We start from the raw sequence: 72,089 nt of genomic DNA, 5'->3' as shown, positions 1-72,089 counted from the left end.
ACTTCTCGATCTTCAAGAATCTCAATAAGCGCATCTTTGTCTTTTGACTCAAGCTACAACTCTTCATGCTTTAGGCTCAAACCATGGAACCGCCCTTCCCACATATCTCTCTCTTGCTTCATCTGGGTGAGTGCGTCTTCCAACTCCTCTACATCTTGGTTAGGGAGAGTTGATGGCTCAGCCACAACCAAAGACATAGCTCTTTCACAGGCGTACTGCATCTTCAGCTCCAAAGCTCTCTTCTTCACCAAAATAGTGTAAGCTTCCAAAGCTACACAGTTGCCTGGACCAAGCTCAGATCTTCCTTTTATATGCCCATTATGCCAAGCATGTATCATCGTTTACTTCAAATGTTGGGGATCTTTACCCTCTTCATAGAAAAGACCTTCTAACTTAGTGTTATTAGGTTTGTCTCTCAAGGGGAACCCAAGTTGACGACGAGCCAAACCAGGGCTGTAATTGATTCCTCCTTATGTACCAATGAGAGGCACATTAGAGAATTCACCACAACTATCAATAATATCCACACTACTTAATGCAGAATCATACCAAGTAATATCATCATTATTGAGAGACATAAGTCTTTAGGACCCCCGTATACATTGCTTGTTCTCTAAAAAAGCAAGCGTCTGAGGCAAGTGCAAAATAAACCACTTGTACAGAAGAGGAACACAACACATGTAACACCCTTCTAAATACCCCAAAATATTATAATTAAAATAACAATATATATTCATCAGAGTAATTATGCCCCGAAGGGTGCCACACAATCATTTCACAACAATTATCAAAATATCCTGTCATGTTCATTTATTTAATCAAAATAAGATTCTTTGCATAAATCGCAGCGGAATAATTCAACATCAATGTAAAACATGTAACCCAATACATGCCAATCATTCAACAACAGAAATCAAATTAATTAAAACATTCCCTCCCGATGTTACATCTATCAGAGCATGACCCATAAGAAACTACTCTAGGACTCCAAGCATAAGCTTCTACTCAACTCATTTCTCGTTACCTGAAAAATAGGCGTAAGGGTGAGTTCCTCAATCAATATAATAAGCATTATAGAACAACATGTAATGCCAAGTAATTAACACATTAATTCACCCTAATTAGACTACGCATTCAGCAACAGTGATATCCATTCAAACATCATACTCAACAGTACAAATCTCCATCATATTCAATCATTAACAACACAACACACAACACACATATGATACTGGAATACATCCATTCATATCATATGCCATACATTCATTATGCAATGAGACTCTATGCATGCGGTACCGACTATTTTGTGAACATATAGTTCAACCTCACCGTCCAAATCCAGGCACGGCTACCAAGCTCACTAGTCCCACTCATTTGAGACATAGTGACTCACTCACTAATTCCTCACCATGGGAATTAGCTACCACCCCAAATGGGCCATGAAATGCACGCTAATCACCTAGCATGCAAACATCAACAACAACAATCAAATGATCTACTCACTAATTCCTCACCATGGGAATTAGCTACCACCCCAAATGGGCCACAACATGCATGCTAATCACCTAGCAATGCAACATCAATAATAATCAAGAATAGACACATGCTCACACTCTAAGCCATAATACAGTCTATTCACAAACGCATACATTCACAACATCATGTATACCATCACATATCATCCACAAAATTAATCACAACAGCATATCATATCATGCCACATAATCAAACACAGTATTAGCACACTCTACTAATACCTATACCACTCAAAACAACGGGAAATGATCCCTACAACATCATATCTCAGCTAAGTACATCACTCAGCCTAAACAACCAAAAACTGCACAACAACAGTTCAGGAAAATCCCAACTCTGCCCATACGCGTATTGCCTACGCCATACGCGTATTGCCCAAACCTGGCCAACTCCATACGCGTACTGCCCACTCTCATACGCATATTGCGCATTTCCTCGCCCAACTCATACGCGTACAACCTATTCCATACGCGTATGCTACGCGTAACATTCTCCCATTACGCGTACCACCAGAGACCAATTCACGTTCAAAATGCCATCTCTTTCTCCCATACGCGTAAGACTTCCCCCCATACGCGTACCAACATCTCATACGCGTATTGCCTAGTGCCATACGCGTATGACCAGAGACCAGAACTCTCAGATCTGCAATGGCTTCTCTGCTACGAAGCCTATCCGATCCAACCTTCTACAGTCCAATTTTCACACATAATTCCTTCCTATCGTCTAACACAAAACAGATCCTATTCGATTCCACAAAGTCTAACATTTCCACATCAAATTCCTACGATAAAAATCCTAATTTCGTTCATCCCAATATTCAACAGATTCATCAGGCATCAATCAAATCAGAGGTAAAACAACAGTTATTACTACCCAGTACATATCATCCCATAATACCCGTTAATTGATGATAAACCCCCCTTACCTGAGTTAATCCGGCAATTCTGCAGCTTCAAGCTTTTCCTCCCTTCAACCCTTGTTCTTGGTTCTCTTTTTGCCCTTTTTCCACGTTCTGCCTCTTTTTCCTTTTCACGTGAAAATAATAAACCTTTTTACCAAATGGGACCTTTTCACTGATTTCCACTTTTATTCCAATTATAAAATAATAATCCAATAATAATAATCCCAATAATTATTATTCCCAAAAATAATAATATTAATCCACTTCCAATTATTAAATTAAATTAATAAATAAAATATTAATTTAAATTAAATAATTAGCTTATTTCAATTGGGGTGTTACAACTCTCCCCCACTAAAAGAGTTTTCGTCCTCGAAAACATACCATAAGCGAACAACTCCGGATAAGACTCCTTCATCTGACTCTCGAGTTCCCAAGTCACATTGCCACCTGCTGGTCCTCCCCAAGCTACCTTCACCAAGGCAATCTCTTTACCCCGCAACCGCTTCAACTCTCGATCCTCGATCCTCATAGGTGATGTTTCAACAGTCAGGTTATCTCTCACCTGTACATCATCTACTTGGACAACATGCGACGGATCATGAATGTACCTCCTCAACTGAGACACATGAAAAACCTCATGCAAATTTGCAAGCGACGGCGGTAAAGCGATACGATAGGCTACCTCTCCTATCCTCTCCAAAATCTGATAAGGACCAATAAATCGAGGTGTCAACTTCTTCGACTTCAAAGCCCGACCAACACCAGTTATCGGAGTAACACGAAGAAACACATGATCTCCCTCTTGGAACTCAAGTGACTTCCTCCTTCTATCATGATAACTCTTCTGACGACTCTGAGCAATTCTCATCTTCTCCTGAATCATCTTAATCTTTTCTGTAGTTTGTTGAACAATCTCCGGTCCAACCACAACACTCTCACCGGACTCATACCAACATAAAGGCGTCCGACATCTCCTACCGTACAAAGCTTCAAACGGTGCCATACCAATGCTCGAATGAAAACTATTGTTGTAGGTAAACTCAATCAAAGGCAAATAACAATCCCAAGCACCTCCTTTTTCCAAAACACAAGCTCTCAAGAGATCTTCTAATGACTGAATCGTCCTCTCCGTCTGACCATCAGTCTGCGGATGATATGCAGAACTCAATCTCAGCTTAGTTCCCAAAGCCTTCTGCAAACCTTCCCAAAACTTCGATGTAAATCTAGGATCTCTGTCCGAAACAATACTCGACGGAATACCATGCAAACTTACAATCTTCTCAATATACAACTCAGCCAATCTCTCTAACGGATAATCCATTCTGATCGGAATGAAATGAGCCGATTTCGTCAATCTGTCAACAATCACCCAAATAGCCTCAAAATTCTTAACTGTTCTCGGTAAACCAGAAACGAAATCTATACTGATACTATCCCACTTCCACTCTGGAATAGCCAACGGTTGCATTAGTCCAGACGGCTTCTGATGCTCAATCTTTGACTTCTGACAAGTCAAACAAGAATAAACAAAACTCGCAATTTCTCTTTTCATTCCCGGCCACCAAAATAACTTCTTCAAATCATGATACATCTTCGTAGCTCCAGGATGAATACTTAAGCCACTACGATGTCCCTCCTCAAGAATACTCTTCTTAAGCTCAATAACATTCGGAATACACACCCGACTACCGAATTTCAAAACACCATTCTCATCAACTCTGAATTCACCACCTCGACCTTGATTCACTAAAGTCAACTTATCAACCAAATGCATATCGGATTTCTGACCCTCTCTGATCTCCTCCAGAATACCACTCGTTAACTTCAACATTCCCAATTTAACACTGTTGTGAGTACTCTCACACACCAAACTCAAGTCTCTAAACTGCTCAATTAAATCCAATTCCTTAACCATTAACATAGACATATGTAATGATTTCCGACTCAATGCATCAGCCACTACATTTGCTTTACCCGGATGGTAATTCAACCCAAAATCATAATCCTTCAGAAACTCTAACCATCTCCTCTGTCTCATATTCAGCTCTTTCTGATCAAACAAATACTTTAAACTCTTATGGTCACTGAAAACCTCAAATCTTGATCCATACAAGTAATGCCTCCACAACTTCAAAACAAACACTACAGCTGCCAACTCTAAATCGTGAGTCGGATAGTTCCTTTCATGAACCCTCAGCTGTCTCGAAGCATAAGCTATAACCTGCTTATTCTGCATCAACACACCACCCAAACCCAACAATGAAGCATCACAGTAAACTTCAAATGGTTCCGACGAACTCGGTAACGTCAAAATAGGAGCAGTAGTCAACCTTCTCTTTAACTCTTGGAAACCTTCTTCACATTTTGAGTCCCAAACAAACGCTTGCCCCTTTCTAGTCAACATCGTCAATGGTAACGCCAACTTAGAAAATCCCTCAATGAACTTCCTATAATAACCAGCCAAACCAAGGAAACTTCTTATTTCAGAAACTGACTTCGGAGCTTCCCACTTAGATACCGCTTCTATCTTAGAAGGATCAACGGCAACACCACCTCTGGAAATCACATGGCCAAGAAAACTAACTTCTTCTAACCAAAATTCACACTTTGACAGTTTAGCAAATAACTTCTTTTCTCGTAGAACTCCTAAAACCACTCTCAAATGCTCAGCATGCTCTTCTTCAGATTTCGAATACACCAAAATGTCATCAATAAACACCACGACAAACTGATCTAGGTACGGATGGAAAATTCTATTCATATACTCCATAAATACTCCAGGCGCATTAGTCACACCAAAAGGCATTACAGAATACTCATAATGTCCATACCTTGTTCTGAAAGCAGTCTTCTGAATATCCTCAGTTTTCACACGTATCTGATGATACCCAGATCTCAAGTCTATCTTGCTGAACACACTCGCACCAACCAACTGATCCATCAAATCATCAATCCTCGGCAAAGGATACCGATTCTTGATCGTTACTTTATTCAGTTGTCTGTAATCCACACACAACCTCATAGTACCTTCCTTCTTCTTAACCAACAACACTGGTGCACCCCACGGTGACACACTCGGACGAATAAATTTCTTATCCAACAAATCTTCCAACTGACTCTTCAATTCAGTTAGCTCAACAGCAGACATACGATAAGGAGCCATCGATATCGGTCTAGTACCAGGTACCAAATCAATCGAGAACTCAACTTCACGCTCTGGCGGCAATTCATTCACCTCTTCCGGAAACACATCAGGAAAATCACACACCACAGCTAGATCGTCAATCACCAGTTTATCCTTAGCTTCCAAAGTTGCTAACAGCATAAACAACTCTGCTCCACCAGCTACTTCCTCATTCACTTGCCTTGCTGATAGAAACAAACTCTTTTCTTCCTCAACCCCAGGAAATATCACAGTCTTATCAAAACAGTTGATAGAAACCCGGTTAAACACCAACCAGTTCATACCCAAGATAACATCAATCTGCACTAATGGAAGACACACAAGGTCTATCCCAAAATCCCTACCAAAAATACTCAAAGGGCAACTTAAACAAACTGAAGTAGTAGTCACTGAACCCTTCGCAAGAGTATCAATCACCATACTTCCAAGCATCTTAGATATCTCTAACTTAAGTTTCACAGCACACTCCAAAGATATAAAAGAATGAGTCGCACCTGTGTCAATAATAGCTACAAGAGGAAAGCCATTAATATAACACGTACCTCGGATCAAACGATCATCTGCCGAAGTCTCAGAACCCGATAAAGCAAAGACCTTGCCTCCTGACTGATTCTCTTTCTTCGGCTTAGGACACTGTGGACTGATATGACCCAACTCTCCACAGTTGAAACAAGTTACAGTCTTCAACCGGCAATCCGCAGCCAAATGACCACCTTTTCCACATTTGAAACACTTCTTCTCATTACTGGTACACTCATGGATACGATGTCCAGCCTGACCACATCTGTAACACTTAGCAGGAGCACTAGAATCTCCCCCACTAGGCCTCTTCATCCCACTCTGTCTCTGAAAACCTTTGCCAGCTGCATACGGTTTTCCACGATCAATCTGATTCTTGCCTTTCCTATCAACCCTTTGCTGATAGCTCTCTGCTCTAGCCTTGGAATCCTGTTCGAAAATCCTGCAACAGTCAACCAAATCAGAAAACACTCTAATCCTTTGATATCCAATAGCCTGCTTGATCTCGGGACGCAACCCGTTCTCAAACTTCACACATTTGGAAAATTCCCCAGCAGCCTCAGCATAGGGAGTATAATACTTCGACAGCTCTGTGAACTTGGCAGCATACTCCGTAACAGACCTGTTACCCTGCTTCAATTCCAAGAACTCTATCTCTTTCTTTCCTCTGACATCCTCAGGAAAATACTTCCTCAGAAATCTCTCCCTGAACACAGCCCAAGAAATCTCAGCATCTCCAGCAGTTTCCAACTCAGTGCGGGTAGCAACCCACCAATCATCAGCTTCTTCTGACAGCATATGTGTACCGAACCTGACCTTCTGGTTATCAGCACACTCGGTTACTCTGAAGATCCTCTCAATCTCCTTCAACCACTTCTGAGCACCATCTGGATCGTATGCTCCCTTAAACATTGGAGGATTGTTCTTCTGGAACTCACTCAACTGACGAGCAGCTCCCATTCCCACAACATTCGGATTTCCTCCAAGTACTCCAGCTAGCATACCCAGAGCCTCAGCAATCGCAGCATCATCTCTACCTCTTCCAGCCATCTCTATTCTGAAAACCCAAACAACTAAAACAATAAGTACTGATAGGGTTACACAACACCTATCCCGTACAGGGGAAACGGAATAATTACGACTCGACACGACCGACTATGCTCTGATACCACTAATGTAACACCCTTCTAAATACCCCAAAATATTATAATTAAAATAACAATATATATTCATCAGAGTAATTATGCCCCGAAGGGTGCCACACAATCATTTCACAACAATTATCAAAATATCCTGTCATGTTCATTTATTTAATCAAAATAAGATTCTTTGCATAAATCGCAGCGGAATAATTCAACATCAATGTAAAACATGTAACCCAATACATGCCAATCATTCAACAACAGAAATCAAATTAATTAAAACATTCCCTCCCGATGTTACATCTATCAGAGCATGACCCATAAGAAACTACTCTAGGACTCCAAGCATAAGCTTCTACTCAACTCATTTCTCGTTACCTGAAAAATAGGCGTAAGGGTGAGTTCCTCAATCAATATAATAAGCATTATAGAACAACATGTAATGCCAAGTAATTAACACATTAATTCACCCTAATTAGACTACGCATTCAGCAACAGTGATATCCATTCAAACATCATACTCAACAGTACAAATCTCCATCATATTCAATCATTAACAACACAACACACAACACACATATGATACTGGAATACATCCATTCATATCATATGCCATACATTCATTATGCAATGAGACTCTATGCATGCGGTACCGACTATTTTGTGAACATATAGTTCAACCTCACCGTCCAAATCCAGGCACGGCTACCAAGCTCACTAGTCCCACTCATTTGAGACATAGTGACTCACTCACTAATTCCTCACCATGGGAATTAGCTACCACCCCAAATGGGCCATGAAATGCACGCTAATCACCTAGCATGCAAACATCAACAACAACAATCAAATGATCTACTCACTAATTCCTCACCATGGGAATTAGCTACCACCCCAAATGGGCCACAACATGCATGCTAATCACCTAGCAATGCAACATCAATAATAATCAAGAATAGACACATGCTCACACTCTAAGCCATAATACAGTCTATTCACAAACGCATACATTCACAACATCATGTATACCATCACATATCATCCACAAAATTAATCACAACAGCATATCATATCATGCCACATAATCAAACACAGTATTAGCACACTCTACTAATACCTATACCACTCAAAACAACGGGAAATGATCCCTACAACATCATATCTCAGCTAAGTACATCACTCAGCCTAAACAACCAAAAACTGCACAACAACAGTTCAGGAAAATCCCAACTCTGCCCATACGCGTATTGCCTACGCCATACGCGTATTGCCCAAACCTGGCCAACTCCATACGCGTACTGCCCACTCTCATACGCGTATTGCGCATTTCCTCGCCCAACTCATACGCGTACAACCTATTCCATACGCGTATGCTACGCGTAACATTCTCCCATTACGCGTACCACCAGAGACCAATTCACGTTCAAAATGCCATCTCTTTCTCCCATACGCGTAAGACTTCCCCCCATACGCGTACCAACATCTCATACGCGTATTGCCTAGTGCCATACGCGTATGACCAGAGACCAGAACTCTCAGATCTGCAATGGCTTCTCTGCTACGAAGCCTATCCGATCCAACCTTCTACAGTCCAATTTTCACACATAATTCCTTCCTATCGTCTAACACAAAACAGATCCTATTCGATTCCACAAAGTCTAACATTTCCACATCAAATTCCTACGATAAAAATCCCAATTTCGTTCATCCCAATATTCAACAGATTCATCAGGCATCAATCAAATCAGAGGTAAAACAACAGTTATTACTACCCAGTACATATCATCCCATAATACCCGTTAATTGATGATAAACCCCCCTTACCTGAGTTAATCCGGCAATTCTGCAGCTTCAAGCTTTTCCTCCCTTCAACCCTTGTTCTTGGTTCTCTTTTTGCCCTTTTTCCACGTTCTGCCTCTTTTTCCTTTTCACGTGAAAATAATAAACCTTTTTACCAAATGGGACCTTTTCACTGATTTCCACTTTTATTCCAATTATAAAATAATAATCCAATAATAATAATCCCAATAATTATTATTCCCAAAAATAATAATATTAATCCACTTCCAATTATTAAATTATATTAATAAATAAAATATTAATTTAAATTAAATAATTAGCTTATTTCAATTGGGGTGTTACAACACACAATATTCCCACCACCTTTAGAATTCCTCTAATGCAAAGAGAAATACATGTCACCCAACAGAGTAGGAACATGATTCTTAATCAAGAAAATTCTAATGGCGTTAACATCAACAAAACCGTCAATGTTAGGGAACAAAGCTAGACCATAGATGAACAATACAAAGGTGGCTTCAAAAGCATCCATACTATTGGCTTGAGCAAAGACATCAGCTTTACCAATAAGGAACTCGGAATCAACCCAAGAATACCTCCTTTCTTCACCAAATGAGCATCAATCTCAGATTTCTTCAGATGAAGAGCTTCAGCTATGATATGAGATCTGGGAATCTCCTCCAATCCACTAAAAGGTACCTTGTCAGATACTGGTATTCCTAAGAGATGGGCATACTCCTCTAATGTAGGTACAAGCTGATAATCGGGAAAATTGAAGCACTGGTAGAGAGGATCATAGAATTGAACCAAAACACTCAGAGGTCCTTCAACCACATTAACAGATAACACAGTCAAAAGCTTCCCATGACGTTGCTTGAAATCCAAGGGATCTAATACAAAGGATGACAACTTCATTAGCTCTTTAAAATCAAGACATCTGAAACCATACTTCTTAGTATTCCTTCGTCAACAATCCATGGTCTGAAAATATTTGCAAATAAGACCTCAGTTCCTTGAAGTTTACTTTTTTGTGATGAATGTTATGATGCGCATGTATGCATGAATGTAACAATCACAAACAAGGGATCACACACAAGGCAAACACAAACATAGGTCAAGGGATGGATCAAGTCATCATCAAGATCAATCATCCATTTTGGTGGATTATGGTTTTCACCTTACGAACACCTAAGTTCCATTGATATTGATGAGACTTAATCGGATCAACCAAGAATCAAAGGGTTTGTTGTGAGTCACGAGCATGGAGTCAGGTTAAGAACAATCCCAAAGGAGTGTACTAAGGATAAAAACCTGTAGATCATGTCCTAACAAGGTTCCTAGAGTCTTAATCCCATAATATTCTCAAGAGAGACTCGTCTGAGTGTAGTATCGTGTAACAACTGTTATCAGGTCTACACCTGAACAGCCTCCGCGCTACGTCCTAAAGAGGCCAAGCTGGAAATGTTCTACGGTCCTCAGCTTATCGGACCCCAAATCAGAGAAAATAATGCCTAACCACAAATAACTTGTGTGGCATTAGTAACTCCAAAAGGGTCTCCACTGAGTAGATGGATCTCAAGTCAACTTGTTAAGGACTACTCCACACAAGTTGAACATGACTATACCATCCTCCTATCTTAATTACACTCAAGTTCAAGTTAGAACTTATATCACCACTAAGAGATCACCATGCACAACAGAGAAATTATATCACATAAACAAATATATACAAACATCAAATATACAAATATATAAACATAAAAAATTAGGCTAAACCCACTGAGGACTACGTCCTCAGCAGAGTCACCACTTCATTAATGTAGCGGTAAATTCATGACCATCAAGTTATGGATAAGCTTAACATCAATAAAACCATATCCGCCACCGCGCTTTTATTATTTCAAAAGGAAAAGGGAAAAAGTATGAACAAAACCCAAAGATAAGAAGTCTTCAAATCAAAACTAATAAAATGCCAAAGATTACAAGTGAGGGGGTTGGTTACACAGAGGGAAGGTGTTAGCACCCAAAGTTTCCTAGGTACTCCTAGGGAGCCCTTTTTATGTGTGTATATGTTTTTGGTATAAAAGATGTTTGAGAAAAATAGATGTGGAGATGAGAAAAGAATTCATTGATTATATTTTTGTGTTTGATAAGATCTTCAGACTTGGGCCTACGTACAAACATAAAAATGAGGGATCAAAATCTCGTAGTTCGTTGTACAAATTTCAAAGTTGGTGAATTGCTTTTAATAAAAAGTTTAAATGAAAAAGGGTACATAGGGCAAAAAATTTGAATGAAGTTGTTAGTTCTTTTTGTCTTTTGAAATTTTAAGTCAATATGATTAAGTTTATTTCCGAATTTGATTTAAGAAAGAGTTTACAAAAAGTTTAATGGCATAACGCCAAAGTTTCTATTTAAAATAAGGTCTAAGTTTGAAATCACAAGCAAATAATTTTTTTTAAAAGGGGGAGATATTTTGAAATTTAAGAAGTGGGAGAAGATTAAGAGGCTATCCTAAGCACAAAAAATTAAAAGTTAAGAGTTGAAAAGATCTGACCAATGGGATGCAATCCAACAGACAAGAATGTCATATAGAAAACACATTTTCCCTTTGGACTTTGAATTAAGAAATAATCAATAAGCAATTATCAATATCCAGACATCATGAAGATCAAGGCATCAAATAAAGATATCCACATCCAAGCAAGCAAATCCCATAGCTAGCAGTCTTCTTTGTCTTCTCGTGTATCAGATAAATTACTCCTTGATCAACTCAAAACAAAGCATCAGACACAAGGTCAAAATAACAATTAGCACAAAGACAGAGTAGAAGATGAATTCAAACAAGATCCAAGGCTTGCATCAGATGAAGGCTCAGTTTACAATAACTTAGTCTCAAAATATTGGCATCGGCCAAGTCCTTTTTGCACAGGAAATGTTGCCTAATCCTAAGTCCAAAAGTTCAGATCAAGATCAACAGTCCACCAAACATTTTTTAGGTGTTTTTGTTGTTTATTAAGTATTTTAAGGTCCTAAGACCATAAACAAAAGTCAAAATGCATAAACAAGTATATACAATCACAAGATATGGCTCGAATTAGCAAAGGGAAAATGACATAAACATAAACAATTTAAATGAAATGTAAATGGCAATGAATTATAAATGACTGAAATTGAAATTGCATAAACTAAATGTCTTAAAAGTAAAGCAATATTAATAAGAGTTAGTCAAATGTTAATCAAAGGGTAGTGGTATTTTTTAATTGATTAAGTCATTCTTTGGAGAACACTCAACCATCCATTCACAAGCATGGATTCTTAAACTAAGACATCTTTCATGAGAAGGGCTCCAACTTGGATAATTCAACAAGTATGCCACTAGCTATCATGAAAGGAAAAAAATGTCAAGTTTCCATATAATACCATGAAGAATGGAAGACTTACAATCTCACTTACTAGAATGCTATGCCATTCGGGTCAAATTTAGCTCTACGTTAAGAAATCGTAATTGGACTTATGTAGAAGTCGCAACTATCTGAGGCCGAACAATAAAAATTTAGGTGTTAATGCATGTTAGAGATTTGGTATAATGAACCAAACTCCTAAAACGTACCACACACTAATGTGAGCAAATTCTTTACTTTGAATAAGTTTTGAATGATAGTAAATTGTGTGATCATTGTCTAATTGTTGGTTGTGCATTATTTCGTATGTTTCAATTGTGGTTTTAGCTTATACTATTGTTTAGTGTCCTTACATAAAGATCCACATTGATACAATTCTTTAAAGAACTCATAAAAACTGTTTTGTGTTAGCATGTATCAATACATGTTCCTATGTATCGATACATACACCTGTTTTATATCACAAAAAGTTTTTGCTTCAGTATGTATCGATCCATACAAGCCTTGCATCGATACATAAACTTGTTGTAAACCACAAAACACTTTTACTTCAGTATGTATCGATCCATACGAGTCATGTATCGATACATGGCCAGCTAAAATGCTCTATGCATCGATCCATACGAGTCTTGCATCAATACATGATTGGTTAAAATGTTCTATGTATCGATACATACGAGCTTTGCATCGATACATGCTTACACTATTTCTCTAAAATAAATCAAAGTTACAGTATGTATCGATGCATAACCTTTTGTATCAATACATAAGTCTGTTTTATCTACTAACAGTTGCTGTTTTTTATATATAAGAAATATTGTGATAGCAGTGAAAAGGGGACGAATTCTGAGAGGGAAAAACAGTTGAAACACCAATCAAAGGAGTGTGTAGCAGCAATTGTTTTGAGCAGTTAGAAACCTTAAAGAGACTTCATCTTCTCCATCTTCTCAATCTCTTTTCTTCAAGAAAATCAACACATAATCATTCGTGTTCTTTGGATTAAAGGATCAACGAGATAACGATCGAGGATCTAGCTGAATTGAAGATTGAAGGGGGTTTCGAGGAAAAACCAACTGGTTTGTCCTTCAAGAACTGGAGTGTTCTTGCCGGTTTGTTATTCACGTTTGCAGAACATATTCAGCCGCAGCGTAGAGTTTGGAAATCGGGTGATTTCGCAAACAGGTCGTGGAACCGGTGAATTGTTTGCAATTTCTTGCAGGAAACTCTTGATCGAACTCAGATCAAGTGAAGGCTTTAAAGAAGAAGAAGATCTTGGGATTTAGAATTCTGTCTGTGTATTAAAACCTTGTATCAACGAATTTTGCATTATTGATAATTACAGTTCTCAATTTCATTTGAAATTGAGAGGGAGACGTACCCACACGCGAGGACGACGTGGGGAACTTCCTTACCAAATCTCTGCGTATCGTATTCTTTCCTTATCTCTCTTTACGTTTTCAACAGTTCTGTAATATCAGTTAGTGTGTTGTGGCTGTACTTCTTGCGATACAATAATGGCAAGAAAACGTCTTTAACTAAAGTCCACCATTGTTCATCATTGACCACATACACACCAACTGTTTGACAAAGCTGTTAGCTGAGTTTTATTCATTGGAAATAGAATTTAGTGATAAGTGCATTTGATTTAGTTAGATTATGGTGTTAATAATCTCTGTCGTTCTAATTCAAATCCAGCAATAAATTCGCGTGTCCGGTTTTCTAGTAGCGGTTCAGAATAGACGGAAGTCGATTCAGAACTGAAATTTTCCGCTAAATTTCGATAACTCTGATAAAAATTTAAATTCGTTTATGTTCAAAGAGGTGATCTATTCACCCCCCTCTCGATCACTAGCCACACCGTCTAACAAGTGGTATCAGAGCGCCGGTTCGCTGGTGCTCTGTGGCTACCTGTAACGATATGGATTCTGAACCAAATGGGGCGTATCATAGAGCGCCGATTTTCAACGGTGAAAACTACGGCTACTGGAAAGACTGCATGCGAGTTCATATAAATTCTGTTGATAGGCTAGTATGGGCTGCCATTGAAAATGGACCTTTTCAAATTACTATGACAAATGCGGTTGGCGCCATAGTACCTAAACTAGAAGCTGATTGGAATGAGAAAGATGAGAAAAAGTGGTCGTGTGATTGGAGAGCTCGAAATATGCTAATTTCAACACTTGGTGTTGATGAGTATTATCGGGTATCCCACTGCACGACAACTAAAGAAATGTGGGATGCTTTAGAAGTTGCCCATGAGGGTACTACTGAAGTAAAACAGTCCCGCATTAACACACTCAATCAAGAGTTTGAGCTCTTTCGCATGAAATAAGGAGAATCTATCTCCGACATGCAAAAGAGATTCACTCATCTCACTAATAGGTTGAATGCACTTGGAAAACCTGTTTCCAATGAAATTGCTACTAATAAAATTCTGAGGTGTCTTAGCAGGGAATGGCAACCTAAAGTAACAGCAATTAAGGAAGCCAACGATCTAACGAGACTTACGATTACAACTCTGTTTGGAAAGCTGGAAGAACATTAGCAAGCATTATAAAGTCTTGAAAAGTTTGAGAACAAAAGTAAGAAGGAAAAGGAGAAGAAAAGAGACAAAGAGGGAGAGAAGAAGCCAATGGCTCTTGTGGCCTCTAGCTCTAAGTCCTCACGAAAAGAGCAAAGCGACAATGATTCAAGTAGTGACAAAGATTCGGATGATGAGGAAATAGGACTGTTTGTAAGGAGATATAATAAATTCATTCGAAAGAACGGAGTCAAGCATTCCGACAAAAATCTCATGAAGTTTCGAAGACAATCTACAGATTCAAAACAGGAAGAAAATAAGAAGAGTAGAGGAAGAGGATCTTGTTTTAATTGTGGTAAATCTGGACATTATAAAACGGATTGTCCTATGAAGTATAAGGATCAAACAAAAGCTCCACCAAAAGAGTACAGCAAACAAAGAAGAGCTTACATTGCATGGGAAAGCGACAGTAACAAAAGCTCCACCAAAAGAGTACAGCAAACAAAGAAGAAGGGATATGTTACTTATGGAGACAATAACAAATCCCTTCTTCTTTGCTTTGAAGTCTATAAAAAGTGATATGTCTCGGGCATGTGCCTTGAGCAACCGCTGTCAAGAAACCATCTCCTATCTACGGCAGCAAGGCACTCATCCTACAATATCAAAAGAGAGAAGTTGGTACCCAATTCTTATTGGGTCCAAGTGGGTAAGTGCTAACATGGTTGCCTTTTGGCTTCCATTGATAAATACCTTTAGGGACAAGAAATCTCCTAAACTTGCATTTCTCAATGGTATGGCCAGCATGACAACAATAATGACATAAACCATGATGATGTGTTTGTTTATTCTTGTTCATTAAATCCTTTGGAATAAAAGAGTATTTTGCATATGGTGGATTTAATGACTTCTTAAACAACCTAGAGTCAACAGCATAAGTAACCTTAGGTTGTAACGCTTTTTCCAATTTGACTTTGAGAGTGTTTACCTCTTTTTGCCAAATATGACAAGCGTCACAATACCTAACTTTACTACATCCATCAATGTCAATAATTTTTGAATTTTCTGCAATACTAGCTTTTAACGATTCTAAATCATTTTCAGCTTTGTATACTTTACCTTCCAGAAATGAAAAAATTTGTTTATCGGAAGATAATCTTTTGAAAGCATCTACAACTTCGTAATGCAGTTTTTCAAAAGCTATTTTCAGTTCAGCAAAGTTCATAGAAGAGAAGTTATTATAGTATGCTTGTTTTACCTTTTTATCATTGATTTTCTTCTTGTGGTAGGACAGATTTTTGGTGTGAGCCATAAGGCACAAATTTGCGGTTTCATCACTATCACTTGAACTTTGTGTGCTTGATGAATCACTGTCGCTTTCCCATGCAATGTAAGCTCTTCTTTGTTTGTTGTACTCTTTTGGTGGAGCTTTTCTTTGATCCTTATACTTCATAGGACAATCTGTTTTATAATGTCCAGATTTACCACAATTAAAACAAGATCCTCTTCCTCTACTTTTCTTATTCTCTTCCTGTTTTGAATCTGTAGATTGTCTTTGAAACTTCATGAGATTTTTGTCGGAATGCTTGACTCCGTTCTTTCGAATGAATTTATTATATCTCCTTACAAACAGTCCCATTTCCTCATCATCCGAATCTTTGTCACTACGTGAATCATTGTCGCTTTGCTCTTTTCGTGAGGACTTAGAGCTATTGGCTTCTTCTCTCCCTCTTTGTCTCTTTTCTTCTCCTTTTCCTTCTTACTTTTGTTCTCAAACTTTTCAAGACTTTCCAATGCTTGTTGATGTTCTTCCAGCTTTCCAAACAGAGTTGTAATCTTAAGTCTCGTTAGATCGTTGGCTTCCTTAATTGCTGTTACTTTAGGTTGCCATTCCCTGCTAAGATACCTCAGAATTTTATTAGTAGCAATTTCATTGGAAACAGGTTTTCCAATTGCATTCAACCTATTAGTGAGATGAGTGAATCTCTTTTGCATGTCGATCGAGGATCTAGCTGAGTTGAAGATTGAAGGGGGTTTCGAGGAAAAACCAATTGGTTTGTCCTTCAAGAACTGGAGTGTTCTTGCGGGTTTGTTAGTCACGTTTGCAGAACATATTCAGCCGCAACGTAGGGTTTGGAAATCGGGTGATTTCGCAAATAGGTCGTGGAACCGGTGAATTGTTTGTAATTTCTTGCAGGAAATTCTAGATCGAGCTCAGATCAAGTGAAGGCTTTATATAAGAAGATCTTGGGATTTAGAATTCTGTCTGTGTATTAAAACCTTGTATCAACGAATTCGGCATTATTGATAATTACAGTTCTCAATTTCATTTGAAATTGAGAGGGAGACGTACCCACACGCGAGGACGACGTGGGGAACTTCCTTACCAAATCTCTGCGTATCGTATTCTTTCCTTATCTCTCTTTACGTTTTCAACAGTTCTGTAATATCATTTAGTGTGTTGTGGCTGTACTTCTTGCGATACAATAGTGGCAAGAAAACTTCTTTAACTAAAGTCCACCATTGTTTATCATTAACCACATACACACCAACTGTTTGACAAAGCTGTTAGCTGAGTTTTATTCATTGGAAATAGAATTTAGTGATAAGTGCATTTGATTTAGTTAGATTCTGGTGTTAATAATCTTTGTCGTTCTAATTCAAATCTAGCAATAAATTCGCGTGTCCGGTTTTCTAGTAGCGGTTCAGAATAGACGGAAGTCGATTTCGGGACTGAAATTTTCCGCTAAATTTCGATAACTCTGATAAAATTTTGAATCCGTTTATTTTCAAAGAGGTGATCTATTCACCCCCCCCCCTCTCGATCACTAGCCACCCCGTCTAACAACTAAAAGAAAAGATCAATAAGGATGGACCTATCTCACTCATACTTGTATTGGTTCATCTGACACAAGGCCATTGATGAACCAATTTTCCTTAAGACATTAGAGATTTCATTGGTCAAATGAGGGAATGGGAAAGAATACGGATGAAGATGAAGAGGGATGGGAATCAAACAAACACAAATTGGTCATGGGAGGAATTTTATCAAATTAAAACCATTCATTCATTTTGGAAGATGAAATGTACATTTCATCAATCCCCTAAATTTCAATGGTTTTAATCCAACAAAATTCAAATCAACCTTGACCAAGGCGCAAACAAATAGTCAAACATCAAAAAATGGCTCAACATAATTTTTACACAATTAATCAATTTAAAAATGCATTAAAATACAATTTTATTTGGACAAAACCTAAAATCTCTACAAAACACCAAATAAATGGCCAAGATATTTATCCTAGGTCATACAAGGTCAAAGGACCTTAGACATAAAAATTTCACTATTTTTCAAAAGTCAGAAGTATTTTTAAACAATTAAAAGTATGCACAAAAACATTAAATTCATCAAAAATATCAAAATTAATCCAAAAAATTAATTTTAATTCATAATATGAAAGAGAAAAATATTTAAAGATTTTTGGTGAATGTCCTATATTTTTTGGATTAAAAATGAAATTATTATGAATTAAACAAAATAGATGGATTAAATGAAAATTCAGAAATTAAAAAAAAAAAATTTTAAAAAAACAAGGGTCATCAGATCTCCCTCATTAATTCAGGTGGTAGATCCGATGGCCAAGCGCGCGCATTCCATAGTAAACCTTAGTCAATGCGTTGGAGGCTTGGTAATACAAGGAAAGGTTGATATTAAAACATTTCAAATAGATCATATGGTCAGGATGTAAGCTAACACATCGTCGGAGCTAGGGCTCTAGTCTTCTTCTCCGGTGGACCTCATCGGACTAGTTCACCATCAACCTCCACTAAAACGAAAAACAAGGACATGGATTCAAAGGAAAAATGCTCAGGAGCTCGAACCTGACCTCAATTTTCTCTAATTCCATGTATATAGAAAGATGTAGGGATTTGAATTTTGAGGATCATGAACTGGGTTGCTTCGATTTGACCTCAAAGCAACTCAATCTTGTGTTGCCTACATTGGTAGGACTTTAGCCAACCAAAAATCACAAAGAATAGTGAAGAATTGAGAGAGAATCGAAGAGATGAAAATTCTGGAAAATCACCTTCGAGTGAGCTTCAACCTTGCTTGATCTTGGTTCCAATTGGCTTTGGCTTGACTTCAGAAGCTTGTAGGAGTTGAATTAGATCAACGAAAAGCTTGGACTCTTGTAGTGAAATTCTGGTATCAGATATGAGATGTCGAAGGTAATGACACGACACTAATATCTGAGTTATGCAAATAGGATAAAGATAAAGAATAGTAATGCAAAGACACAAGCAATTGTTAACCCAGTTCGGTCCAACTCACCTACATCTGGGGGCTACCAAGCCAAGAAGGAAATTCACTAAAATAGAATCAGTTCAAAGACTCTCCGTACACTTCAACAAGTTACAGTATTTCTCATCTAATTTCTACTCGTGCAATTTCTACCTAAGCACTCTTAGATATGAGAACCCACTCACTTCCCTTCTATCACACCTGTGATTTTAAACAACAACTCCTTGAGAAAAGAAAACACTTTTCAATAACACACACTTGATTTTACTTCACAGTTTCAATCAAGTAGACACACACTTGATCTTGCTTAACAACTTTGATCAAGTAGACACACACTTGTTCTTGCTTCACATCTTTGATCAAGTAGACACACATTCTTGCTTACAAGCTTTGAGTGACAAGTTACAACCACAAATTAGACCAATTCAATCATCTATGGATGACTTGAATGGCTTACAAGTCTTACGTCTAAACAAGACACAAACCCTAGCTCTCTCTCAGTATTTCGCTCAGTATTTGTTGTGTTACAAATCAGGTTTTCCAAGTCCCTTTTTATAGAAGCTTTCAACTTGGCTTGGACATCTTGAAAACCCTAAATTATTTTCCAATTAAATCTTTTCATCACAGCTGGTTAGATCTCTTTGGAAAATAAGTAAATCAGGTTGTAATCAATGATTGAATTCGCCTGCAAATCAGATCTTCAATCATACATAGATTGCCATTAAATGCGCAATCACAAAACACCAGACATTCACACTGAATGTTCTGTGTACAGGATGTCATGACATCGGGTCTGACATCTTGGAATAATCCTGCATAATTCCATAATTCCATTTTTAATTTCCAGCAGGTACAGTCATATCAGATGCCATGACATTGTGTATGACATCCTGAAACAATCCTGTAGAATTATGTTTTTAAACTCCAGCAGGTACATAATATCAGATGCCATGACATGGTGTATGACATTCTGAAACAATCCTGCAGAATTATGTTTTTAAACTTTAGCAGGTACATGATATCAGATGCCATGACATGGTGTATGACATTCTGAAACAATCCTGCATAATTATGTTTCTTAAGCTCTAGCAGGTACACAGGATATCTTATGTTAATACATCACACACAACATCTTGTGAACACTCTTTGTTTTACCAAAATTGCTGCCAACACTTAGAACCAACATGGAGTTTCAATCTCAAAACAGAATGAGATTAGAAACTCGATTTTTAAATGAAAACCTTCAAGATTATCCTTTAATGGTGAGGGTTTGGATTGCAGGTTCAAAGCTTGGGCATGAGGTCCTCAATTCTGAGCCAAGAGGGTCATATTTGTAGGCTATGCATTTGATTTTCACACAATTCCAAAATTAGCCAAAAATAGAAATTCCCTTGCATGGGCGTATGATAGGCCCGTCAAATGATGCTATCAGGTCCAAAATCACTCATGTGCAATGCGGAAATCATGTCATGTGGTCATGCAAAGGAGATTGAAATGTAAATGTGAAATTCATCCAAATGAACCTTTGAAAAGAACCCATTCACAAGTCCTTCATTTCTTGGCCAAATGAGATAATATTGGACTTTTTGGAAATGTGAGATCAAGGAGAAAAACTTTCATGGTTAAAACTTTCCCATTTGAAGCTAGGATCATGATTAATTTTGAGGTGGAATTTTGGAAAATCAAAGATATTTGAAAAATTTCGAAGTACCGAGTCAAATGTTCACTTCTTCTACCTTGAATAACTTTTTCTATGGGTTTCAAATGGAAAAAGTTCCTTCATAAATGTTGTAGATACTTCAAAACTATTAAATTTGGTCACAAATTTGAACTCATTTGGATTTGTAATGAGGGAGTTATGCATTTTAGAAGTTGAGGAAAATCACTTGTTCAATAGTAGTGGCCCAAAATAACCTATATGTTTCCTCTTGGAACATGCATTTGAAAGTTGAATTTTGAACTTATTCCAAGAATAAAAGTTGGATAATACATCTTTAATTTTATCATGAAATTTGAATGGCTTTCATATCATAAGAATTGAGCAAGTTATTATCCTTGAAAGTTGACCTCCTAACTAAGGTTCAGACAAAATGACCTATAATATTTCACCATAAAAAATGACTTTCCTAGAAAAACTAGATCTCGAATTCAACACGAAAGTTGTTTGTAATGTCATAAGAAGTACATTCTCTCTTGGAATCATTTTCATATGATAAAAATTGTAGGCGATAGGGTCTAGGGAACCCCAGTTTTGACCAATTGACTTTCTCTAGTCAACCACCATGAACCAACTTGCAAAATTGAAATTCTCTTGATATTTTGGACTCATGGAGGATCATATATGCATAAGATGATGTTATATTATGTAATATGAAGTATCCCTTGATTTATTTGACTAGGTGATGAGGAAACTTGCTGAGGAAGTCACATAAGATACCGAGATGAATTCGGGCTTCCAAGGCAAACAAGCTTCCAACTCTTGATGAATTCTTGATCAAAATGATAAATTAATATCATGGGGATCGATATATGATGTCTAGAGTCATTGTGAACTATCTCTTTATTAGTTTCCTTGCATTGAGGGTCTCAAACCCTAGATATAAGCTTGATGAAGCATAGGAGAACACACACACTACCTACAAAAGGTTTGTGATGATTAAGAATGTGTGTCTTGAATCATGATGCAGTGTCATAAAAATAGGATATTGTAGAAGGATATTGCATCATGATTTTTACTCTATTTATTGTTAATAAATTAAGATTTTTTTGGGTTATAGGCCTTGGGCCCAATCTGTTATACGCCCTATTTACTACTGATACATATTTGTTTTGCTCTTGCTTTTGACCATTAGTGATTTGTTTGAATGATTTGGATGGTTAAAAAATTTTATATATATTTATTTTATTATATAACTTTTTCAGGTGATGATTTATTCTTATGAGTTGGTTAATTGATTTTGCTATTAATTTTAGTTGAACGCTTAACTGGGTTGATCGATTAAGTTTAAATAATTCTTTTCTTGTTATTGTTAAGTGTATTGTTTGATTATTTGCAATATATTTAGTCGATTAATATATATATCCATGTCCATCTCATACATGTAAATAATCATATTCGATTTCACTAACAATTTCAATTTTGAACCCTTTTCACCATCAATTTCAATTGTTAATCATTTCCAAACCCTCAAATCATCCAGTTTTAATTTAACACAAATAAAAAAAACTCGATTAGCATCAAGCTGTTTTCCAATTCAAAAATAAAAATACTTAATCATACTTAAACACCACTTCAAAGAGTGAAAAGGGAGATGGTCTAGAGCCTTCTATTCCTCTCCTCAATTGTTTGGATACGAGTATCCTTACTCGACCATTCGAACAATTGTCATCCATTAAAACATCCAATCAGATTCACCTCAAACCTTTTCCTTAATCAAACATAATCAAACTTATTTTCTTAATAACTTTGACGAAAAAGGAGATGGTCTAGAGACTCTGATTCCTCTCCTCAATTGTTTGGATACGAGTTGCCTTACTCGACCATTCAAATAATTGTCATCCATTAAAAAACTTCAATCCTATTGACCTCAAACTTTTTCCTAATCAAAACCTCAACTCATTTTCACAATAACTTGGACGAAAAAGGAAGTGGTCTAGAGCCTTCTATTCCCTTCCTCGAGTACTTGGATATGAGTTTCCTTACTCGACCACTCGAGTATTTGTTGTCCATCCAAAATATCTTAATAATATTCAAAATCCTTTTGCAATTAAGGATGAAATGGGAGATTGTATATAGCCTTCTATTCATCTTCTAGATTATTTGGATACAAGTTTTCTTACTCGACCATTCGAGCAATCTTCATCCAACAAAACACTCAACACATCAAATTAGTTTCTTGTCCGCGTCCGATCTTAAAATCGTTTTCACAAACGAAAGGTATTTTTTTCGAGACGATGCAAAAACAATGTTTCTTCCACTTATATGTGTGAGTAAGCTAGCGATATTTCCCGCGAATGTTGATTTGTAAATCCATTATGTTGTGATGCAAACGTTCCCTTCTCCATTTGTTTTGGGTAGCAAGCAATGTATTTCCGTTGTTTGACACAAAAAATATTTCGCTAAAATCGACCAACAAACAACCATTTTTCTACCCAGAATTACGTAAGCCATGAGTTCTCCATCACACCCGGAGATACGTAGGAGCGGGATTCAGAGTCTCATCAGGCACCCTAAAAACATAAACCTTTTCGTCCTTTCCTTTTAATAACTCGAGAACGCCAAACCTTTTTTAAGTAAACACTAACGTGCACAAATAACCAAATGATTCCCATTAAGTACAACAGATGTGAGGGGTGTTAATACCTTCCCCTTGCGTAATTGACTCCTGAACCTTGATTTGGGTACAAAGACCATAATCTTAATCGTTCTTTTAGGGGTTTTATCGATATTTTCCCTTTCCCTCTTTGGGAATAAATAAAGTTGGTAGGAACTCTGTTAAGTCCATCCCACAAGCGTGCGATTATGCTTCACGAGCGTCATGTTCTCATTCTTCGAGGTACGACAAGTTTTTCAAATGAGGTTTGAGAAACAAAAGTGCAGGAAGAGAGAGAGAGAGAGAGAGAGAGAGAGAGAGAGAAAGAGAGAGAGATAGAGAGAATGAGAGAGAGAGAGAGTGTATGCGTGAGAGAGAGAGAGAGAGAGAGTGTGTGTGTGTGTGTATGTGAATGATATGTATAGTGATTTTAATTGTAAAATAATTTTGAATATAAAAATAGAAATACATAAAAAAAAGAATAATATTAATTGAGACAAAACAACATGATTTGAAGAGTTTTTACCCAACAACAGTATTCCACATATAAGAAGATTTTCCAGATTGATGACACGTAAGAGGACATGTGCCAGAGGCAGAAAAATAGTTTTGTCCACTTGTGAGCTTATCAGAGGCAGTTAACCTTCTTATGAGTTTCAGAGGTTGAGATCCTTCAGAGGCTATTCTACATCAGAAGCTTATTAATAGCTTTTAATCATAGTATCTTCTGAACATCATCAGACTCTGCTACTCCAATCAGAAGTAAGCATTGATCTTTAAAATATAAAGATGCTTAGCTTAGATATAAAATAAGATTCTTTTCCATTTGGATAGAAGCAGAATTAACATAGTGAAGTTTATTTCTTTTTTCATAAATAGGAAGCTTTTATGATAGAGAAAACAAATAGGATTAAAAACTACTACATAAAAACATATAGATAGTCATACCTTTCTTTGTGAAACTTTCAAACTAAAATTGAGATTGTTATTGAGGAAAACATTGTTCCAACAACACTCTTCAGAGAGTCATCATGAATCTTCTTAGATTCCAAAGCAGCTGGATGAACTTCAGAGATATATCAAGAATCTGAAGTAGCGACATTTTAGGATAACCTCAGTCTTCCCAGTACCAGTAATCTTGCCTTACTAGTTTCTTCTAGATTCGATATTTCCTTCCTCCTTCATAGTTATTATTTGGTATATAGGCCTTCTTCTGGTTGTAAGTTGTGAGCAACCATTGTCCTGGAACAACAGTTGTTCCTTTTCTTTTTCCCTTTAGCACATCTGCAATAAAAATAATTTCACTATTTGGTACCCATACTCACATGTGTCCTTTGTAGTTAGTTTTACATGGTTTCCTCTTTCTTTGAGCCCTATCCTTATAGTAGGCTCTAGACACATTCTAGACTTTTTGTTTATAAATTTTTTGTCTTGGATAAGTCTTGACCTTGACTTCTGATCCTCTTGGAACCATTGATTCAATAACTTTGAGTTCTTAATTCTTCAGAACCTCTGCCTTGAGAGTCTTGGGTTCTAGTTTACTTAGAACTCTTGACCTTTGAGTTTGGGATTCTAATTCCTTCAGAACATGTGAGTCATTCATCACAAGTTATGGCTGGTTCAGAACTTTACCATGTTCGGCAGAAAGGCATAAAGTAAGTATTCAACCCCTTTTGAGTAATGCTTGAAGAAGAATGATCTGATGGTTTCATCAAGATATTAGTCCTTGGATTATAAGGTTTTTAATGAAAATTAAGACCTTATCCTTTGATATTACTTAAACCGTAGATCATTGATGACACTCTGTCATTGCATGTTTTTGGTCGAAGAATTTGATCAAAACAAGTCAATGACAAGTTGAAATGAAGGATACAGACCAAAGAAAGATGAAAAAATGACTAAGTATGGATAAATAAGGACTTAGTGAAAATAAGGTGGAAAACGAGAAAAAAATGCAGCTACTAGAATAATCATACGCAACATCGCACGCGTGATTGAAAAGTATTGTTAGCATCACGGGCGATGTAAGTTATCACGCGCGTGATATGTCCTTTTCTGTGCCTATTCTAATGCGTTCTAGACTAATTTGACTGATATATGCAAGACCCCAATTTTCACCCTAAGATCCCTCGTGGCATCATAACATTGCATTTGCATTGCCTCAAGGATCTTTAGCATCTTGGTTCCCTTTGCCTTTGGGTGGGACTCCTTGTGATTGGTTTGAGATCACTAAGCATGCTTGAATTATACATCATTGTTTCTCTTACTTTTGTTTACTAACCAAAAGCACAAAAATGTGTCACTAACATCTTTTGTTTGAAGCTTGAGTATCATCCAAGACACTTTGTGGGTTCTATTTAGATGATCAGTCAACACAAGGGAATGGCTTGTGATACTTCCAACAGGTTCAAATGAGGTCTATTCGTCAGTCAAAACGTTAATCTTGAAGGAGAAAAAGTTTGTTCATGAGCTGTCATGCTCGCTAGGCGAGCCGAATGGGTCGCCTAACGAGTCCCAAGAAAAGCCACCAGAATGACTTACGCTCAAAGGAATTTCTTCAACTGTCATGCTCGCTAGGCGAAGCCCACGTGTTTAAAAAAAAATAATCGAAAAAAAAAACGAAAAACGAAAAACGAAAATAAATAAATAAATAAAATATAACAGAAATTTTTTGGACTTGGGCCTCTCTCATTTGAGCCCACAGGTCCACACAAATCAGGTTATAAATTTAGAGTTTCAATGAAACAAAATTCAATTTTATTCCTATTACCCTGGCAGGGAAAAAGATAGTGATGGAAGAGCTAACAGAGTTCAGAGCAACCTCCAGAGACTGAAGGAAACTCATCGGCAAAGAACCAATTCCCTCTCATATAAACCCTAAGAGTGTTTTGCAAACCCAACCGGGCAATTCAGTTTCATTCGATCTCTCCAGTCAGGTTTGCCTTATTCCCATTACTTTATGCTTTTAATTTGAATGCTCTGAATGTATGAGGTATTATGGGTGAATTTGATACCCTTTTGATGCATGTGTTTGACAAGAGGTTTAGGCCTCCTACCCTTGGTTGCTTTTTGTGAGCTTTTGTGAATTTTAATGGCATGATTCATGTGGTTACATTTTGAGTTGGGGGCAACTCTTGGTTACCCTATCATGTTTGCTCTAACCTGTTTTGTGTTTGTTATGGCATTGTTTTCTCCTAATTTCGTCGTATTACTCTAACTTGTTTGTTGAGTTTTTTTGTGAGGGCTCACATGACTCTTGCAGAGATGGCTTGCCTGGTGTTCCACTTTATTTGTGGGATACCACCTGGAGGTTTATTCCGATTACCTGTACTGACTCACTTTCTTTGATGGTGGTTAGCTTGGGAATCTTTGGGTTTCTTATTTATCTAATTGTTGTTACTTCGGATCTTTATCCGTACGGTAGATCTCTGAATCCCTTTACTTTTCCCGCATGTTAACGATTTCTTAGGTTTCGTATAGCCTCTTGTGGCATGTCATTTAAGGTAGAGCGGTTCCTTCATCTAGGACTGCCTTTTTGCATGAGCATCCCTAAACACGCCAAACTCATTGATTTTTCTTCTCCTAAGAACACGTTATCTCCTTCTACTACAGGCGAGTAAGTCTCCAAAGGTCGAGCATCCGGTAGATTGCGTAGTAATGTCGTTCACCCCAAAACACAACCCTTACCCCATAGGTGGTCGAACTCCGTTTTGCTCTGATTTTCATCCCAAATGAGATACGTAGGCATAAGACGCGATATCTTAGAGAGCACACTCGCTTTAACCCATAGGTAGCCGAGCTACGAAGACTCTGATTCTCAGATTCAGATGAGATACGTATGCAGTGGATGCGACGTTCATGCAAGTAATTTTCTTTTGACCCTTCTTTTAGTAAGTAGTACATTAGATAAAAATACATGCTTTTCTCATCCATTCAATCATGTTTGCACAAATAAATTTTCACAAAAACAATAACCTTCGCAACAAATGTGAAAAGGGCTCCCTAGGAGTACCTAGGATGCTTTGGGTGCCTAATACCTTCCCATTGCATAACCAACCCCCTTACCCAGATCTCTGACATTTTTACTAATTTTTTATTCGATAAAACTTTTAGGTTTTTGTTCGCTTTCTAACCATTCCTTTGGATAAATAGAAGTGCGGTGGCGACTCGAATTGTATGATTTACCTTGGATTTAGTCAATATCTCTAATGGTAACGAATACCCCGCTACAGAAAAGTGGCGACTCTGCTGGGGACAACAATTTGCTTAGTGGGTTTTTCCTACTTTTCATATTTGTTGTATTGTATTGTATATTTTTTTTATGTGACATATTTTTATGCAATTTGGGATTACTGTATTGTATGTAATGCTTGAATTGCTTGAATATTAATTCCTTGTATGCTTGGTGATCTTTGTGAGATGAGTTCTATACCCGAACTCGAGTGCACTTAGGATAGGAGAATGGCATAGTCTTGTCGACTTGTGTGGAGTTATTCCTTAGCAAGTTGACTTGCAAGTCCATTCACTTGGTGGAGGTTATGTTGGGATCAATAATGTTACACAAGTAAGTTATGGTTAGACATTACTCTTTCCAATATAGACCTTAGAAGCCAAGGACCTTAGTTTACCAAGCCCATCTTGGCCTATTCGTAGGATGTAATGCGAAAGTCGTTCAAGTGTAAGATTTGATACGATTGTTACGCGATACTACACTCATAAGTGTCTCTCTTGAGAATATTTTCGGAATACGAGTAGTCGTTTCTCCAATAATATCTGAAAGATGGGATGATGACTATGGGAACCTCTTGTAGAACATGTTTGGCAGGTTTAAACCTTAGTACACTCCCTTTTGGGTGGTTCTTAACCTAACTCCATGCTCGTGGTTGATCCGTTCATGAATCTTTAATATCAATGGAACTTGGGTGTTGATAAGGTGTAAGCCATAATCCACCAAAATGGATGATTGATATTAAGGATAACATGATCCATCCCATGACCTTTGTTTGGTGTGCTTTGCTTGATCCTTAAGTGTGATTGTTGCATTCATGCATTCATGCACCCATTTGCATTCATATCATCAAAATAATAAGAAAATTTTCAAGGAACTTAAGGGGGTTTATTTGCAAAATTTTCAGACATGGAAAGACAAAGAAGGAATACAAAGAAGTACAGCTTCAAGCAACCAGATTTGAAAGAGTTAAGGAATCTGACATCCTATGTATTAGATTCTTTGGGTTTCAAGGCTCGTTTTGGGAAGCTTCTTCCTCTTCTGACTACTCAGGTGGATGAAGGATTGGTGAGTGTATTGGTGCAGTTTTATGATCCCTTGTACCGTTGCTTCACGTTTCCGGATTTCCAGCTTTTGCCTACCCTTGAGGAGTATGCTTACCTTTTGGGTATAACTATTCTAGACCAGTTGTCGTTCAGTGGCTTAAAGAGTATTCCTACTTCTCAAGAGATAGCAGACATGTTATACATAGATGAATCTCTGGTTGATGCTCATATGACTACCAAAGGGGAAATTCAAGGTCTCCCTTCTGAGTTCCTCATTTCTCAAGTTACTATGTATGGGAAGGCCATGAGTGAGGACGCCTTTGAGGCCATATTTGTACTTCTCATCTATGGGCTAGTGTTATTCCTCAACATCGACAAGTTAGTGGATGTGAACGCTATTAGGATTTTCTCGACTCTTAATCCCGTTCCGACTCTGTTAGGCGATACCTACTTCTCTTTGCATATGAGTAATGCAAAGGGTGGTGGCGCCATTGTATGTTGTTTGCCTCTGTTGTATAAGTGGTTTATTTCTCACTTGCCTCAAACGGTCACTTTCAAGGAGAACAAGGAATGTCTATGGTGGTCCACGAGGCTTATGTCTCTCACTAATGATGATATCTCTTGGTATAACCATATGTATGATGGTGCGCGGATTATTGACCCTTGTGGAGAATTCTCCAATGTACCTCTTCTTGGTACATGTGGTGGGATTAACTACAATCCTGTTTTGGCACGTCGGCAGCTTGGGTTCCCTTTAAAGGATAAACCCAATAACATTCTGTTAGAGGGCGCAAGATTCATACGAAAGGAAGGAAAGAGTTGGGTCCTAAGAATTGCATCGCTTTGGAGCCTTACACTATTTGGGTTAGGAAAAGGGCGTCTGAGTATCTCATGCCTTACGAGTATCTGAGACCTACACCTATGATTATGGTTGGGCCTTCAACCCTCCCTAATCAAGGAGTAGAGGAGTTGAGAGACGAAGACCGTTCACGTGCCTGGATCCGTGAACGTGAAGAGTTGCTTTAGCAGATTAAGGAGAAGGATGCGTTGATTGAGTTTCTTGAGCATCGGGTTATTGATGACCCTGATTATGTATGGACTTCTCTACTTCCTCAGTCTTCTAAGTTCTGGAAGAGGAAGTATGATCGACTCGCCAAAGAGAAGGCCGATATGGAGGCAGCCTACGAGAGGGAGGTGAAGAGGCTTCGTGCATCTTATCTTCCTGTGTCCCGAGCTTTAGATGATTGTTTCTAGGGATCCATAAGACGATTATTTTCATTTTCTCTTGTATATGATTGACGATGCTGCACTTCTTTTCTCTGATATTATTTGATGAGATATTTCCATATGTGATAAAATGCTTAATATTTCCAAAATTTGCAAATAAAACTCTAAAGTTCCTTTGAAATAAAAAACAAATCATATGCACAAACATTGCATGCATCATATGCATAAGCAGGTTTTGTTTCCGGTCCCTTGCCCTGTGGTCTAACTCTGTGTCCTTTATTTATTTTGAAGACAACCTGACTCACCGGTACTACACCAGAGCCAACATTTCAAGACTGATGGATCACTTAGAGCAAGAGAACCGCGAGCTAAAAGAGGAAGTGGCCAGATTGACTGCCCTAATGGAGTCACTCATGGTTGCCTAGAGCCAGTCTTCTTCGACACCTTCAACTCCTCCCCAGAGGACAGTTATCTCCGAGATTGTCTCTTCTACTATGCCCGCTGCCAATGCACATTTTGTTCCAACATCCAGGCCAACCGGGTTCCCGTGGGGGATGCCTCCCAATTTCATGCCTGAGGGTCCTGTTCCTACCTTTACTTCTCTGCCGGCATCTAGCCCGGTCCTTGCCGTTCCTCCTCCTGTCGTGCATACTTTGCCCAGGGTAGACGACACCATCTATCATTCTGAGCCGTCTGAGGGTCCAGATGTTTATGAGAAGATGGATGCTATGAACGATCAATTTCTTGAGCTTCGCAAGAAATTGAAAACTCTCAGAGGGAAGGATCTTTTCGACAAGTCTGCTGCCGAACTCAGCTTGGTTCCAAATGTGAAGATCCCTGTGAAATTCAAGGTCCCTGATTTTGAAAAGTACAAAGGAAATACTTGTCCTCTCAGCCACCTGGTCATGTATGCCAGGAAGATGTCGACTCAAACCGATAATGACCAACTACTCATCCACTACTTTCAGGACAGACTGTCCGGTGCCGCTTTGCGTTGGTACATGGGTTTAGACAGCGCGAACATCCGATCCTTCAATGATCTCGGAGAAGTCTTCGTTAAGCAGTACAAGTACAACATGGATATGGCTCCCGATAGAGATCAATTGAGAGCACGGTCCCAGAAGGATAAAGAAACATTTAAGGAGTACGCCCAGAGGTGGCGAGAGGTGGCAGCACAGATCATGCCTCCGCTAGAAGAGAAAGAGATGACTAAGATCTTTTTGAAGACTTTAAGTTCTTTTTATTATGAGCGGATGATTGCTAGCGCTCCTTCTGACTTCACCGAGATGGTGAATATGGGGATGCGTCTAGAAGAAGGGGTCTGTGAAGGACGGTTAACCAGAGAAGAAGGCTCTTCTGCCAAACGTTATGGGGCGTTTCCAAAGAAGAAAGATGGAGAGGCACATATTGTGATCTCCCATGAGAAACCAAGAAGACCCTCTGTGAGGAGGAAGACTGTGCGTCCCGCCAGTAACCAGCACCAGGTGGCTCATATAGCACCTATTTTCAGGGACAATCAACAGTATCAGCAACATAGTAACAATCAACAACCACCTCAGCAATATCAACCGCAGCAGCAGGCCTACCAGCCTCGAAACAGTAATCAAACCAGCATGAGTTACGAGAGGAAAAGGTCACCTTCGATCATATTCCTATGACGTACGCAGAGTTATATCCCTCTTTGATATAAAGGAAATTGATTACTCCGAGAGACCCACCGGCTATACCTGCTAACCCCCAGTGGTGGTATAAGCCCGAGTTACATTGTGTTTACCATTCTGGTGCTCCCAGCCACGACGTGAGGAATTGTTACCCTTTGAAGACCAAGGTTCAACACCTTGTGAGGTGTGGTATTCTATGTTTTGAGGACGTAGGTCCTAATGTGAAGAAGAACCATTGCCCGAACATGGGAAATCTGTCAACATGGTCCAGGGTTGCCCTGGCAAATACAAAGTCAAATATGTCGGTCATATTCAACAGTCTCTGGTCCAGATGCATCGTTTGTTGTGTGACTACAGTCATTATGAGCATGACCATGATAGATGTCGAGTCTTCTCTGTTAACCGTTATGATTGTTGTCAGGTGCGCAAGGATGTTCAGGAAATGCTGGACAAAGGAGTCATTGAGATACTTCAAAACAGGAATGTTGATGAAAATGAGCCTGAGGTCAATGTGATCTCCCCAGTGTTCCGGATATCCGAGCCTGTTATCATCAAGTACAATGGTAGCAAGCAGAAGGCTTCTCCCGCTCTGATCATTAAGCCTGCTGGTCATGTGCGTTACTCTTCTGAAAAGGCAGTTCCCTATCGCTACAACGCCGTTGCAGTAGAGAATGGGAAAGAGGTGTTCTTGCCCTCTTCTTTTGTTGTGAATATTACCGATGTTAGCGGTTTGACCCGTAGTGGCCGTGTATTTTCAGCACTGCCGAAGCCTCAAATTAATGTTGATTTTGTTGAACGCCAGATTGGGAACATTGTGAATTCTCCGAATCCGGCAGTTGCTGTTAAGCCCTCCTCCGTACTGAAAACCCCTACTTTTGTTGGCCCGAGTGGCAATGAGAAAGAAGACTATGATGAGATGCTAAGACTCATCAAAAGGAGCGAGTACAATGTTGTAGAACAACTTCTACAAACGCCATCCAAAATATCTGTGTTATCCTTACTCTTAAATTCAGAACCACACCGAGAGGCTCTACAGAAGGTGTTGGATGTGGCATATGTGGATCACGATGTCACTTTGGAGCAATTCGATAGCATTGTTGCAAACATTACTGCTTTTAACAACTTGTGTTTTTGTGACTCTGATCTCCCTGAGGAGGGAAGAGACCACAACTTGGCATTACGCATATCTATGAATTGCAAAGACAACGCCATGTCCAATGTGCTGGTGGACACCGGGTCATCATTGAACATATTGCCAAAGTCCACTCTCTCAAAGCTATCATATCAAGGGCCTCCCATGAGGCAGAGTGGAGTAGTTGTGAAGGCTTTCAATGGGTCTCGCAAAACTGTGATTGGGGAAGTTGATCTCCCAATCAAGATCAGACCAAGTGATTTCCAGATTACCTTCCAGGTTATGGACATTCACCCATCGTACAGTTGTCTCTTAGGTAGACCATGGATTCACGAGGCAGGCGCCGTGACATCCACCCTACACCAGAAATTGAAATTTGTGAAGAACAAGAAGCTGGTGGTGGTAGGGGGAGAAAGGGCTCTCCTGGTTAACCATTTGTCTTCCTTCTCTTATATAGATGCTGAGGTTGAAGTTGGAACTCCTTTCCAAGCGTTATCTATTGCTGAGCCTATTGAGAAAAGAGCTCCTTCATTTGCTTCCTACAAAGATGCGAAGTTGGCCATTGAGCGTGGTACAGCCACTGGTTTAGGAAAAATGATTGATTTAGAAGACAACGAGTCCCGGGCTGGCATAGGTTTTTCTTCTGGTACTTTCAACAAGCAAGGGTTATTCAAGAGTGGAGGTTTCATCCACACTAGTCTAGATGAGAAGGCTGTTGCCGTTTTAGAAGAAGATACAGAGGATTCTGGCAATTTCATCATCCCTGGTGGGGTCTGCAACAATTGGGTCGCTGTGGATATTCCAACAGTTGTCCACAAGTCAACGTAATAATCACTTTGTTTAAAAACTCTTCTCCCATGCCAAAAGGAGGAGTGATGACATTGTTGGAGCATAAGTACAATGATATTTTCATTCAATAAATTCATGTTAAATGTTTGTTTTTCCCATTTATTTTCCCTTTTTGTTTTTGCATGAAATTGGTGATCACATAAAACCCTAAAAAATAAAATAAAATCAACCTTCTCATCTGCATAATGATTTTCCTTGTTTGAATTCTAAAGCTTTTCATATCCAAAAATCATTATGCAGGTTGATTTCTAAACCCATTGAACATAATGACCCAACACCATCTCCCAATTTTGAATTCCTTGTGTTTGAGGCAGAGGAAGATGATGTTGAAGAGATTCCTGACGAGATTACCCGGCTACTTGAGCATGAAGAGAAGATCATTCAGCCGCATCTTGAGAATCTGGAAACATTCAACTTGGGGTCTGAAGATTATGTGCGAGAGGTAAAGATTGGGGCACTTCTGGAAGAATCTGTTAAGAAGGGGTTGATTAATTTGCTACGAGAATATGTTGACGTCTTTGCCTGGTAATATGAAGACATGCCTGGTCTAGATACTGATATTGTGCAACATTTCCTACCTTTAAAGCCTGAGTGCGTGCCTGTGAAGCAGAAACTCAGAAGAACTCATCCTGATATGGTAGTGAAGATCAAAGAGGAAGTTCAGAAGCAAATCGATGCGGGGTTTCTGGTGACTTCTACATATCCTCAATGGGTGGCCAATATTGTGCCCGTGCCTAAGAAAGATGGAAAAGTCCGGATGTGTGTGGACTATAGAGACTTGAATAAAGCTAGTCCGAAAGATGATTTCCCTCTACCACATATTGATATGTTGGTAGACAATACAGCTAAATTCAAAGTCTTCTCGTTTATGGATGGATTTTCCGGATATAATCAGATTAAAATTGCACCCGAGGATATGGAGAAGACAACATTCATCACACCTTGGGGAATATTCTGTTGTGGAGTGATGCCCTTCGGTTTGAAGAACGCCGGAGCCACGTATCAACGAGCTATGACCACCTTGTTTCATGATATGATGCACAAGGAGATTGAGGCGTATGTTGACGATATGATCGCTAAGTCAAGATCGGAGCCTGTACTCCCTGTAGAGGTGGAGATCCCATCAATGAGAGTCTTGATGGAAGCCAAGTTGACTGATGCTGAATGGGTTCAGAGTCGTTATGACAAGCTGAATTTGATAGAGGAGAAGAGATTGACGGCTATGTGCCATGGTCAGTTATATCAGCAGAGAATGAAGAAAGCTTTTGATAAGAAGGTCAAGCCTCGTTTGTTCCGAGAAGGCGACCTTGTGCTCAAGAAAGTTTTGTCTTTCACGCCCGATTCCAGGGGCAAGTGGACTCCGAACTATGAGTGTCCGTATGTTTTTAAGAGAGCCTTTTCAGGCGGTGCTTTGATACTTACGACTATGGATGGCGAGGATTTCACTCGTCCTGTGAATTCAGATGCAGTCAAGAAATACTTCGGCTAAAAAATAAAAACTGAATAGCTCGCTAAGTTGAAAACCCAAAAGGGCGGCTTAGGCAAAAATGAGCGTCTCGGTGGATTGAAAACCCGAAAGGGCGATCCAGGAAAAAGTTAGAGACACAAAAAAATATATAATAATGATATATGTATCCCTCTAGATTAAGTACCTCATCATGGGGCAATCTAGGCAAAAATTAGGGATTTGGCAAGTAACTGCATCCTGACAAGACTTTGTTCTACAACTGTCATCCGTAAGAGATTCTTGCTCATTATCAACCAAAGCTTCAAATACATCGGATCTAGAATTGGTGGAGAAATGGTCATTATGTTCAATGTATCCCTTTTCCAATATATATCACCAATTTCAAATTTGTAAAGATCTATGGAGTCTTGCCATTCGCAGACTACCATTCTATCAAATAAATTTGAGCCTTTTATCCAATTATTGGCACTCTTATCTGTTTCTATTCAACAAATGTTTTGCATGTTTTGATTAAGAAAATATCATTGTTTTAAACGATCAAATTTTTTATAATTTGTTTTTAAACAAAGTGAACATTCACAATGACGAAAGGATACTTAGGAGATCCTCAGTCCTCTCCCAAGGGTGGTATGATCCCCAACAGGGTAAGATTTTTGTCCATATTCCTGGCATGACTGTATCTCCTCCCTCCGGAACCCCTTGTGGTTTATCCTACCAAGTGGATTGCTTGTTGAGAGTCACCTCTCTTCCCTTCAGCAGAGTAGCAATCTTTCTTCCTCGACAGCTTAGATCTCTTTGGGCAAGAGCGGTATTTGGTGGTTGATCCCGATAAATCCTTTATCTCCTCGGATAGATTCCCCAGTAGAGTTGTTGGTATGGTGGACCTTGTTTATGATAACTCCCGTCCCCAACTGGAATGATTGATGATTCATCCCTTGCAGAGTTCTTTGCTTCCTGGTATCTCTGATCCCCAGCAGATTGGATACTCTCCGGTGAACTTGGCTTTCTCTCTTGAGATGTAGTACCGGGTGGTTGATTCCTGGACCTGGTTGTGTTAAATATGTCTGTTTGTCAATATACATCATACATAAACCACGCGCATACATGCATAATTATAACATTCAGATATTCATGTTGCATTCTTTGCCATATATCGTTATTTGCTGTCTCCTGCTATTTGGTGATATACTTCCCCGAGCAGATGTGTGTGTCTGATCTCTCCATATAGAGTAAGCTCCATAAGCAGAAAGCGTCTATCCTTTCACCATATTCCCCACCGGGTTATATCCTCGTGGATGTTGATTATTTTTGTTCCTTCCCAACACATATATTGGGATGGTTTTCCCCATTGAGTTATATCCTCACCGGGACAAGTCTTGATTTGGTGTGCTTATCTAGTTTGATCCTAGATCGGTCTCTTGAGACTCTTTTCCTGTTTCCCCGTGGTAAATGAATAATTGCTCGATAATTAGCAATTACTATCCCCGGCGGAGTCTGTGGTTCTCTACCCTCATACCTGTAGTTGTAAACCCTATTTCTTCCCTTTTTGCAGAGTAATTATTTTTGGTCATCTTTAATTGGTGACAGTTATCTTCATCCAATATTCGGTAATGATATCCCCTCACCTGCTTGGATAATTGCCCTGATTACGCAATTTATCCCCAGCGGGTCATCTCTCGTCTACCTTGATGTTGTTGGTAACGATTGTTTCTCCCCTGAATTGGTCATCATTATATACCTAGTTTCGGTATCCCGATGCCTTTTCTGTTCGGTCGATTTATCCTTTATTAACCCAGTAACCGGTTGTGGATAATCGTCCATGCGAGTATATTATCTACGTTCTGACGGTAATAGATGATGTATCTCATGCACTCTTTGGTTGAATCCTTTTGTTCTCCTCCAGTTGAGTAAGATTCGTATCCCCTTTGTGGAGTCGAATATCCATCCTGTAATCGAGTTTGCTTTTAGCCCTCTTTTGGATGATGAGTGTTTTGGGAATATTCCCCAATTCACGCCTTGGTTGGTCACCTATTATATGCCCAGTAACAGGTATCCCTGGTGTTCCTTCCTCTCTACTCCCTATTATGACTTTTTGTCCCCTGTGGAGTCAGAATCCCTGAGTTGAAGTATACCTTTTAGGTTTTCCTCAGACGTTTTGAAGTTTTGATATCTCTCACCCTTATATCGGTCTTGGATATTCATCTCTTCTTGAGCATGTTGTATCTCTCACCCTCATACCTGGCGTTCAGATCACATGTCTCTTTGAGCTTATTACCCAATAACCGGTAATACCTCGTCCCGCTGCTCCCCCTAGGAGTGTCCTTGTGGACATCCCTAGCGAAGTCCCTTAGTGGATTGTTTTCATCCGGATTTTATCCGAAGTATCCGATGTGGATAGTTTTTTGGTGTATTGGCATATTCCCCAATACATGCATCTTCGAGTCAGCTCGAGTCTTTCCATTGGATCTTTTCCCTTTGGAATTCTGTTCCCCACGCTTTGAGTCGTGACCTGCTCGCGCATTTTTATCCCTTTTCTATCCCCAAGAGAGTCCCCAGGGTCTTGGTCCCATGGAGTGAATTGCTCATATGGATTATCAGTGGCTTCTGATTTCTTTGCTTTTGTGGACACATATCTCCACAGAGTGCTACCATTTTTCATACCTACATTTGCATCATGAGGTCTCTTAGGGACCAAAATTCGTCTCTTTGTTATTATTTAAGCCCATTCTACCCCGTCGAGACGAAGATTTTAACCGTCACTTCTCCGGCTAGAATGACCTTAAATAAGGGCATCTGTAAGACCCCAATTTTGACCCTAAGATCCCTCATGGCATCATAACATTGCATTTGCATTGCCTCAAGGATCTTTAGCATCTTGGTTCCCTTTGCCTTTGGGTGGGACTCCTTATGATTGGTTTGAGATCACCAAGCATGCTTGAATTATACATCATTGTTTCTCTTACTTTTGTTTACTAACCAAAAGCATAAAAATGTGTCACTAACATCTTTTGTTTGAAGCTTGAGTATCATCCAAGACACTTTGTGGGTTCTATTTAGATGATTAGTCAACACAAGGGAATGGCTTGAGATACTTCCAACAGGTTAAAATTGGGTCTATTCGTCAGTCAAAACGTTAATCTTGAAGGAGCAAAAGTTTGTTCATGAGCTGTCATGCTCGCTAGGCGAACAGAATGGGTCGCCTAGCGAGTCCCAAGAAATGCCACCAGAATCACCTACGCTAAGAGGAATTTCTTGAACTATCACGCTCGCTAGGCGAAGCCCACGTGTTTAACAAAAAAAAAAAAAAAAAAATAAAACCAAAAACCAAATACGAAATAAATAAAATAAAATAAAATAAAATAAAATAAATAAATAAATAAAATATAACAGAAAATTTTTGGACTTGGGCCTCTCTCATTTGAGCCCACAGGTCCACAAAAATCAGGTTATAAATTCAGAGTTTTAGTGAAACAAAATTCAAATCTATTCCTATTACCCTGGCAGGGAAAAAGATAGTGAGAGAAGAGCTAACAGAGTTCAGAGCAACCTCCAGAGACTGAAGGGAACTCATCGGCAAAGAACCAATTCCCTCTCATATAAACCCTAAGAGTGCTTTGCAAACCCAACCGGGCAATTCAATTTCATTCGATCTCTCTAGTCAGGTTTGCCTTATTCCCATTACTTTATGCTTTTAATTTGAATGCTCTGAATGTATGAGGTATTATGGGTGAATTTGATACCCTTTTGATACATTTAATTGTTGCCTTGATCGATTAAATAATGTCCTAAAGAGATGTACCGAGGCAAACTTAGTTTTGAATTTGGAAAATGTCATTCTATAGTGACTAAAGGAATTGTTCTCGGACACAAAATCCTGGCTAAAGGAATAGAAGTCGATCAAGACAAAATTAAAGTGATAGAAAAACTCCCCCTTCCCATAAATGTTAAAGGAGTTAGAAGTTTTATAGGTCATGCAGGTTTTTACCGGAGATTTATTAGAGATTTTTCAAAAATTACAAAACTTCTATGTAATCTGCTGGTCAAAGAAAATGAGTTTAAATTCTATAAAGATTGCCTCTACTATTTTTCTGTCATAAAAAATAAATTGATAACTGCACCCGCCATTATGTCACCCAATTAGGAACTACCTTTTGAATTATGTGTGATGCAAGCGATTATGTTTTTGTCACAGTGCTTGGCTAGCGACATGTATGATTTTTCCATGCCATTTACTATGTAAGCAAAGCTTTAAATGAAAATCATGTCAACTACACTACTACTGAAGAGGAAATTCTAGCAGTAATATTAGCTTTTGAAAAATTCCTCCCGTATTTAATAAATTAAAAGGTTATTAATTATACAAATCACACATCTTTGAAGTATTTATTCAATAAAAGTGACTCAAAACCGAGATTGTTACTATGGGTGCTTCTGCTAGAAGAATTTGATCTAGAAATTAAAATAAGAAAGGGGTAGAAAATATTGTGGCATCTCACCTTTGTAGGTTAGAGAATGTCGAAGTGACCATAAATAAGCAAAGCATTATAAAGACATTCCCCGGTGAGTAGGTAATGACAATCAGTGAAAGACATTGGTTTGCGGACATGGCAAATTATAAGGCAACAAATGCGGTCCCAGAAGAATACATTTGGCAGCAAAGGAAACGCTTATATAAAGAAGAAATTTTTTATTTATGGGATGACTTATACTTGTTTAAAAGAATTCACGATGGTTTGCTTCGCATGTGTGTTGTAGGTAAAGAAGCAGACAACATTATTTGGCATTGCCATAACTCGATATACGGAGGGTACCATAGTGGCGAGAGATCTGCAATCAAAATATTGAAAAGTGGATTTTTGTGGCCTACTCTATTTAACGACTGTAAGATATATGTGTCTACATGCCCTGAGTGTAACAGAACGAGTAAAATCTCAAAACTAGACGAGATGCCTTTGAATATTATGCTTGAGGTTAAAGCATTTGATTGTTGGGGAATTAACGACATGGGTCCATTTCCCCAATTAAGTTCTTATCTTTATATTATTGTCTATGTTGATTATGTGACCAAATGGGTCAAGGAAATATCTTGTAGTGTTAATGACGCCCGCACTATTACTGACTTTTTGAAAAATAATATTTTTGCCATGTTCGGTGTACCAATGGTATTGATCACTGAAGGAGGGACACATTTTTGCAACAAATGTTTGGAAAGCTTCCTAGAAAAATATAATGTTAAACATAAAGCTTCATCTCTGTATCACCCCCAGACTTGTGTCCAAGTCGAAGCATCAAACAGATAACTAAACAAATTTTGTAGAAAACATTTGCAGCATCACATAAAGATTAGTCAAAAATATTGGATGACGCTCTTTGCGCGTATAGAACATGATTCAAGACACATTTAGGTTTCTCTCTGTATTAACTTGTTTATGGTAAGGCATTCCACCTCCGGGTAGAACTGGAGCATCAAGCTTATTGAGCGGTAAAGTTCCTGAACTTTGAAGAAACGTTGGATGGGAGGAAGAGATTACTGAAATTGGATGAACTGAAGGATATGTGATTATCTACGTATGAGAATGCGTTAATTTACAAGGAGAGGATAAAAATATATCATGATAAGAAGTTGGTGCGATGAAAGTTTCAAGTAGGACAACAAGTCTTACTATTTAATTCAAGGCGGTGACTATTTATAGGAAAACTGAATTCCAAGTGGTCATAATCGTTTGTTGTTGTAGAGGTTTTCCAAAGCGGTGCCATTGAAGTTCAAGATCCTGGTGATACGAGGATATTTAAAGTAAATGGACAAAGGTTAAAGCATTATTATAGAGGGTAAATTCCAAATGAAAAAGTTTCCCTAATACTTTCAGAACCTTGAATCTGACAGTCAAGCTAATGACACAAAACGGGTGCTTCATGGGAGGAAACCCATCTTTTATAACCAATTTCTTTGTTTTTTCAGAATTGACTTTATGTTAGTAGGAAGATTCAATAAAAGGAATTAGCCACTCACACACGCTTCTCAAATATTATATATGTTTGGCTTTAATGAATGAGTTTGCATCTGTTGTCTCTTTTAAATTTACAAAAACCGTAAGTGTTGCATTGAACAAATGAACCAAAATTGATCATCAAGAAAGTGACTTACAACTTGAAATCAAAGGATGAAAAAGGAATCAAGAGACTTGTACTCAACCTTCAGATACCTCAAATAGTAAGGTTTGAGCCTAATAAATTCCATTGTTTACTATTTCTTTTGTTGAGTGTATCAATGCATTATGGCTTTAGCAGGTTTGACCTATTTCCAGTTCAATCTGTCTGGTTTGATTTACACATATTGAGGAAGTTGTTTGCTTTGAACATTGAGCCTTTGTACCCACCTTATACTAATAGGATACATCTGTTGCTAGCAACCACTATGGGCTTAGCCATTTTTTTATGACTTAGCCTTATTTAGTAGCCATATGACTTGAAATACTTCATCTTTCCGCCCTCTCTTTGGAGTTAGGTAGAAATGTTTAGTTCTAAGTGGTATGAAAATGAATAAGTTTGGGGTTTCCTTTGGAAGTGAGGAAAGTTTATGTTTGGGGTTGGGGTGCTTGAGAAAAATGGTCAAAAAAATTCAAATATTTAAGAAAATAAGGAGTTAACAATTAACTTCTTTAAAAAAAAAAAAGAAGAATGCAAAATGAATATTGAGAACCACAATAGAAAGATCTCTAGTACCATTAATAAGGAAAAGATTGGGATGATGACAAAAGGAAAACTAGACACCTAATTCCAAAGGATTAAACCTACTTTAGTAAAAATGTCCTACCTGAACATAAGCCAATATACAACCGAAAAAGGTCCTGATATGTGTGTTTTTTGATTAATGTGATGAATTCTATTAGAACATGATCAAACTAAGTATAAAAGGTTTTGCATGTTAATTGAGAGAATACCCTATCAAATGAGCGAATAATTGTGAGATGAGAGACAGGTTGAGTACTTATCAAAGATTAAGGATGTTTTCTAAATATGTCTGATGGAAGTGGGAAGCTAGAACGATGATCAGGTAAAGAAAATTTCATATGGTGATGTTCAATTGTTATGTTGCAACTTGTTTTCTGTTTGTAATGGGTAGTGCATGCAAGTTACTTGAGGACAAGCAACGATTCAAATTTGGGGTTGTGATGACACTCTACCATTGCATGTTTTTGGTCAAAGAAACGGATCAAAACAAGTCCAAGAGGGGCGAAGATGAAGGATAAAGATCAAAGAAAGATGCAAAAATGAATAAGTATGAAGAAATAAAGACTTTCTGAAAATCAGGTGGAAAAAGTAGCAAAAAATGTTTAGCTATTGGAATAATCATGCGCAACATTGCGCACATGATATAGAAGTATTGTCGGCATCGCACGCGCGATGCAAGCTATCACGTGCATGATAGGTCCTTTTCTAAGCCTATTATGACGTGTTATGGATTGAGTTGACTGATATAAAAGGGATTTTTTGGCATATTTTCAAAGGTTATGCGATTTGTGACTGAAAGCAACGGTAAAGAGCACCAAAAGGGCAATTTTGAGAGCATTTGAAGCCATTCGGGGGATGATTTTCGAGGATTCTCAGATGCAATCTTCATCTTATCAATTGGAATTTGATTGTATCTTTTTTAGTAGTTAAACATCTCTAAGTTAGGTTTTTTTTAATGAACTTATTTTTAACTTGTTGGGACATATGTTTAATTTTTCATTGCATGAATAATTGGAGTTATATTTCTATTAAATTGCTTCTTGTGCTTAATTCTTTTTATGTGAGATACTCTCTTAATCTGATCTTTGGCACATAGGGAATATTGACCATTATTTTATGTGTTGGAACTAGGTCATTTGTTGTACTTATGTTGGTTGATTATGGATAAGAGACCTCGAGTTGTGGAATTTGAATTAACGTTCTATTGCATCGCCTAATTTCACTTACGCTAGTTGAATAGGGATAGGAAACCCTTAGTGACAATTTGTGAGCTATACACCAAGGGATTGGGTATAATGGTTGTGTTAATTCTCCATGGAAATATAATGGCTTTCTCATTCATGTAATGCATTAGACATCAACATGGGAGAAATAAGGGATTCTAAAAAAAACATGATTTCCTTTCATCTTATTCCAGAACAAGTTTTATTTTTTAGCATTCAAACTTAAACCCCCCTCCATAATTGTTACTTTTTATACTTGCACAACTATTATTTTTTTTAAATAGTAGTCCCTGTGGAATCAATATCTTTTTTATTACTGTGACATTATCGGTACACTTGCCGAGAAGTCATCAATCATGGATGTAAGTTTGGTTCTATTGAAAGCAGATATGACAAACTCTTGAAGAGTTGATTCATACTTATCCAGAGGTTTGTCAGACATATCTTTTATTAAAGAAATTTTTTCTCTTTCTTTTTTTTCAATCTTTTCTTTAGATAATTTTAGTTCATCTCTTGTAAGACCATATTGCTTCTTTATAATTTTCATATGTTTGACTTTCTGCTGGCATCTTTCCATAAGATCTTGAGATAAAGTAATTAAATCAGATTTATAGAGTTTAGAAAGGTCCTCTTCTATGTCCTCTGAATCTGAGTCAGAACCAACTTATGATTCCGAGTCTGAAAGAGTGAAGGCCATCAAAGCAAGATTAGCTTCTTCTTTATTAGTTTTTTTTTCATTGTCAAGTTCATCACATGTTTCCATGAGACTTTTCAGGAACTCACTTCTGAAGTTGTTCTTCTAGAAGCTTTCCTTTTTAATCTTGTCCTTCTGCAGATCAGGACAGTCAACAATGAAATTATTAGGCTTCTTGCAGTTGAAGCATCCATTTTGAACATCTTTATCACTTCTAGAACTTAACCCTTTGAAGCCACTACTTCTACCAGAGAATTTGTTCTTCTTTTTGGCAAAGTGTTGAAATCTTTTGATGATGAAATCCATTTCATCATCATCATATTCTTCATCTGAAGCTTCATAATGACTGGCTTCTTTATGCACCCTAGTCTGAGAAAAATTTCCAGATATGCCAATAGATTTTAAAGACCTTGTATTAAATTGCTTTACAGGCTCATATCCATTTAGCTCTATCTCTTAGTTTTGGAGATTGCTAACAAGACTTTTAAGACTTAATGTGTTTAAGTATTTAGCTTCTTGAATACTTGTAACTTTGGGTCTATATTTGGCAGGAAGAATCCTAAGAATTTTCTTGACATGATCCAATGTAGTGTAGCTCTTGTTCAAAACCTAAAGTACAAACACAAGACCTTGAAATCTTTAGAACATAGTTTCATTGTTATCATAATCTTTAATTTTGAACAACTCATATTGATGAACCAAAATATTTTCTTTAGCTTCTTGAACTTGTTGATTACCTTCATAGGTAGCCCATAAAGAGTTAAAGATAGTTTTGGAAGTTGACTTATCAACAATCTCTATATACTCAAAATGAGGCAAAGCATTAAAAAGAATGCATCTCACTCTATGATGTTTTCTGTATATCTTTTTCTGAGTAGGAGTGAGAGAATTTCTGTCAGAAACCATTCAAACACCATTGACTTGAATATCAATGCAATTTTCCTAAATATCCCATAACTCATCATCCAGACAAATGATGTGAGTGTACATCTTACTCTTCCACCGTTCAAATTCAGTAGAGTCTCCATTGAATGTTGGTGGTCTAGCTGTATAGTTGTTTTGACCATATATACTTTGATCATGGTTATTATTACCATGAGGAGTACCACTATCGACTGTTAACTTCAGGACCATCATGAATGATGAATGAAGTATTTTTCTAAAGATCTTTTATGCACCACTATTAAGTGTTATAGTACAAATCATGCTCTGATGCCAACTGAAGGTGAGAAAAATACACAAGAAGTATGAGGGGGTTGAATTGTGTATGCTAATTATTTTCCTACTTCTGAAAACCAGCTTCAGAACCTGAACAAACATAGAGTCTGAAGATAGAAATAATTTACAACAGAATGATAAACAAGAAGAAGCAAGAAGTAAATCAACACACAAGTTTATCCAGGTTCCTCTCTTAAACTAAGAGTAGTCAAGTCCCCTTGTCCAACAAGATATTTTCACTATAATCAATCTGATTACAACTTTGCTCAATAAAACTAGAAAGAGACCTCAACTGCTAAATCAATCCAAAAAGAGACTTTCGCTCAACCAATCCTGCATGAGAGTTCTACTCAATCACACCAGAAAGAGACTTCACTTCTCAAGCATACATGCAAGAGATTTTACTACTCAAGCAACCTTGCAAAAGTACTTCCATTACTTTAAACAAACAATTTAGTAAAAATAGTTGCAACTATACTTTGATACACAATCATAAGTATATAAGTATTGCTACAATCAGAATAGTTCTTAACACGTAAGATTTCTAAGATATACAAAGATAATAAATCTTAAGAGCTTGTGAAAATAAACATATGAAACTTGAGCTCAAAGTTTGTACACAATATGTAATATTAAGATGTTTGATGATTGATAACCTTCCTTCAAATCTTCAGCTTCCTTTTATAGAGACCGATAAAAGAGTCATTGGAAAATTGTATGTACAAGAGAACTCTGAAATGAAACAACTTCAAGAGAAGGACGCTGGAAGATGAATCATGTTAAGATATTCAACCAATGTGTAATAGCATAGTCCATCACATCTCTTTTTCATCCTAGGTATAAAACAGATGTGGGAGTGAACTAGACAAGTCACATCAACTTTCCTTAAGACTTGCATTAATGGTCTCTAGTTGACTTTTTCCCTAAGTCTGGTGTTGACAAGATAGGTATGCTATGGGAACAAAGTACAAACCAGACGATGAGGTTTTCAAGTTGAGGTATCTAGAGTCTAAGTTATCAACATAGGCAGAAGCACCATGATCAGAGTCTGAAACTTCAGAAGCTGAAGCACCACATTCAGAGTCTGATCATTCAGAGTCAACATATTTTGATCCATCAGAATCTAAGATATTTAACTTGTCAACAAATGCTTTCAGCATGGTCAATTATGAATATAGTTTAAGCTTTATGATTCTCCACACTTGAGCATATGTTAGTATACCCAGTTTCACTTTAAGTACTTTGTTATCTTCAAAACCCAATGTCATACCACAATTTTGACCTTGAGTCGTCGAATCAGTCCACACATCGAATCATTAATATCATATGCATATCGTAACATGCATTTTGTCTCGCACAATGTCCAAATTGTCAGTCAATTTTTTTTTCTTCGAATTTACAGACAGACCAGACAAACTGAATCTTAACTGTGCGTAAAATCAATGGACGAAAATTTTCAAAATCAAGCTTGCAGATGTCAATTATACTAATCTACGTTTCATATAGTTTAATCTGGCATGCTCGTTTTGTTTTTTGACTACTGCTTTGGTCATATTTTGATCAGTCTCAGCCTTTTTACCGGTCAAAATTTATTTCCAAATTAAATCAAACATTGTATGTTTCCAAGAAGTTTATTTCACGCTAATCATTTTGGTGCAATCAATTTATTTTTTGGGGCATTTTTGTGTCTGACTTTTATTTATTTTGAGTCTTTTTATTTTTGTATTTTTTTTAATGTGTCTAGAAGAATTAAATAGAATTATTGATGTTTTAATTTTAATTTTATTTTAATTATTTGTAGTATTTGGTTTTATTTAGTTTAAACTATTTGATTTATTTTTATCTCTAAATTAAGCATTAAGGGTATTTGGGGATTTTTAAAATTATTAAAAAACCATAATGTGACATGTATATATATTAGTGATGCTGATATAAGGTGGGACGGGAAAAAAAGAAGAAAAACCTGAAACACTTTGCAGCGGCCACAGTAGCATAACAGTAAGGTACGCCTTATTTCCATATTTTCGTCGTACCGTCAAATTTTAAGTAACTTGTTTCTTTATTATGTTATCCATTCGATGATTGTTTATATGCATAGTTCTTTAGTAGGCATATATATATATATATATATATATATATATATATATATATATATATATATATATATATATATATATATATATATATATATATGTATTTATTTATTATATGGTTCAGATTGAATTGTGTCAATACGCTGCTTACATATTGGTGTACAAGATACGTGACATTTGTGTTTGTTTGATCCGATTGCGATGATCGCATTTTTGTGTTAGAAATCTTGTTAGTTCTTTTTTGTTTTAACACGTTTTATTTAATTTTTTCTGTGTTCCTTTTTTATAAATTTAGATCTGCACCGTTTTGGTTCATATTGCGATGATCACGTTAAGTGTAGCAAACTAATGATTGATTTTTATTGGTTTATGTGCGGTTCTATAATTGTTTATTGTTGCATTTTGATTTTATACGCGTCTGATGGTTTAGCATAGCGGCGAACCGCTTTTTATGCGCTTACCAATTTGCGTTTCGATTGGCAAGTTTGTGTTTTAATTTGATTTTTTATTATATTATTATTTCTTGATTCGACTTGCAATGACCGCTTATGCGTTAGCAATTTGCATGTTTCGATTTGTATTAAGAACAACAATCCAACATCGTTATATTTATATCGAATTAAAATTCTTGTGGTAGCCTTTGCACGTCTTCGCGTACGCGACTTTGATTCGTGTCTTTACGTCATGATTTTAATCCGTGCATTTTCTTTTCCCTTTAGTTTTTCGAATCATTTGTTATGGATGTCTGATGTAAATATTGTATATGTTCTCGTATTTATTTTTATTATTTATTTTTATCATTGTTGAATTCTTCTATGTACATTAGGTTCTTGTGGCGTTTGATTTACACCTTTTGCTTGAGTTTGTGTCACTACACTTGAACTTGCACCCCTTTCGCGATCCAATTCACACCCTTCACATTATTAATCATATTAGTCATATTTAACCATTGATTTCAATTTATTTCTAATCACTTACTCAAAATCATTTTCAAAACTATTTTGCAAGGCAAGTCAAAAGCTTGATCCAACGCCAAGTTATTTTCAAAATCATCTCAAAACCAACTCATTTGACTTTTCTTTTCAAACCGTTTTCATTATCTCAATTTATCAATCATCCACATTCAAATCATTTTTCAAACCACAAAACCACTTCAACATTTTTTTATATCCATAAACAAACCTCAATTAACATCGAGTACGTTTTCCCAATCAAACTTCAAAATACATAAAAATATTCATAACATTTTTTTAATAAAGATGGAAATGGAACAGGGTGAATACCACGAGCTCCTGAGACTAGGATTCGAGATGGATATCTCACTAATGAAAAGATGATACAAATTATTGTTTCATCCATAACCGTTGAGTTGAGATAAGTGGTGTGAATGTGATTTGTAAATCCATTCAATATGGTGCAAACGTTCGCTCCCCACCTTTTTTAGGTTAAATAATGTTTTCTAACGATTAGTACATGATAGCTTTCGCAAAAATTTACCAACAAACAATTTTTTTTCACCTAGAACTATGTGTGCCTTGACTTCTCTTTTGAGATACGTAGGAGCAGGATTGCAAAATCTTGTCAAGCCCACTAATAAAAAATAAACCTTTTGTCCTCTTCTTACCCTCTTAATAACTTGAGAAGCCAAAATTATAAACAAACACTAACACGTATAACTAAGCAAATGGTTCCCATTGAGTACAACAGACGTGAGGGATACTAATACCTTCCCCTGATATTGGTTGCGATGACCTTATCCTTGTCGATATTTAGGGGTTTTATTCGACACTTTCCTTTTCCATCTATGGGAATAAATAAAGATTGATGGCGACTCTGTTAATTCCATCGCGCGAGCGTGCGATTTCATTTCACGAGGTCGTTCTCATTTTTCGAGGTATGACATATGGCGACTCTGTTGGGGACTCTCCCATCCCTAAGTGAGTTAGGCCTAGTTAGGTTTTTGTGTATGCTTATGTTTATTTTCTCATGTGGATTTTCTTTAGCTTATGCTTCTATTATTGTTATATTGTTATATTGTTATATGGCTTTATTTGATTATTGGTACTTGGATATCTGATTGCAAAACCTTGAGGTAAAGACTTTCAACCCGAGTCTTGAGTGGAAACATAATATAAGACGATGGTTGAGTAATGCGAACTCGCGAAGTGAATACCTCGTAAGGGTCGACATGAGAACCTCGCTTAGAGTATATCCTTTTGAAAGTGTTGTTGCACGGGGTGAATACCTCGTTAATTGCGATGTTTTCAAAGGGGTCCATGACTCTAAGAACCTTTTAGAACATTGAACCTTTTTGCTCAACTAAGAATGATGGTTGCGTAGTGTGGATTCGCAAGGTGAATACCTTGTTAGGATCGATACGAAAACCTCAATCAGAATATATTCTCATGAAGGAATTGGTGTGCAGAAAAAATTTGTTGTAAGCGTCAAACATACTTGTGAATCCATGACTCTGAGAACCATGTCTAAGACCGAAGTTGATGGTTATGTAGTATGGATTCGCGAGGTGAATACCTCATTAGGATCGATACAAAAACCTCACCTAGAATAGATTCCCTTGAAAGAGTTGATGCGTAACAACAATTTTCCATAAGCGTTAAACATACTTGTGGATCCGTGACTCTGAGGTCCTTTGTGAAAGCCTTAGAGCATACCCGGTGAGAACCTGTATTAGAAAGCAATCACATTCATTTGTTACCACTATGCTTTGAACCTATATAAAAAAACATTGCATTTCATCTACATTTATTGCATATGCATTGAAAGCAAAGCTCTTAGTCGTCTTCCATTTGTTTCAGTGATCTAAATCATTTGCAAGAGAAAATGAATCCTGGAAGAAGAAACACATTTCAATTCAAGTACAAGAAAGTCGACCTTGACAGTTTGAAGAAGTTGAGTGCCGAAGTGATCAAGCTCACTGAATTCATGGAAGATTATGGGAGGATCCTGATTATTTTAAATGAAAAGATGGAACCAATGACAATTGTGACTATATCTCAATTCTACGACCCACCTTTATGTTGTTTCACCTTTTCTTACTTCCAATTAGCTCCTACTTTGGAAGACTTTGAGAGAATTATTGGCCGAAATTTGAGGGACCATGATCCATTTCCCAAGTTTGATGAAGGTATCAATGCCAAGAGAATAGCTTCAGTTTTGGGTCTGGAGGTCCAATTGGTTATAAGTAATTGGGTTAAGAGGGGATTTTTGGCGGTAAATTCATGACCATTAAGATATGGATAAACTTAACGTCAATAAAACCAGAGTCGCCACCGCTCTTTTATTGTTTCCAAAGGAAAAGGGAAAAGTACGAACAAAACCCAAAGATGATAAGTTTTCAAATCAAAACTAATAAAAGGCCAGACACTACAAGTAAGGGGGTTGGTTACACAGAGGGAAGGTGTTAGCACCCAAAGTATCCTAGGTACTCCTAGGGAGCCCTTTTTATGAGTGTATGTGTTTTTGGTATAAAAGATATTTGCAATAAATAGAGTGTGGGGATGAGAAAAGAATTCATTAATTATATTTTTGTGTTTGACAAGACCTTCGGACTTATGCCTACGTACCAACATAAAAATGAGGGGTCAAAACCTCGTAGTTCATGGTATCAATTTCAAAATCAGTGGATTTCTTTTAACAAAAATTTAAATTTAAAAGAGGCATAAAAGGCCCAAAAGTTTGAATGAGTGTTAGTTCTTTTTTTCGTTTGGAATTTTAAGTCAATATGGTTAAGTTCATTTACAAGTTTAATTTAAGAAAAGGAGTTTGAAATTGCAATGGCATAAGACCAAAGTTTCTAATTTGCAAAAGAGTCTAAGATAGAAATCACAAGGAAAGAAGATTTTGAAAAGGGGGAGAGATTTAAAATTTAAGAAATGGGAGTAGATGAAGAGACTATTCCTAAGCACAAAACTTAAAAGTTAAAAGTTGAAAAGATCTGACCAATGGGATGCAATCCAATAGACAAGAATGCATACAGAAACTCACTTTTCCTTTGGATTTTAGAATCAAGCAATATCAATAAACAAGTAGTAAGATGAAGAGCAAGGCATCAAATAAACATAGCCACATCCAAGCTAGCAACTTCACAATCTTCTCTTAATCTTCCCATGTATCAGATGACATATGTAGAAGATGAACTCATATGGATCTCAATACTTGCATTAGATGAAAGCTCAATTCAAAACTTGGTTTCAGAAATGTTGGCATGGGCCAAGTCCTTTTGCATAGGGAATGTTGCCTAATTGTAAGTCCAAAGCTCAGTTTAAATCCAACAGTCCACACAAACATTTTTTAGGGGTTTTTGTTGTTTATCAAGTATTTTAGAGTCTTAAGACCATAAACACAAACAAAATACACAAGCAAATATATACAATCACAATATATGGCTCAAGTGAGAAAAGTGAAAATGACATAAACATAAACAAGTTAAATGATATGTAAAATGGCAAACGAAATGGTGAATGACTTGAATTTAAAGTGCATAAAGTAAATGACTTGAAATTTAGGGCAATAATAATAAAAGTTAGTCAAATTGTTAGTTGATTAGATGTTAGTGATGTTTTGCTTTTTAAAAGATTAAGTCATTCTTTGGAGAACACTCAACCCTCTATTCACTAGCATGGATCCTTGAACCAAGACATAATACCATGAAAGGGGGGAGACTTAGAATCTCACTTACTAGAATGCTATGCTTTTGGATCAAAATTTAGCGTTATGTTAAGCAATCGTAATTGGACTTATGTAGAAGTCGCAACTATCTGAGGCCGGGCAATAGAAATTTTGGTGTTAATGCATGTTAGAGATATGGTATAATGAACAATACTCCTAAAACATACCACACACAAAAATAAAATGATCAAAGGATGGACCTAATCTCATCCATACATGTATTGGTTCATCTAACACAAAGTTATTGATGAACCAATTAGCCTTAGGATGTTGAGACTTCATTGATCAATGAGAGGAATGGGATAGAATGGGATTGAAGATGAAGAGGGAGGGGAAACGAGACAAACACAAACTGGTCATGGGAGGAATTTTATCAAATTAAAATCATTCATCCATTTTGGGAGATGAAATATACATTTCATCAATCCCCTAAATCCAATGATTCTAATCCAACAAAAGTAAAATCAACCTTGACCAAGGCCCAAACACATATTTAAACTTCACAAGTCAATAAAAATGGCTCAACATGATTTCTACACGATTAATCAAATTAAAAAATCAAATTAAAATGCATTTAAATTAAATTATGTTTGATCAAAAACCTAAAACCTCTTCAAAACACCAAATAAATGGCCAAAAGATTTATCATAGGTCAAACAAGGTCAAAGGACCTTGGACAAAAAGTTTCATTATTTTTGAAAAGTCAGAAGTATTTTTAAACAATTAAAAATATGCACAAAAACAATTAAATCATGAAAAATATCAAAACTAATCCAAAAAATAATTTTAATTCAGAAAATGAAAGAGGAAAGTATTTGAAACTTTTTGGTGAAAATCCCATATTTTTTTGGATTAATAATGAAATTAATATGAATTAATGAAAAATAAGCAATTAAATGAAATAAACAGAAATTCAAAAAAAAATGAGAACCACCTGATCTCCCTCATTAATTGAGGTGGCAGATCAGATTGTTAGAAACACGCGTTCCACATGTGTCTTGGTCAACTGAAACACACGCGTGGTAATCAAAAGCAACGCCTAAGATTAAAACAATTCAAATGGATCCTATGACTGAGATGCATGACTACACATCACCGGAGCCAGGGCTCCGGTCTTCTTTTCTGGTGGACCTCACCGGACTGGTCCACCATCAATTATCACTAAAATGAAAAAGCAAGACATGGTTTTGAAGAAAAAAATGCTCAGGAGCTCGAATCTGGCCTCAATTTTGTCCAATTCCAAGTATATAAAAAGATACAGGGATTTGAATTTTGAGGATCATGAACTGAGTTGCTTCAATTTGACCCTAAAGCAACTCAATCTTCTTTCCTACATTGATAGGACTTCAGACAACCAAAAATCACAAAGAATGGTGAAGACTTGAGAGAGAATCGAAGAAAAGAAGTTTCTGAAAAATAACCTTCGAGTTATTCTAATTCCACTTGATCTTGACATGGATTTGATTTCTTTCTCTTCCTCTTGCTTGCAGAAGTCAATTGAGATGAAAAGGGAAGTGAATTTCTAGAGTTTGAACTTCCAAACAGAAGATGAAGTTCAAGCTCGATTTCAAGAAAAACCTTCAGAAATTCTATGGCAGTGGGGGTTTGAATTAGTCTAGTAAAGCTTGGGCAAGGTATTCATGAAGTTCTGATCACAATGCACTTCTATTTATAGGCTATGGGATTGATATTTGCACACTTCCAATTTTGGAAAATTTTGAATTTCTCTCTTGCATGAATGCATGGGCATGCACTAGGCCCATGAGATGATGTAATCTGATCCATAGTTCAATGTTCATCATGCTGAAATCGTGTTAGAAGTCCACGCAAATGTGTATGAAAAATGGAAGTTGAAATTATCCAAATGGACCCTTAACTTACACCCACGAGCAAGTCCCTCATACTTTGGCCAAATGAGATGATTTTGGACTGTTTGGAAAGGTGAGATCAAGGGGAACAACTTTAATGTTCAACAATTTTTCATTTGAATCTTGGATCATGATGAACTTTGAGGTGGAAGTTTGGAAAATCAAATATATTTGAAAATTTTCTAAGTCCCAAGTCAAATGTTCACTTCTTCCACCTTGAATAACTTTTTCTATGGACTTCAAATGAGAAAAGTTCTTTCATGAAAGTTGTATCTCTTTCAAACTTCTTAAATTTGGTCACAAATTTGACTTCATTTGGATTTGGAATGAAGGATTTATGCATTTTAGAAGTTGAGGAATATCACTTGCTCAATGGTATTGGCCCAAAATGACCTATAATGTTTCCTCTTGGCACATGCATTTTCAAGTTGAATATGAACTTCCGCCAAACAACAAAGTTGAAGTAGACATCTTTAATTGTATCATTCAATTTGAATGTATTTCATCTCATAACAATTGAGCAAGTTATGGTGTTCGGAAGTTGTCCTCTAAACTAGGGTTTAGACAAAATGACCTATAATCTTTCACCATAAAAATTGACTTTTCAAGAAAAACTAGCTCTTGACTTAAACATGAAAGTTGTTTTTAATTTCATTTTGAGTAACTTTTCTCTTTTTTTTATTTTCATATGACATAAATTGTAGGAGATAGGGTTTAGGGAACCCCAATTTTGATCAGTTGACTTCCCCTGGTCAACCTCCATGAACCAACTTGCTAGCTTGACATTCTCTTGACTTTTGGGACTCATGGAGGATCATATATGCATAAGATGATGAAATATGAAGTATCCCTTGAAATATTTGATCAATTGTTAAAGAAACGTGTTGAAGAAGTCACAAAAGATACCCAGATGAATTAGGGTTTCCAAGGCAAACCAACTCCAAACTCTTGATGATTTCTTGATGAAAGTAACATGTGGAGATCATGGGGATCCATATATGATGCTTAGAGATAATGTAAACCAATTCTTTATTGTGCTCCTTGCATTGAGGGTCTCAAACCCTATATATGAGCTTGATAAAGCATAGGTGAGCATACCCACTACCTACAAAAGCAACAAACTATATTGACATTTTTTTTTGGTATTTTGGTTAGTAAAGAATAAAAAATGAAGTATGATACAATCAAAAGTGTTTAGTGATCTCTCCTAATGCAAACACAATGAATGAGGGGTAAGGAGGATGCCAAGGTGTGATCCCAATGCCAATGCATATGATGAGATAACATGAGGGATATTAGGGTCAAAATTGGGGTCTTACAGCTGCCCCTATTTAAGGACGTTCTAGCTGAGGAGATGAAGTTTAAAATACTCATATCGATTCAGTAGAATGGACTTAAATAACAACAATAGAAACAAATTTTGGTCCCTAAGAGACCTCATGATGCATATGATATGAATGTAAAAATAATCTTTATGGGGAAAGTGTTGCCACAAAGGAAAAGAATCTAGAGAGACTGAAAGTCCACAGGAGTATAATGCATTCTGTAAGGAAAACTCATTGGGGAGATAGAGAATTTGGGGGATAAAAAGTTGTGCGTTGGCCAGGATACGACTTAAAACTATTGCAGGACACGAGACATTCCATGAAAATAAATCAATGGAAAGACTCAGTCGGGGATAAAAGGAAAAATCTGTAGGGTAAACAGGTAAATCAGAACAAAGCTGAAATGCCTGAACCAAACAGGAAAAGGCGATTTCACTGAGGAAATATGCACTAAAACTCAACTGGGGAAGAAAAGAACTTCAACACAGGAGTAACAGAAGTATATTATCCATTATCGGTTACTGGGTAAGGAGATAACATAATCTGACAGAGAGGATATTCGTTACCGGTTAGGGTAAACATATCAAGGATGACTCGTTGAGGGAAACAAAAGGTGTATTCATTACCAGTTACTGGGTAAGAATAACCCGTCAGGGAAAGCCAAATAGGGTTTACAACTACCGGTAACTAGGAAAAAGTCCAAAGAAAGAGAATATCTATCACCAGTTAAAGTGAACATATCAAGGATAAACTCATAGGGAAAAATATCCGTCATCGGTTAGGATGAACATATAAGGGATAGACTGTCGGGGAAAAGTAGGAATTACATCTATCAGTTATGGATAGAATACCGAAGAGAGAATATCCGTTACTGGTTAGGATGAACATATCAAGGATAGACTTCGAGGGGAGAAATAGGAATTACATCTAACAGTTACTGGACAAAATACTAAAGAGAGAATATCTGTCACCAGTTAGGATTAACAGATCAAGGATAAACTCTGCAAGGGGAAGCAGGATTTACAACTACCGGTTACTGGGCAGAAGACCGCCAGGAGGAGGAAACCAGTCATTGGTTATGATGAACATATCAAGGATTAACCCTCTGGGAAATGAAATAGGGATTACAAATACCTTTTTACTGGGTAGAATACCAAAAAGAGAATATTTGTCACCGGTTAGGATGAATATATCAAGAATAGACTTTCTGGGGAAACGTCAAAGTGGATCCACTAGAGAGAAAATAAGAGGAAGTAAATTACTATTGCCGAGTATTAAGCGAGAGTAAAGTACTCGCAAATCGAGAAGAATATTACCAGTTACTAGGTAATAGACTCTCAGGGGACCAAAAGCATCTATCTAGGTAAGAGCTAGAAAGAAAAAGGTCAATCAAAGACTCAACCCAATGAGGATATAACTCGGGGGGATTGGTTACATCCAAATAATCAACTGGGGAGGAAGCTAGAATAATAATCATCCACGAGGAAATAACTCAGTGGGGAATGAGAAAAGGTTAAATTGTTTCTGCTTAAAGGGTTGGCACTCTACAATTGAAAGAGGACAGACATACCAAATCTGGGTGGGGAGAGGATACCACCATAGCAGAGGATCAGAGAAATAATGAATCACAAAGTGAAATAATAATGCAATAATGGAATCTATGAATGTATATGTATATGTATATATGATGATTATGCTGACGAAATAATCACGAAGGATACAAATGTCAATGATATGAACCATCGATACAACACTCAGTCAATCTCAACAATATGGAGGCATCAACTGGAGAAAGAGATGTTACAGATGAACACGTATCTTCTCAAAGGTTCGACCCTGGCTGGGGAAGAGGAAAGACCTGATGAGGATCTGCACCATCAACTCTGCGGGGAATTTTAGGTCAACACCATATCAAATGGGAGACAACCTTGTAGAGGACAAAAAGAATTGCTCAAAAATCAGTGCTAGCAGGGATAAATCATAAACTCTGCTGAGGGGAGTAACAATATGTGCTAAACCTATGCAAATTGCTGAGAAAAGGCACCTACAACTCAAGGGAGGAAAATACAAACTCAACTGGGGGGGAAACCAACAAAACTCGGTTGGAGATGTTGAATTTCCACTAGGGAGGAAACAGAGCTCACACCAACTACTTGGAGAAACCAACAATGCTTCGCATTTTAGGGCTCACCTGTTCTCAGACCGTTGTTGATATTCCTTAATGACATCGATGTGATCTTAAAAAGTAATTGCTTTTATTATTAAAGAAAAACATGATTTTAATTATTAAATTCAATTTCAAAATGATCATCATAAAATTTAGTTCTATTTAGCTGAAATAAATAAGAGTAGAAACAATTGGATAAAAAGCTCAACTTTATTTAGTAGAATGGTAGTCTGTAAATGACAAGACTCCATAGATCTTTACAATAGTTGAAAAATGGTAATTTACATGGAAAAGGGCTACATTGAATACAACGATCACTGATCCTTCTACCGACTTTAATATCCAATGTACTTTTGGCTTCGGTTGAGAATGATGAATCAGAACCCAATGACGTGCTCAAGAATGTCTTCAAAGCTGAAGATCAACAGGATGCAGTTACTTCCCATAATCCCTAATTTTTGCAGAAATTTCCCCAAGGTGAGGTACTCAATCTATCGGGACAAATTTTTTGTTTTATGTCTCTAACTTTTGCCTGGATCGCCCTTTCGTGTTTTCAATCCACTGAGACGCTCATTTTTTCCAAAGCCTCCTTTCGGGTTTTCAACTTAGCGAGTTGTTCTTTTCTTTTTAGGCAAAGTATTTCTTGACTACATCGGCATTCATAGGACGCGTGAACTCTTCACCATTCATAGTTATAAGAATCAAAGAACTGCCTGAAAAGGATTTCTTAACAACATATGGGCTTTCATAATTAGGAGTCCATTTGCCCCTAGCATCTGGTTTGAAAGATGATATCTTCTTGAGCACAAGGTTACCTTCTCTAAACACACGAGGTCTGACATTCTTATCAAATGCTTTCTTCATTCTCTACTGATATAATTGACCATGACACATGGTGTCGCATTACGCAAAAAACCGGCGGGAAAACGAAACAACAGAGCCGCCACCGTGCGTTATTTATCCCAAAAGAGGGAAAGGAAACGCTCAAAGTAAACCTGGAAAAGACATGGTCTCGCGACAAAAGAGAGATGGGATCGGGAGTCGGTTATGCGAAGGGAAGGTATTAGCACCCCTACGCATCCGTCGTACTCGACGGGATCCACGCTAAAAAAGAATAGAAAGAAAGGTTGCTAAAACTGCTCAAAACTGCACAGGCTGGACAAAACACAGAAAAGACGGAAGAAGAGTACTCGGCAGGATATCGCATCCTGGGCCTACGTAGTCTGTCAGGCACAAACATCAGAGTCGACGTAGTTCGGGACAGGGGAAACGTGCTCGCTAGGATGTCGCATCCTATGCATACGTATCTTCTCTAACCAGAGAAGAATCAGAGCACTCATAGCTCGGCTAACACACGCCAAACAAAACCACACAAGAAACCGACTGCACATCGCTGGACTTACGTCAGACTCCACACAAACAGGCAAACATGGAAACCGAATGCCAATCGTTGGTTTTACGTCAGACTTCGAACCAACAAACACACACTGGAAACCAACTGCCAATAGCTGGACTTACGTCAGACTCCAACATACAAACAAGACACAGGAAACCAACTGCCAATCGCTGGACTTACGTCAGACTCCAACACACATAAGGGGTTGCAAAAGAAAAAGGGTGCCCGGAGAGATCAGCTCATCTCCTGCCTACGTACCTCATCTGGTATGAGGATCAGGGCGACGTAGTTCCCCTACGCAGGGAAAGAACTTCTAACCTAACCAGATACAAAGGGAGACCCAAACTACTAGGGAGACTACGACTCGAGCCTAGAAGTTATCATGCATACGATCCCTATGTTAAGGTTTCTATCTAACTTGCACAGGGAGCAAGCTATCCTAAACGGCACAGGCAAAGCAAACATACACACAATTAGCACACACTATATACAAACAAAGTGGGCTCACACAAGGCAAGGCTGTGAAACACCAACCAACTGGAATCGGGTGTAGTTAGCTCTTAACCCTAACATTGAGAGTTAGGGTGAAGCAGATGAAATGGGAAGTGAGGGTAAGACCTCACAGCTCTTATCCCTGGCCTGGGAGAGCTTCAGACAAATGAAAATGTGGGAGTTCGGAAAGTTGGAACTCTTCTCCACATATGACTGACACAACAAGGATCTTGGGTTAATATCCACAACGCATCAACACAAGGTGTGTGAGCAAAGTGAATGACACACTGAATAGAAGGAGATGGATTGCACATCTCTTTTATCTGCCAATTGCCTCATAGAGGTCTTTTCCTGCTTGGTACAAAAGTAAACAAACACAAGCATTGCCTCTTAAGGAGGGCTTCAGACAGGTGCCTACCCAAGTAACAGGACAGGTCTTCCAGACTACATAAAGTCAGAGAGTTATACCTCAATGGTTAAGCAGCCAAACAAAGCAAAATCAAGTTCAAAAGAACTCAAAGCAACTTATGTACCTGAAAAAAATCTAACTCAATCAGTATACAAGTCAAACAATCAAACAGACAGTCAATCACACAGTCAGACAGATAAGCAAGCAATGTGCAAGGCACAAGCCAATGGGCATAACACAAACAACTTGGCATCAACCTAAAAAACAATTCAAAGTTAGTCAACATCAACCACTTAATCAACTCAAGAGAGTGAACCACTTCAATCATGGCAATGTGCTTCTTAACCTGAAATCCACAATCCAAACAGTGAGTCCAAACCACTAGGTCAAAGCCTAGGGTCAAAGATGGGGAAAAAATCCAAAACAGAACGTGAAATTTAACATGAACCAACATCATTCAATCAAGAACACAATCCCAAAGGTCCCATATCAATATCATTAACCAAAATCATTTCATGAACCAAACATGGCAAGGTATGCAAGTTGTGACCACATTGTGACATCAGAATGAACAAATGCACATTAATTCAAAAATGATTCAAATAATCCCAACAAAATTCATGAGTAAACAGCACATACAACATGATCATCACACAAAAAATTAGGAGAATTGGACAACATTAGGCATGATAATTGCATAAGTCAAGGCAGGCACAATCACATGTGTGACACCAAATGTCACACCAACTTAGCATAGGCCTAAAACAGAAATGGTAATTGGTAAAAACCTCAAACCAAAGCCAAAACAACCTTCAACATGTCTAGAAATAGTGTGCAAAGTTTCACATTCATAGGACAAAGAACAAGCATTTCACAATGAAATGAAGTTCAAAGCCAATTCAAAAGCTCACACATGACCATCCAGAATGAAAAATCTCAATGAAATCAGAAATCAATCCAAAAATTCCACCAAAAATTATGAGCAATCAAAACATCCATAACATGAGTCATACAAAAGATTAAGGCAATTGGAATTCATTTGGCATGGCAAATGCATCCATCAAGTTGAACAAGCAAAGGTGTGACACAAATTGTCACACCTACATTCACATGATCATAAAACAGAAACCACAAATGGTAAAAATACCAAATCAACATCAAAATGTCAAGCCAAGAGTCTAGTTTTAACATGTAAAATTTCATGAGCATTGGATAAAATCTCAGCATTTCACAAAAGATATGGCAAGGCAATGTACAAAATGGACATGTATACACAAACCCTAGCACCAAATATTTTCCAGCCGAGCACAATTTGAAAAATTATATTCAAAAAAAACTAGAGAGAAAATGGAACTCAATGCAAAAATCCTCATATTTTTTGGAGCATTATTTAATTTGTTATGAATTTGTGAAGATGAAGAAAAAAAGAAAAATGCATGAAGCATGGTACATGAACATATGTGGAGGGAAATGAATTAATCAAAGGAGCATTTGAAATATTGTCACCAGCCGGTATCGAACACAAGCAAAATTTCAATGAGCGCGCCTTGGCTGGATGAAACGCAGCGTTTCATTTAAACGCTGGCAGTCAAAGGCTCGGTCAACACAAGCTTGACCAATCATACGCATGCATGGCAATGAGGTGGACGCTAGGTGGACCAATCAGAATACAAACCCTAAAAAACTCATGCAAGCGCTGGGAAATCCGCAGGAAACATGAAGGTTGCACGAAAATTCGCAGGTAACTATGAACGTTGCACGGAAATTCGCAGGTAACTATGAAGGTTGCACGAAAATTCGCAGGTAACTGGAAAAGCTGAAGAACACGATGAAGATCATGATGATCTTCATCAATCTTTTTCCAGAAAAATCTCAAATGTTCCAGAAATTAAAAAGGAGCATATCATTGCGAAGATCTCTCAACATACATCCATAATCCATAAACAATTCATCAATAATCATTCCAACAAGCATGAATCAAAGAAAATAAGTTTCATCATCAAAAATTCAAACATCCATATCTCACTCAATTATGCATGGAATTTAACGATCTAAAGCTCAGATTAATCAGCGTTCAAAGATCTACAGCAATAGCATAACAATTTTAGGAATTAGAGAGGTTGATTTTGTGACCTCTTGAAGAAGCAGAACTGGAATTGATGGATTCAGGCCTTGCAATGCTCAAACAGATCTTCTAAAGTGCTTGTGAAGTTGATTGGATGAAGAATCGAAGCTCAACTGCACGCGATTTGGCCAGAATTTTGATTTGCCATGGATGAACTCAAGCTTCAATATGCTGCAAAAAGGCACGAATTCTCTTGGATCTATGTTCAATCTTGCTTCATGATGCTTCCAAAATGATGAATTGATCAAGAGAATGTGAAGTTATGTGAAGAAATTGAGAGAAAAAAAGTGAGAGCAAATTTGAAGAATTTTTCTAGATCTGAATTTGTGAATGTGTTAATGCAAAAACAGTTATGATTTGTGTTATATACTCCCTCCTAATCATTCTCTTAATCAGGTTTAAGCATTGGTTAAGTGGATTAGCAAAAAAGAGTATAAGTGCAAAATTAGCATTTCACCTATATGCCTGGTGTGCATGATGAACAGTACACGGGTTTGTGACCAAATCCACTCAAAAAACCATTTTGGAGCCAAATGCAATGGTAGAATGTATGAACAATGCACCAATTTCAAATTTTAATTTTCCCTCCAAAAATCAAGTGAAAATGCAAATGATTATGTGATAAGAAATGGTGTAATATGATGCATGATTTGGAAAGTATAGGTCAAAATATGAACATTGCAAAAAGAACCACTCAATTTGGCCTTTTGGTTTGAAAGTTATGCATGTTTGAAGTTCAAACCACATTTGGCCAAGATTGATCCATATCTCTATGTTGGACAAAATTTCATTTGAAGCTTTCTTGATGATGTAATCTTGAGTTGAAAACCTTTCCATTTTTGGCAAATTCAAATTACAGGTCACTTACTATTTTTGGAAAGTTTTGATCTGGCTTCAAATTCTTCAATGTTGATGTTTGAAATGTCAAATGAGACTTGTTCCCACATGAATGAGGCATCTCTAACCATCTCCCACCTCCAAATCCATGGATAAACTGACAGTTGACTTTTGTTGACTTTTTAGGGTTTCATATGATTTACTCATTGACTGATAATCTTTGAGCCTACAATGCTTGACCAAACCACTTCAAAATGATCCTTGGGTCACATGAACTCATTGAACCAACCCTAGGGCTTTGATTCCATAGAAAAAGCACTTGCTTGCTTGCACAACTGAATCTCCTGACCAGTCTTGCCTGATGACTTGATGGACTAATGCAATGAACAATGCAATGTTCATGACCTAAAATGAAAATGTATATACAAAATGGGAGGTGCAAATTTGAGGTGCTACAGCTGCCCCTATTCAATCAACTGGGAACCCGAACGGATGAGAGCAACGACTGTCAGACCTTCAGCGTAAACAGGGATTGAATACCAAAGAACCGTAGAAATTTGCACTCTGCGGGGATGATACAAGATATTTGCAACCACAACCAGACAAGACGTTTACCGACGACTCCTGGGGATTTTGATTTTTATCAAAAGAAAGGTACCTCCAAACGTCAACAGACGAAAGGGAAAAACACAACGTTTATCGACACCAACGGAGAGGTGAACAGACATCAACGAATGACTGGGAGGACTCGACCAGACATAAACGGACGAACGGGAGAAGCTCGACGTTTATCGACACCAACTGAGAGGTGATCAGACATTAACGAATGACTGGGAAAGACTCGACCAGACGTCAATGGACGAAAGGGAGAAGCTCGACGTTTATCGACACCAACGGAGAGGTGATCACTTCACTGAGGAATGAAAACAAATATTGCAACCGGAAACCAAATAGGACGTTTACCGACGACTCTACTGGGGATCTCTGGCTGGGGAATTACCAGACATGGACCGATGACTGGGATGAGACTCGACATTTACCGACATCGAAAGATGATGTTTACCGACATCAAACAAAGGACGACCAGACATTTACCGATGACTGGGGTATAGGATATACAACTAGACGTCAGCGGACGACTAGGCAAAAACTCAACGTTTACCGACACCAACGGAGAGGTGATTCTTGGGGAAGGAGAAAGATGTTATGAACATCGAACGATGATGTTTACCGACATCAACAAAGGAAGACCAGACATTTACCGATGACTGGGGTAGGACTCGATGTTTACCGACACCGAAAGAATGGTGTTTACCGACACCAAAGAAAATACGACCAAACATTTACCGATGACTGGGTAAGACTCGATGTTTACCGACACCGAAAGAATGGTGTTTACCGACACCAAAGAAAGAACACACGCGGGTGTTGACATGACACTTACCGGTATCACCAGGATGACATCTACATATGTCAAGGCAAGGCTAAACACTTGTTGGGGATCTTACTGGGGAGAATCAAGCTTTCTTTTCACTTGCGAGTGAGGAAATAAACCTCTCTGGGGAATATCAATCCTGAATGCTATCAGGAGCAACTGTAGCAAACGTGTTGTACAGATGTTGAACAAAGATCCGCCTCTGCCGGGGATATGGTCCAATTAGGTTTGACATATGAATGCATATGTTTGAATTTTTCTATGGCGTAATGCTCCATATCGAATGGAAACGCTACGCGATTTGAGGATGCGATGATTACTACATGCGAAATGCAAAATGATAAACTCCTGCTGGGGAGCAAACTGATCAGATACTCCTGCTCTGTGGGGAGACTCTGCTTGAGGAATTCTCTGCTGGGAGTAACACCTACTTCTCACTCATGCTGGAGGATAGCACTGCTGCTGGGGAAAGGATCCCAATCCACTCGGGGACTCCGCTTGGGACACAACCAATGCGACCTCGCTGGGGAGAACTGACAATCCACAAGTAGGATTAACTCTGCTGGAGACAAACTTCACCGAACCTGATCCATTCGGGGAACCTGCTGGGGAAAATCATCAACACAAACCTCTGCTCGGGAGATCTGCTAGGGGGATATACAACTACCCTGATGGGGACAGGAATTCACCACTCTGCTGAGGTAAAGCAACTCTGGTGGGGAAAGTAATATACCAGACCACGCTGGGGATAACATTACTTCAAACCAAACTGCTGGGGATACAACCTCCTTCCAACCCAGTGGGGATAATCAATCTTCAGCCTCAGCTGGGAACTTATCAATCTTTTAGCTTTGCTGGGGATAGAAAGCACTATCCACAGACGTCTCTGCAGGGGAGAAAAATAGCTTTGACAGACTTCAGACTTGCTTGGGGAAACAGCCACTTCCAAGCCTGCTGGGGAGTAACAATTGCTATTGGGGAGACAAGTCTCGAACTTGCTTCATCTGCTGGGGATATCCCCATCCTCATACTGCTGAGGAATCAATCGCGGCTTATCTGCTTCAGCCAGGAACCAAAGGTAACACCCTGCAAGACAACACAACATACATGCCCCAGGGGTTGCATGGACAAGATACGCTCAAGTGTCCTCAACATAAAAATGATTTTCAAATGTTTTATCTTTCTGTACGTTATTGTTCAGCCTTCATGTTTTTATTTGCAATGTTTATCAAAAATTCAGACGTTTTTGCAAACAAAACAGTAAAATAAAAACAAGAGAGCAATTTATCTGAATAACGACTTTTATTGATTGAAAATGGCCTGAAAAGGCGAATACATCGGGAAGCAATTCCTAGAAAGAGGTAATTGCGCACAAAAGGAAAAATCTATCCTAATGGCAATGTGAACACGGCCTCCACTATTTCCCAATTCTGTTATGACTCACAGATCATCAGTTTTCCTCCCAACTTCCTTGCTTTCTAAGAAGAATGACTGGGCCGATCACATCTTTGGAGATGGCAGACGACGAAGTGCGATGAAGTACAGATAACTCAGACTGTAGTCTTCGCTTTAGTCCCTCTTTTGGCTGGATCGCCCTTTCGGGTTTTCAATCCACCGGGATACCCATTTTTGCCTAAGCTGCCCTTGCGGGTTTTCGACTTACCGGGTGTACAAATTCTTTTCATTTTTATCCCTAACTTTTGCCCGAACCTTTCTTTCTGTTTTTTGGTTCGCCGGGATGCCCTTTTTTGCCTGGACTCTTTTTTCTTTTTGTCCAGCGGGTCAATTTATACGAAGTATTTTTTGATTACATCTGAGTTAACAGGGGACGGAAAATCTTCACCATCCATAGTTGTAAGCATCAAGGCTCCACCGGGGAAAACCTTCTTAACAAGATATGGACCTTCATAATTAGGAGTCCACTTGCCCTTGTTATCTGTACCGGGAGGAAGGATCCTCTTCAAAACTAGATCACCAGTTTGATAGCTTCGAGGACGCGCTTTCTGATCAAAGGCTCTCTTCATCCTTCTCTGATACAACTGCCCATGGCATACAGCTGCTAACCGTCTCTCTTCGATAAAACTTAACTCGTTAAACCTTGTTCGAATCCACTCAGCTTCATCAAGCTTAACATCCAACAAGACTCTCAGAGAAGGGATCTCCACTTCAACAGGTAGGACTGCTTCCATACAATACACAAGGGAGTAAGGGGTTGCCCCGGTCGACGTACGCACGGAGGTACGGTACCCATGCAAAGCGAAAGGTAGCATCTCATGCCAATCTTTGTACGTCACGACCATCTTCTGCACAATCTTCTTAATATTCTTATTAGCCGCCTCTACAACACCATTCATCTTCGGTCTGTAAGGAGAAGAATTGTGATATTCAATCTTAAAATCTCTGCAAAGCTCTTTCATCATCTTGTTGTTGAGATTCGAACCATTATCAGTAATGATTCTCTCAGGAACCCCATAGCGACAGATGATTTCTTTCTTAATAAACCGGGCAACCACTTGTTTGGTAACATTAGCATAGGAAGCTACTTCTACCCACTTGGTGAAGTAATCAATCGCAACCAGGATGAAGCGATGTCCATTAGAAGCAGTAGGCTCAATCTTCCCAATCATATCAATGCCCCACATGGCAAACGGCCAAGGCGAGTTCATGACATTCAGAGGGCTTGGTGGTACATGCACTTTATCAGCGTAAATTTGACATTTATGGCACTTCCGAGCGTATTTGAAACAATCGGATCCCATAGTCATCCAGTAATAACCGGCTCTCAACAATTTCTTAGACATTGCATGACCACCAGCATGGGTACCGAACAAACCTTCATGCACTTCCTGCATCAACATGTCTGCTTCGCGTCTATCCACGCATCAGAGCAGCACCATGTCAAAGTTTCTTTTGTACAACACATCATCCTGATTCAAATAAAAGCTTCCAGCTAGCCTTCTCAGGGTTTTCTTGTCATTCTTCGACGCACCTTCAGGATACTCCTGGCTCTTGAGGAAGTTCTTGATATCATAGTACCACGGCTTCTCATCAACAACAGACTCGGCTGCAGACACATACGCAGGTCTCTCGAGTCGATTCACCGCAACATGTGGCACATGATTCCACCAATGAACTTTGATCATCGAAGATAAAGTAGCCAAAGCATCAGCCATCTGATTCTCATCACGGGGGACATGATACAACTTCACCTTCTTGAAGAACGTCAGTATTCTTCTGGTGTAATCTCTGTAAGGAATCAAATGCGGCTGGTTAGTATTCCAATCTCCATTGACCTGATTGATCACTAGAGCGGAATCTCCATATATGTCAAGCGCTTTGATTCTCAGATCAATGGCTTCTTCTATCCCCATGATGCAAGCCTCATACTCAGCCTCATTGTTGGTGACGTCAAAAGTCAATCTGGCAGAAAAAGGTATATGAGCCCCTTTAGGATTGATAAGCACTGCAACAACACCATTGCCATTCACATTCACAGCCCCATCAAACATCAATGTCCACTTGTCATCAGGATCCGGTCCTTCCTCGACAAGAGGCTCTTCACAGTCTTTCATCTTGAGATACATGATGTCTTCATCAGAGAATTCAAACATCATCGGCTGATAATCATCAATTGGTTGCTCGGCGAGGTAGTCTGACAGAATACTACCTATAATGGCCTTCTGCGACGTGTACTGGATATCATATTCTGTTAAGATCATCTGCCAACGGGCAACACATCCGGTGAGAGCCGGCTTCTCAAAGATGTACTTTACTGGATCCATCTTAGAAATCAACAAAGTGGTATGGTTCAACATATACTGCCTCAGTCGGCGAGCAGCCCAGGCAAAAGCACAACAAGTTTTCTCAAGCTGTGAATATTTGATTTCATAGTTGGTAAACTTTTTGCTAAGGTAGTATATGGCATGCTCTTTTCGACCAGACTTGTCATGTTGTCCCAATACACACCCCATTGAGTTCCCAGTCACTGACAGGTACATTATCAGAGGTCTCCCAGGAACTGGAGGTATAAGGATTGGAGGTTTTTGTAAATACTCTTTTATCTTGTCAAAAGCTTTCTGACAATCATCATTCCACCTGATTGCTTGATTCTTTCTTAGCAATTTGAATATCGGTTCACACGTGGTAGTTAGGTGAGATACAAACCTTGCAATGTAGTTCAATCTCCCTAAAAACCCACGAACCTGCTTTTCAGTTTTTGGTTCAGGCATTTCTTGAATAGCTTTTACTTTTGCTGGATCAACCTCAATCCCCTTCTCACTGACAATGAAACCCAACAGCTTCCCAGATCGCACCCTAAACGTACACTTGTTTGGATTCAGCCTCAGTTTGAACTTTCTCAGTCGGTCAAATAACTTCTACAAATTAACCAGGTGCTCTTCTTCTGTCTGCGACTTCGCAATCATATCATCCACGTACACTTCAATCTCTTTGTGCATCATGTCATGAAAGAGAGTCGTCATAGCCCTCTGATAAGTAGCACCGGCATTCTTCAGCCCAAATGGCATCACCTTATAGCAGAACGTGCCCCAAGGTGTAATGAATGTCGTCTTTTCCATGTCCTCTGGCGCCATCTTAATCTGATTATACCCAGAAAAACCATCCATGAAAGAGAAAACCGAGGATTGAGCCGTGTTATCAACCAATACATCAATGTGAGGTAATGGGAAATCATCTTTCGGACTCGCTCTGTTCAAATCCCGGTAATCGACACACATTCTGACTTTGTCGTCCTTCTTCGGCACGGGAACAATGTTGGCCACCCACGGGGGATAGGTCGTCACTGACAAGAAACCCGCATCAAACTGCTTCTGAACCTCTTCCTTAATCTTAACAACCATATCAGGACTAGTTCTGCGAAGCTTCTGCTTGACTGAAGGACAATCTTCTCTGAGAGGTAGTCTATGCACCACAATATCAGTATCCAACCCAGGCATATCTTGATACGACCAGGCGAATATCTCCACGTACTCTCTCAGCATCTCAATCAACCTGCTCTTGACATCTTCTTTCAAAGCAGCCCCGATCTTAATATCTCTTCTGGCGTCCTCAGTACCAAGATTAACAATCTCCAACTCCTCCTGATGAGGTTGGATGACCCTTTCCTCTTGCTTCAACAGTCTGACCAATTCTTTAGGGAGTTCACAGTCTTCCTCACTCTCCTCTTCAGCTTGGTAGATGGGATTGTCGAAATCATACTGAGCTATAACAGAACTATTCATAGTGGATTCCGTGAGATCACTTCTGCATGTTTAATGCTTTGTTTTACAAAAAGAGTTCAAGAAAGTCACAAAACAAAAACATTGCCATTTTTAAATTTTTTTTTTGAAAAAGTGAAAATAAAAACAGAAAGACAGGGATTACAAAATTGTTTGCAAAACGTCCTTTATTAATGATAATCATTGAAAACATGCTGAGGCCCTACAATGAACCACTACGCCTTGGGCAGAACGTAGGGTTTTGTGCAAAATGAAAAAAAACAAAAGAAAATTACTCTGTTTGAAGAGTAACTTGGACCACATCTTCTGCTGTCCAATTGTTGATCAACTCCCCTGGTGCACATGGGCGAACCCATTTGTCGAGATCACAATCACTGTCACACTCTTTACCACCGGCCGCAAAGACATCACCGTGATTCATCTGCCTAGCGCTGGTAAAGGTACTCGGACCTGTCTGCACACCCTGCTCCGCCTGCAGAGGTTGATTGCCAATTCCGAACTTGTCTTCTTTAACAGGCAAATCCACCATCTTGCCCCAACCTTCAGCTTTACCAGAGTTGACAACCTCCTTGGCCTGCTTGTACGATGCAATTGAGGCACTTGGCTTCTTCTGCTCAGCAAAAGCCACCCTCTCAAGAGCAACCGTCTCGAATGCCTGGCATAAAGTTTCATGGATCTCGCCATCCACCTCTACATACTTGAAAGAGGATAGGTGACTGACCAGAATATATTCTTCACCGCACACGGTCACAATCTGACCATTCCAGACATACTTCAACTTCTGGTGGAGAGTTGACGAAACTGCCCCTGCTGCGTGAATCCAAGGACGCCCCAACAAACAACGGTGTGCTGGCTGGATGTCCATCACATAGAAGAAAATATCGAATACCTCCGGACCGATCTTCACTGGCAAGGTGACTTCACCAAAAATAGACCGCTTGGACCCATCAAATTCACGCACAATCAGATCACTCGGGGTGAGGATGACTCCTTCCACATCAATCTTGCCTAGAGTCTTCTTAGGCAGCACGTTCAACGAAGATCCAGTGTCTACCAACACATGAGACAACACTGCCCCCTTGCACTCCATAGTGATATGCAAGGCCTTGTTATGGTTACGACCCTCAGGCGTCAAGTCCAAATCAGTGAACCCCAAACCATGCCTCGTACTCACGTTAGCAATGACACCCTCCAATTGGTTGACGGAGATCTCTTGAGGTACATAAGCCAGATTCAGCATCTTCAACAGGGCATTACGGTGTGCCTCAGAGCACAGAAGCAATGAGAGGATAGAAATTTTGAACGGAGTCTGATTCAATTGATCTACAATCTTGTAGTCACTCTTCTTGATTATCTTCATGAACTCCTCCACGTCTTTCTCGAACGAACCCTCAAGCGCCTCCTTCTGAGCTGGTTCTTCATCAACCACTGCTTGTTTACTTTTAGTCTTGGCAAGTTCCTCGGCATTATTATCTCTCAACGGTTGTGGAGCAAACAGACGTCCACTTCTGGTAAACCCTCCTGGTCCTCCAACATTGTCCATAACTGGACCAACAACCACAGGAGTTCTACTAGGCAGCGCAATAGTCACAGGAGCTAGATTGGCTGGCCTGACCTGACTCTCAGCCCTTCGATTGTTGCGGTAAGCGTTGTCATATTTCCACGGCACGGCCCTACTATCAACAACCCTTCTGCCCGAAGCAACAATTGTAGTTGGAGTACCGACGGTTACAGGAGCGGAAATGGTAACAGGAGTACCACTAACTGCAGGCGCATTAACAGTCCTCTGGCCACGCCCCTCGGACGGTTTGAAATAGATAGTGACGGTTGACACCATCCCACGATCCTTCTCGGCCCGAACAAACTGTAAATAGCCCTCGTCAATCAAACTCTAAATACCAGCCCTCAACTGATTACAACCATTCTCAGATTCAACACACTCTGCACAGTCCTCACAACAGCCCGGGAATACGCCCCCCTTCAACAAACGGTCCTTTACAACCAACAGCGATGTCTGGACATCCTCAACATTGACCACCAAGTCTTCAGCTTCCCCCCCTTCGACATTGTTCACTCTGTGTGCACCATGCGGAGGCATAGGGTTGTTTACAACATTCGGCACAGGAGCAAAATTGATAGTTTTCGCGTCAATTAGGTCCTGGACTTTATGATGAAAAGCCCTACAGTTCTCAATGTGGTGCCCCGGTGCACCAGAGTGGAAATCACAATGCACGTTGGCATCATACCCAGGTGGTATCTTTGTCAATGGCGCCATGGTTCTCAACTCCACGAATCCCAATCTGAGCAACTCAGGTAGCAACTCAGCATAGGTCATCGGCAACGGGTCAAAACGTCGATCAGGCATCCTCTGTCTAGGCTGATATGGACGTTGCTGTTGTTGTTGTTGTTGTTGTGGCGGTTGTTGAACTCTTTGTTGTTGCTGTTGTTGACAAGGTTGAGGTTCTGGAATGGTCACAGCAGCAACCTGGCGATACTGATTTCTGTTTACACTTCTTCGGTGTTGCACCGCATTGGTTTCACCCTCTCTCCTGCGAGGTGCCCCAGCAAACGGTTTCTTGGAAGACGAGGACCCTGCATCCTGAATTTTACCAGCTTTAATCAAACTCTCTGTCCTCTCACCTCAAATCACAACGTCTGAGAAACTACCGAATGGGCAACTCCCCATCCGGTCCATGAAAACACCCTGTAGTGTACCGATAAACATATCAGTAAGTTCCCTCTCCAGCATAAGGGGTTGTACTCTTGCAGCCAACTTACGCCACCTCTGGGCGTACTCCTTGAAGCTCTCTCCAGATTTTTGACAAAGACTCTGCAACTGAGTCCGGCTCGGCACCATGTCCATGTTATGTTTATACTGCCTCAAGAAGGCCTCACCCCGATCTCTCCAACAG

Source organism: Lathyrus oleraceus, chromosome 7, assembly GCF_024323335.1.
Source record: "Lathyrus oleraceus cultivar Zhongwan6 chromosome 7, CAAS_Psat_ZW6_1.0, whole genome shotgun sequence".
NCBI classification, from domain to species: Eukaryota; Viridiplantae; Streptophyta; class Magnoliopsida; order Fabales; family Fabaceae; genus Lathyrus; species Lathyrus oleraceus.
This window is presented reverse-complemented; position numbering follows the sequence as displayed.